Source organism: Dipteris shenzhenensis, chromosome 27 (genome assembly GCF_047967505.1).
Source record: "Dipteris shenzhenensis isolate YYH24624 ecotype China chromosome 27, Dip_SZ_1.0, whole genome shotgun sequence".
Taxonomy (NCBI): Eukaryota; Viridiplantae; Streptophyta; class Polypodiopsida; order Gleicheniales; family Dipteridaceae; genus Dipteris; species Dipteris shenzhenensis.
The window spans coordinates 32,287,057-32,359,145 of NC_141622.1; the positions used below are offsets into that span (position 1 = coordinate 32,287,057).

At 42.5% G+C, this 72,089-nt stretch overlaps 2 protein-coding genes across 4 annotated transcripts; one reads left to right on the forward strand and one right to left on the reverse strand.

Moving 5' to 3' along the window:
• Nucleotides 1-23,072: 23,072 nt before the first annotated feature.
• Nucleotides 23,073-24,247, reverse strand: LOC147884176 (uncharacterized). The gene has a single exon (XM_087398661.1). It carries the CDS (start codon nucleotides 24,144-24,146, stop codon nucleotides 23,325-23,327), a length of 822 nt encoding a protein of 273 aa, XP_087254787.1. The 5' UTR covers nucleotides 24,147-24,247; the 3' UTR covers nucleotides 23,073-23,324.
• Nucleotides 24,248-37,672: 13,425 nt separating this feature from the next.
• LOC147884177 (Cystathionine beta-synthase (CBS) protein) lies at nucleotides 37,673-56,293 on the forward strand. Of its 3 annotated transcripts, XM_087398650.1 has the most exons (7): nucleotides 37,673-37,792; nucleotides 37,922-38,111; nucleotides 38,262-38,458; nucleotides 38,546-38,704; nucleotides 49,230-49,496; nucleotides 54,427-54,599; nucleotides 55,827-56,293. In XM_087398650.1, the coding sequence occupies exons 2-7, from the start codon at nucleotides 37,973-37,975 to the stop codon at nucleotides 56,110-56,112; spliced, it is 1,221 nt and encodes a 406-aa protein (XP_087254776.1). In that variant the 5' UTR covers nucleotides 37,673-37,792; nucleotides 37,922-37,972; the 3' UTR covers nucleotides 56,113-56,293. The 3 variants fall into 3 exon arrangements, with proteins under 3 accessions (XP_087254776.1, XP_087254774.1, XP_087254775.1); XM_087398648.1 differs by having other exon boundaries at nucleotides 37,676-37,792; nucleotides 38,262-38,704; XM_087398649.1 differs by having other exon boundaries at nucleotides 37,755-37,792; nucleotides 37,932-38,111; nucleotides 38,262-38,704.
• The last annotated feature ends 15,796 nt before the right edge of the window (nucleotides 56,294-72,089 follow it).

Here is a 72,089-nt window from a genome sequence, read left to right on the forward strand (position 1 = left end):
CATGGGAAAAATGGCCACAGGAAACAAGAGCCAGTGGGATCAGAAGGTCACTGAAGCTATGTGGGCTTACAACATCACTCATAAAATGTCTACAGGTCACACTCCTTTTGAGTTGGTGTACGGTACTGAGGCAGTTTTACCCCTAGAGATAGAGATTCCGGCCTTGAGATTGGCACAAGAATAGAGGATGACAAAAGATGAACATGTAGAGGCCAGGTTGGTACAACTTGAGAAGTTAGATGAAACCCGATGCCTTGCACTACATCAAACAGAGATCCAAAAGAATCAACAAAAGGCCTGCTTGGACGCTAAAATTTGCAAGGGATGGGAAAGACACTTTGCTGAAGGGGATGTGCTATATGCTTTTATAACAAATTGGACCACCAAATGGATAAGATGTTCCTACCACTGTGGACTAGTCCATACAAAGTCATCAAGGAAGTTCAGGAGCTGCATGAGCCATATGGCAAGAAGCTGATCAACAAGCGTTATCTTAAGCCCTTCTTTGTGCGTGATGCTCCCAGGCATGGAAATGTTGTGCATTCCCTGTCTGGGGGGGGAAACTCTTATCGATAAATTTGACCAAAGTAAAAGGAATAAATATGTGTGTGTGCTTGTATGTGCGGCAATAGTATAATAAAATATAGTGTGCATAAGGCCCAGGGTTGAGGTGGCAGGGCATGACCATGTGTCACCCTTCCACGTAAGAGGACCCATAAGGTGTGTTGTACATAATCCATGGTAGTAATAATATAAAATGATAAGGTGGCATGGGTCCTCCATGTACCATCCCTCCACCTAAGCAGTCCCATGGCTGCATTTAGTGAGATATGGCCCAAGGACCATGGGAGAAGTAATATAAAATAGGTGGAGATGGATATTATATCGGATTATTCCCTCCATCTAGGATAGGCCCATGTGGGGGGGGGGGGTGTAGAAAGTCCAAGAATGCAAGTTAAATGATGGGAAAGTGGGATGAGGTGGCAAGATTCCTTGTTCCAACCCTCCACTTGTCCTCCTAAATGCTCGGGGGGGGTCACTATGTATAAACCCTCTATACCACGTGCGTTCAAGGCATATTTCTAAAATCCCTTATCTGTGTAAAATTTTCATTAATAAAATGTACCCCTTTTCTATACAAATCTGTAAATTTTTTCCAAAACTATTTTAAATAGTCCCTCATGTATATTTATTTATGTAAATTTTAGAAATAAAAAATATCCTTTTGTTGAACTCACGTGATAGGGTTACATATGATGAGTGACCCCCCTGAGCCTAAATGCTTGAACGTATTATAAAATTGGGAAGAGACCAAGGGAGTATCTTAGACTTGGGATATGGGGGTTGATTTATGTGGGAAAATGAGGCAAAGGGTTGTCGCACACAATTGAGAGTGTGTAACCACCTAGCCCACATGGGAGACTCTTCTACACACATCATGCATGTGGGAGGATGCATTTATTGGGAGAGACCCCCTCTCTTGGCTATAAAAGGAGGGGGCTATTCCTTGATGGGACTCGCTCATTCTTGTAAAGCCACCTAGCTAGTACTTTGATTTCTTCCCCCCATCCTTCTCTCGGGGGGGTCACTCATCATATGTAACCCTATCACGTGAGTTCAACAGAAGGATATTTTTTATTTCTAAAATTTACAGAAATAAATATACATAAGGGACTATTTAAAATACTTTTGGGAAAAATTTACAGATTTGTATAGAAAAAGGGTACATTTTATTAATGAAAAATTTACAGATAAGGGATTTTAGAAATAGGCCTTGAACGCACGTGGTATAGAGGGTTTATACATAGTGACCCCCCCGAGATCCTTCTTTTCAAATAAAGCATGACCCTCCTCCCTTGATGTCTCCATCTCTACATTCCTCGTCCCATATGTACATGCTCCTCTTTCCCCTCTCCCTCTTCATTCCCACCCCTCTTAATCCCTTTTTCCCACCCATGTTGACGCTTCTCCCCTCACGTTCCCTTTTCCTATATGGCCCTCGAGTGTCGCTATGCCTACCATCTGGTCTCTTGTCTCGAATTCTTTTCTAGTTAATAACACACACACACACACACAAATGTATACTTCCCCAACTTCGAATTATTCTTTTATATACTCCTCGTAAAATCTCCCCTTTACACTCTCTTTTTAACCACCCCATATACCAAGCACACTAATCCTCCCATACCTCCACTAATCCCTTCTCAACCCGTGCACTCATCCGCTCGTTACTCTTTCCCCTCTCCCTCTTCATTCCCACCCCTCTTAATCCCTTTTTCCCACCCATGTTGACGCTTCTCCCCTCACGTTCCCTTTTCCTATATGGCCCTCGAGTGTCGCTATGCCTACCATCTGGTCTCTTGTCTCGAATTCTTTTCTAGTTAATAACACACACACACACACACAAATGTATACTTCCCCAACTTCGAATTATTCTTTTATATACTCCTCGTAAAATCTCCCCTTTACACTCTCTTTTTAACCACCCCATATACCAAGCACACTAATCCTCCCATACCTCCACTAATCCCTTCTCAACCCGTGCACTCATTCGCTCGTTACTCCACTTCTGACTTAAACTTCAGTTGTGACTTAAACCTTTTTTTTTTTTAACATCTAAGAATCCATATGGTTTTCTATATTCCTAAGTAAAGCGATAACAAGCCTGGGAAAATAGGCATTACCTATCTACCCAAAGATAACTTTGATGTTCTAACACCTTCTTTGTTTGGATGGTGGCAGGTAAGTGGACCCTGGATTGCCTGAGGATTCGACATCCTTTTTCAATATTATGTTTGTCGAACTCAATATTATTAAAAATTCTTAATTTTGGTGGAAATTTTTGCAAACTCTAGTTCTTGCATTTTCCAAGTTAGATGTCTCTAATATTTTTCTCTTATATCTTCCTGTTTTTTTCCTTTTTATCCAATTGATGGAATTAATTGTATGGCTCAATTATTGATGGGGCTTTTTAATATAAGTACACACTTTGATTTCCCAACTAGCCTTTGGTCAGGATAAAGCTTTTTAGTTAATTCACATCCGTTGGACAATTCTTTAGCATGGTTAGACCCTAGTCATTTTGTGATCTGTCTTATTTTTACTAACCTTTAGATCTATTTTGTAGAAGTAGTTTACAAATTTACATGTTTCATTTTGCAGTAATCATATAGATCCACTTGTATTCACTTATTATTAGTATGTGCCATCGAGTAAGTTCCACATGGTGAGCTTACTCCCCGCATGTGGTCTTACCCTTTGGGTTGGGGGTGGTGGGCCACACACACACACACACACACAATAATTTTGATTACTACTGTATCTCATACAAAAAACAATTATTTATCTACACACACACACTTCCCCAACTATGAGTACCGTACACCAACTCAAAAGGAGTGTGTCCTGTAGACATTTTATGAGTGATGTTGTAAGCCCACATAACTTTAGTGACCTTTTGATCCCACTGGCTCTTGTTCCCTGTGGCCATTTTTCCCATGGATTTACAAAGGAGGCCATTGGTCTGCTCTGTTTGTCCCATGGCTACTGGATGATAGATGCTAGAAGTGCGGTGATCAATACCCATGCAATCCATGAGCAACTCCACTGCTTCATTTAAGAATGGACTCCCATGGTTAGATACTATTTCCATGGGTGTCCCAAACCTTGTGCTTTTACTCTTGAAACCCTCATGCAATCTTCACCCTCATTTCTCTCTCTTTCAATCGATTTACAGATACTCCTATGTCTTTCGATTAGATAGATAGTAGGTCATCACACTAGGTGATTACCTACTGTCTCACCTAGTGTCTTGTATCCCACCGGGGCAAAGGTGGGTACACACACACACACACACACAATCCTTTTCCCTCTTTTATCCATGCAAACTACATTTCTTCCCTTTATACCCCTTTGAAATATTTTTACTATCTTCCCATCTCTTTCTCTCTCTCTAAGTTAAATTCCCCGCATTTTCTCTCTAATCTTCTCCCCTCTCTTTCTCCTAATTTTTCCCTTTTTCTAAAATTTTCCCTATTTTCTCAAATTTTTCTAACTGTTCCTATATTTCCCTAATATTTATTTAATATTTCATAATTAATTTCTATTGTTTTCCTATTACCACCTAACATTTCCCTATTTTTCCTAACCCCACCCTATTTTTCATCTTACCACTCCCCCTAATTTCCTCTACCTTTCCCTTACTTTCTTACTAATCTTCTTCCCCCTAGTTCACCCTAATGTTTCCCCTATTTTGTCCTATGTCTCCTATCCCCCTCCCCTTTTTTCTTCCCTCTCCTTTTCCTATTTTTTCCAATTCTTTTTCCTTCTCTCTCCTAAGCACTACCTAATTTTTCCTAATTCCCCCTAATATTTCTCAATTTCTTTCTTAAAGCTATAATTGCTTTTCTCTCAAATCTCCACCCCCCTCCCCCCATCCCAAACCAATTTTCTCATATTCTCTTCCCTATTTTTTCCTCTTCTTCCCCATAATTTTCCCTAATTTCACTTAGTTTCCCCCCCAATAATTTTTATTAAAAATTTTTAAACTTTCCCCCTTTTTGTCCTAAATTTTTCTTAATCACTCCCTATTTACTCGCTAACTAAACCCCCTTAACTATGTTCCCCAACCTCCCCTAACTACTCCCTAAAAAACCCCCCCAACCCCTCGACTACTTGTCACTCCACCTATTTAATTCCCCCTACCTTTTACAATGAGCTATTGTTTCTTACAACTATTTCCCTTGCCTACCATGGCCTCGCCTGAGCTCTGCTAAAATGACCTCGCCTCTACCCCATTATCTCTTCTCTCCCACCTGTACCTTTGGCCTGGCCTTGTCTGTGCCATGGCCCCTTCTGTGGCTTTGGCCCTAGCCATGTCTGCACATATCTCGCTATCTACAACAACTTCAAAGTTCATGCCCGTGCCATCCAAAGCCTTTTCCTCTCGTACATACTTTCGCTAGCATTGGACTCATAGGTGCCCTTGCATATGTTACACGTGTTAACCCCCCCCGCATTCTTTAATTATTTGTCGACCTTTCTTCTCCTTTTCCAAGGTCTTTTCCATGACTCTCTTTCATACTTCAAAGTCTCTTTCATACTTTATTTATTTGTTGACCTTTCTACCCCTTTTCCAACTGCTCTCCCTTACTATACCTCTCCCTAAGTACACTAATCTAACCCAACCCCTCTACCTAACTAAACTCAACCCTATTAAACCCCTTCCCCCAACTATTCCGCCACCCCGAACCTCTTCATTTTTGCCTCCCTATCCTGACTTTTCCTTCCCGCCCCCCAACTACTCATTATTGCACATTATTTAAACTCCTTTCACACTACCTAGCCTAACACTGGCTTGACTTTTGTTCTTTGTTGACCCCTAACTCTATCTAGCCGCTCTGCACCTTCTTGGTTACAAGCCACTTTTGACGAATGACTGTCTCTGATCTTCTACAATGCCCCTTTCCAATCATACTTCCCACAATCCTCTCTACTATGCCGTCCACCACCTCATCAACCACCGTTGTTTGCATCGTCTTCCATGCTACCTTGGGCTTTAAGGTCACTTAGACTGTACTCATTAATAGTTTAGTTTTATACCCCCTTATTATTTTCCTAATATAGATTCATTTAAGCCCTCTCATAACCCCAACCTTTTTATTACATGATTCTTAAAAACCCCCCCTCCCCCTCTCTTATTTATTGTTCATTTTCATCACACTTTATTTTTAGTCCCCTATCTTTTTACCCTTCTACCCAACCCCCCTTTCTAAACCTATCTTTTAACCCTTCTACCCTTTCCCCTATCTATTAACCCTTTAAACCTCCCCCCCCTTTTCTAAATCTTTTAATTTACACCAAATTTACACCCTAAAGCTAACATCATTAGGCTCCACTTATTGATGTCCTTGTTTTGCATTTAGTTTTATTAATTTGTGACACATAGTTCATCCCTTTACCCCCACCCTTCTTTAAAGAAATTGATGAGCATTTTAGTTCGTTCATATACTACCTTCAAAATTAAATTTTAAATTATTGTATATCTTTTCTTTGTTTTTTGTTAATGTTTAAATTTATTTAGGTTTTCTACCCCTTCTCGCATATCTAATTCTTTATTTTCCCATTTTACATTTTCTTCATTTTTTATGAATTTCCTCTATTGTGTTCCAATTTATTTCCCTTTAATTCAAACCCTGTTCCCTTAGGAACATGTTTACTTCAATTAATTTTGCATTTATTAGTTCCATAGCAAGGTTTAGAAGTTTGTAGTTAAGTGATTATTTTTATTGTGACCCCAATAACAAGGGAGGGATGTTTATAACACCCATCTTCCCAACTAAGTTTTAAAGATGGTGCTTACCATGTCTTTCTTGTTGGATGGTGGTAGGTATGCAGACTTCCCTCTTCAGTAAAAGTGATGCTTGCTACTATGACTTATCAAAGAAAAACTTGTTTGTACAGTCATATTTTCTACAAACCTTTGCAATTTGCGCCCCTCTTCTTTTTGTAATGTTTCATACTAGGTTTCTCCTTTGTGTCAATTACCAAAATTGTTTTCATTTCACTATGAAATGGGGTTTTGTCGAGTCTTCACACACACACACACACACACACACACACACACACACACACACATGCATGCATGCATGCTCGCACTCACGAACACACGCACCCATGCACTCATGCATGCACGCACCCATGCACACATGCACACACACTGTAAGGAGCCACCCTAAAGAGTTGGTGGCTATGGCAAAGCAGAGAGTAGCAAGAGGGAAACCTTGCCTACTTGACCATCTCAGGGGGAAAGTAGAGGACATAACCCAACTAATACACACCTTAGCAGAGGTGTTGGAGAGGAGTTCAATGCAAAAAATGTATTTTGGGCCAGGACCCATGTCTTGGAGGGATTGAGTTAGAAAGTACCAATCTAGTTTGTTGTGTGCTATATCAAAGTCAACCTTGATGAAGCATACATCCTATTTGGTGTCCCTAGCATACTCACATCCTTCCCACAAATTTATAATGGCTTCTCGGAGATGTGGATGCTTAATAAAGCCTTTCGGCTTCTTGAGAATCCAACTGTCCATTTTAGACTATATTCTTAAGGCCAACACCTTGGCCATAATCTTATAACTACAATTCAGCATTGTTAGAGATCACTCATTCTTGAGAATGTCCTTCCTGCCCCCTTCGGTGATAAGATTGGGGATAAGCTTGATGACTCCACCGTTTAAGTGTGCAGGTAGTTGATGGTTATGTAGGCTCTCCTACCACACAACAAGGAGCCAAGGACCTACCAATTCCCAAAATGCTTCATAGAACTCTAAAGCCCATCTTCACTCAGAGTCTTTCCATCCTTCATTGAGATTATAGCCTCAATCTCTTTCAAGGAAAGGGGAGCTTCAACGTAAGATTGATCAAACAGTTGAACTAGAGCCTTCTTGGCCCTCTTGCACTTTTCTATGACCTCAGAGGTACCTGGAGAGAGGGTGAGAGTAAATTCTCAAAATGTTTAGTTATAAATTCTTGAATTTCTTCTTCACTCCGAGCCCACTGATTCTCAACTATTTCCAAAGGAGGGATGATAGTACTTCCTTAGTTTGGTCTGTCCATTTTGCTCGACCACCAATTCCTAAGATCAACATGTGCCTCCCTGAGCTTTGATTTTTCTAGTCTCAAGAGGTTAATCTTAGCATTTAGGAGCTCTTCTTGAGCACTAGTGATCCCTTGCCTTGTTCGCAGATCTAGAACTTCAATGACTTCCTTAATTTTGTCCATGATTTTGGCCCTTATGATGGCCCAATTTCTCCTTACATATTTCAATATTTGTTGGGTGTCTCTAACTACATTCTGCCAAAAAGAGGAGGCATCTTGGCTGAGATACAACTTGCCCCACACCTCAGTAATTTGATGCTGTATTGATTTAAAAGGAAAAAGGTTGGGGTCAGACTTGAACCAAGACGAGGTTTTCCTCCCTCGACCAAACTCACAACTCAACTTACTGGCTTGTGGTCTGACAAGGAGAGGGTAGAGAAATTCGACATCTTAACCTTGGAGATGCTAGAAAAGAGATGGTGAGAAAGATTAATTATGTCCAATCTAGCTTCTCGCCTGCATTCCCCAATTTGTCTGTTAGACCAAGTAAACTCTTCTGATGTGTGAGGGTCTATAAGATAAAAATCATCCTTTACATCCTCCTAGGCCTAAAGTTCTGCACCCTTTACCTTATCAAGCCATCTGTCACATTTGCATTCGAGTATGTTAAAGTCTCTCAAAAGAAAGGCATTACATCTAGCTCTTCCAAAAACTACCAAGTGTTTAGTGGCTCATTATTTCCACCAATAGATGATCTATCATTTGCCCTTGATTGTGTAGCTTGGGAAAACCTCGGGCCACCATTTCCTACACATTTGGTGCATGGAAAGCTTGCCATCTATCAACAAATGCAGGTGGATTCACATCCTAGAAAGTGATTCTCCTCACTTCCACATCCCTCATGGGTTTCTTATGCATCTTCTTCTCCACATCATGGCTTCATATGATCTTCTTTGCTTCTGGATCCTAGAGATAATAGACCATCTCTCCACTTTCACCATAACCCACAAAGATGCATTTTATAGAATAAGTGAATAAAAGTGGATCTGTATGAAAAGTGTCAAAATGAAAAAATGATGCCAATAGTAAATGTGTAAAGAAGTCTTGCAAAATAGATATAAAAGTTAGTAAAAAATAAGGTGGATCACAAAAAGACTAGGGATTATCCATGCTACAGAATTATCCAATAAATGTAAATTATGTGTATGGCACTAGTCCACCAACCAAAGGCTAGTTGGTAAATCAAAGTATGTGTTTAGAATAAAAAGTCCCATCAATAATTGAACCACACAATGAATTCCATCAATTGGACAAAAATTTAAAGAAGGGAAAGAAGGAAAAAATGTATGAGACATCTAAGTTGGAAAATGTAACAACTAGAGCTTGCAAAAATCTCCACCAAATTTAAGAATTTGTAATAATATTGAGTTTGACAAACACAATATTTAAAAAAAAATCTCAAATCCTCAAGTAGTCCAGGTTCCGAGGTTAGGGTCCACTTACATACCACCATCCAAACAAACTAGGTGTTAGAACATCATAGTTACGTTTGAGTAGAAAAGTAATACATGTTTTCCCCGGCTTGTTATCGCTTTACCTAGGAATGTAGACAACCATACGGATTCTTAGATAATTATGAAAAGTTTAAGTCACAAGTGGAGTAAGAAGCTAATGAGTGCATGGGTTGAGATGGAATTAGAGGAGGTATGGGAGGATTAGTGTGCTTTGTGTGTGGGTTGGTTAAAAAGAGGGTGTAAAGGGGAGATTTCATGGGGTGTACATAAAATAATAATTCATAGTTGGGGAAGTGTGTGTGTGTAAAAAATTAAGTGTATGTGTGTGTGAGATACATTTACTAATAATCAAAATTATTGTGTATGTGTGTGTGTGCATGTGTGTCCCACCCCCAACAAAGAGGGGAGGAGCACATGGTAGGGAGTAAGCCCACCATATGGAACTTACATCCAACCTAGTAATAATAAGTGAATAAAAGTGGATCTGAATGATAAGTGTCAAAATGGAAAATTGATGCCAATAGTAACTGTGTAAAGCACTTCTGCAGAATAGATATAAAAGCTAGTAAAAAATAAGGTGGATCACGACACGACTAGGGATTATCCGAGGATTATCCATGCTAAAGACTTATCCAATGGATGTAAATTAACTGTATGGCACTAGCCTGCCGACCAAAGGCTAGTTGGAAAATCAAAGTGTGTGTTTAGAACAAAACGCCCCACCAATAATTGAGTCAGACAAATAATATCATCAATTGGATAAAAAGTTAAAAAGGGAAAACATAAGGAAAAATATTTGAGACATCTAAGTTGAAAAATGCAACAACTAGAGTTTGCAAACCAAAATTAAGAATTTGTAATAATATTGAATTTGACAAACACAATACTGAAAAAAGATGTCAAATCCTCAGGTAGTCCAAGTTCCAAGATTGGGGTCCACTTACCTGCCACCACCCAAAGAACCTAGGTTTAGAACATCATAGTTACGTTTGGGTAGCTAGGTAATCCCTATATTCCTGGGCTTATTATCGCTTCACCTAGGAAAATATAGAACCATATGGATTCTTAGATAATTAAAAAAAGTCTAAGTCACAAGTGAAGTTTAAGTCACAAGAGGAGTAAGAAGCAAATGAGTGCATGGGTTGAGAAGGGATTAGGTGTGTGTGTGTAAAGAAATAAGTGTTTTTGTGTGAGAGATACATTTACTAATCAAAATTATTATGTGTGTGTGTGTGTGCTGATATGGATAAATTCGACCAAAGTAAAAGGCATAAATATGTGTGTGTGCTTGTATATGTGGCAATATTATAATAAAATATGGTGTGCATAAGGCCCAGGGTTGAGGTGGCAAGGCATGACCATGTGCCACCCTTCCATGTAAGAGTACCATAAGGTGTGTTGTACATAATCCATGGTAGTAATAATATAAAATGATAAGGTGGCATGGGTCCTCCATGCACCACCCCTCCACCTAGGCAGTCCCACGCCTGCATTTAGTGAGATATGGCCCAAGGGCCATGGGAGACATAATATAAAATAGGTGGAGATGGATATTATATTGGATTATTCCCTCCATGTAGGATAGGCCCATGTAGGGGGGGGTGTAGAAAGTCTAAGAATCTCGGGGGGGTCACTCATCATATGTAACCCTATCACGTGAGTTCAACAAAAGGATATTTTTTATTTCTAAAATTTACAGAAATAAATATACATAAGGGACTGTTTAAAATAGTTTTGGAAAAAATTTACAGATTTGTATAGAAAAGGGCTACATTTTATTAATGAAAATTTTACACAGATAAGGGATTTTAGAAATATGCCTTGAACGCACGTGGTATAGAGGGTTTACACATAGTGACCCCCCCGAGCTAAGAATGCAAGTTAAATAATGGGAAAGTAGGATGAGGTGGCAAGATTCCTTGTGCCAACCCTCCACTTGTCCTCCTAGATGTTTGAATGTATTATAAAATTGGGAAGAGACCAAGGGAGTATCTTAGACTTGGGATATGGGGGTTGATGTATGTGGAAAAATGAGGCAAAGGGTTGTCACACACAATTAAGAGTGCGTAACTGCCTAACCCACATGGGACACTCTTCCACATACACCATGCATGTGGGAGGATTTATTGGCAGAGACGCCGTCTCTTGGCTATAAAAGGAGGGGGCTATTCCTTGATGGAACATGCTCATTCTTGTAAAGCCACCTAGCTAGTACTTTGATTTCCCCCCCAATCCTTCCAATAAAGCATGACTCTCTTCCCTTGATGTCTCCATCTCTACATTCCACCTCCCATCATGTACATGCTCCTCTTCCCCCTCTTCCTTCCCCCTTGTGCCATAGTCCCCCTCTTCATTCCCACCCCTCTTAATCTTTTTTTCCCCACCTATGTTAACGCTTCTTCCCTCACGTTCCCTTTTCCTCCATGGCCCTCGAGCATCACCATGCCTAGCATTTAGCCTCATGCATTGAATTCTTTTCTAGTTAATAAAACTGGTGTGGTTGCTGGGATCGAAATCTCCATGGCTAGAGTGGTGTAAAATTTGTTACTCCTACGGCTGGGTGTAGTTCTATAGCAGCTACCGTGTGCGGTTCTTTGCTTCTGTGCCTCCAATTTGCGTATCTTTTGCTCGTAGTTCTCCATCTCTGCAGCTATAGAAATTTTGAATTTTTGAGCCTTTAGCCCGTAGTTCCTGTGCATCTTCTGGGTTGCTACATAGTGCCATGCATCTTCTAGTCGACCGTGCCTGCAAAACTGCTCATGCGCATCTGCAACACCTGCACGCCCCCTAGTTGCAGCTAGCACATCTGCCAAATCATGAATCGCGACTATTTTCTGAGTTCTTGCATCTTCTGGTGCATCTGTGTGTCACGGATAGATCGCAATTGTTTTCCTGGGTTCCTGTGTCTTCGGGTGCACTTCGCGTCGCGGACAGACTTTTTGGGCTCCTGAAAAAGATCTCGCACCCCTATCCTCTTTCTCTTCTTCTTCTCCTTCTCTTCTCCTCTCCTCTCCTCTCCTCTCTTTTTTTTAAGGAGTGGGAATTGAACCCAAGACCTCCCCATTCACAAAAGGAAGAGTTACCAATGGGCCAACAAATAGGAAGTGATGAAATTGTAAAGATATTGCTCATATGGTGAAATCTCATGAACTGTAACTCTCTAACCGTAGGGAGTTTCCTGTTGTTGTAAAAAGCAAAAGTACTTCATTTCATGTGCTCTATTCATATCTGATACTAGATCATAGATTCTGAACTTTTTCAAGTTCACTCCTTGGATGCACGCCACACGAGGAGGGTGGATATTTATGTCACTTCTCGACGAGTTCAAGGATTTGGTGCTTGGTCCTCCGCTCATTATGGCTACCAATTGGCGAGATCTCTTTCTTCATCTTCATGTCGATCTTCAACAACTAACTGTATGATGCATTGTTCAAGGATATGACGGATGGGGTGATACACCGTGGATGATTCAAGGTGAAGAATTAGTGATACACTGGGAGGACTTTGATTTCAATTCTACTCATTGTGTGGTGATCGAGCTACTTACTGCATCGGAGGTAATTAAAAGGGTGACATTCTTCGAAGGGTGGGATGCTCCCCAAGCTTGGGGGGAGATTTGGTGCATCTACTTATTAATTCTTGTGGATAAGCTCATCTTAAATTATTTCTTCTCGATCTCATTACAAAGGTTTCTAGGGCTCAGCTATAGTTGGTAATGTTTCGACCAAGGAATCCCTTTGTACCTAATCAACCTTTTGTGCCTCATTTTGAGCTTCAAGTTGTAATTCTTTTTGGTCTAAAGATAAACTATCAACAAAGGATTGTAAGTTTATTTGGTGCTGAACGTCTTGCTCAAGTATTGAATTCTCCCCACCCTCTCCTTCTACCTATCTTGGACTACCGAGAAACTTGGGATGTCCGGATTTTAGTTTTGGTGTGATGACATCTTGGCTCCTCCAATATGATGGCGCATACAAACCTTCGACCAAGGCTACTGGTGTGGGTGTGAAGCTCACTTCACCAGGGGGTGAGGTGTATTGTTATAGCAAGTCTGCACCAGCAAGTACTTGCAACCAAGCTGAGTACTCGGCACTCATTTTTGGGCTACAAAATGCGCAAGAACATTGTATCAAGCAACTTGAGGTGCAAGGAGATTCTCAACTCGTGTGTGAACAAGTTAGTGGAAGGTGGAAGGTGCGGAGCGAAGGCTTGGTTCCACGACATCAACAAGCATTGGAACTTTGCCAACAATTTGAAGAGGTAAAAATTCAGCATATCCCTCGAGCTCAAAATATAGTTTCTTGGCACGTGAAGCTTGTACATCAATCACACATGAAGCGAGTGGAAGCACCATCCCAACAAAGCCGCAAGCCACAAAGGAGGGTGATCATTTGTAAGGAATGCAAAGGTTGTGGTCATCATGAAACTAAGTGTTGGGCATATTTGAAATGAGTTTACCGACTTCAGAAGATCATCAGAAAGGTCCTCAAGGACATTGTTCAAAAGAAGGATGCCAGACCGCACACCCCTTGAAGAAATAGCATGGTGATTACAAGAACTGGAAGAAGCTGAAGGTGATGTGCAAGCTCTCCAATTGTTGACATTTGTCATGGCATTCTTGTTTGCCTTGATGAACAACCTCATGCAGCGCTGTGTCTCTAACCCTCGCTTGTAAAGATGGATGCGATATCATGAGGGTTGGTCCTTTTAAGATTGTCTATAAGCTATTCTATCCTGAAGATTCTTCCCGTGTAGTATTTCACAATACACCAGTCACACCCTACCTTGCCTATGTGTGCTTTGTGGATGTATCTTCACCTGATTTTCAGTTCAAGCTACCTCTTTCCATTGTTTGCCAATAGATAAGCCTCATTTCGACTCTCTCTTTTCCATTTTTCAAGCATGGCTGACATTCCCATGTTCTGTGGATGGGTTGAAGAAAATCCAAATGAGTATCTTGTGGCCTTCAAGCGCCGTTGTGTTTCTCAACTTTCTTACTGAAGATAGATGGTTGTTGGTTCTTCCCATATTTCTGGAGGTTGTGGCTCAAGTGTGGTATGAGAAGCAGGCCGACAAACTTTGCCAAAGCTGGCCAAGGTTAACAGTAGTTATGATTGAGTATTTTAGCAAAGAAGAGGAGCCAAAGAATGTGTACCTGCAGGTGGCAAACTTGAAGCAATCAGAAGGTGAGACAATTTCCACGCAGGAGGACAATGCCGGATTTCGAGCTAGAATGACTCAGAATGTGCTGGGCTACCTTGTAGCAGGAGCAAGTGACAAATTTCCACGCAGGAGGACAATGCCGGATTTCGAGCTAGAATGACTCAGCATGTGCTGGGCTACCTTGTAGCAGGAGCAAGTGACAAATTCTGCCTCAAGCTTAAATGGGAGAATCCGGATACTATGGTGCTAGCACATGAGATTGCTCAAAAGTTTGATAAAGTTTAGTCTGACCCCGCTTCAAAGAAGACGATTGTCCCTCGGCGACCCCCTCAATTCTTGCAATAACAACCTGGGGGGTCTAACTCAGGGGCATACCCCCACCCCTCATCAGGATGTATCCACTGCCTCCACCTCAAATGTATGGTCCTCCCTTAGATGCTTACCCTCAACAAGGAGTATATCCTCAACCTCTGCCAGGAAGATTTCCCCAGCCTCGCCCATGAGCCCCCCTCCTTCCTACACCCCCGGCCTCTCCTGCTAAGGAACCCGGAGTCAATGACCTAGCCAAGGCCCTGAATGATCTTTGGCTTGAGATGCTGGGCATCAAAAATCAAGCCAATCGCCCTCCAAGAGAATGTGCCAATGTTATGTGCTACGAGTGCCACCAGAAGGGTCATTATTGCACGGAATGTCCCAATATTCCAAGGGTGAATCTTTTGAATGAATCAAGCACTGAGGATTCTGATGTAGAGATCCTTGACCTCGAGAAAAGAAGTCGTACCACCTCGGACCCCTCTCCACCAAGCCACCCCAAGAAGAAGGTATCCTTCTCAGAGCCCTCAGATGCTGAGATGGCAGACCACCAACAGAGAAGACTAAAAGATCTCGCAGGAGTAAGTGGTTGCCCTCAGATTTTCCCATCGGGTTGGGGCAAGAGGACTATTCAGTCGTTCAGGACCTTGCTCATCGATCTTTGAGCATCACGCTCCCTCAACTAATAGCAGTAAGCCCTAAGGTGAGACGTGAGCTGCAGCAAGGGCTCTCAACAAGGAGGAGCAAGAAAAAGGGAAAGGTACGAGAGGTCTCTTCTATCTCTGAAGAAATTTATCGGTACCCACATACAGTAGATGTCATCATACATAATTGCTGTGTCAAAAGTGTGTGTGTTGATGGGGGAGCTGCATGTAATATCATGGTGCCCAGAATCATGAAGAAATTGAATTTGAAATACACAAGGCATTCCTCCACTCGAATCAAGGTAGCAGATGGTCGATGACTCACCACCTGGGAGTCATTGAGGATTTGCCCATCACGGTCAATTGGGTTGACCACCACCATCAATTTCTATGTAGTGGACATCGAAGATACAGGCTTGGGAGACCATGGTTGAGAAAGAGTGATGCAGTCAGCTATTGGAAGATAGAACATATGTCTTTTGGTGCTTCTAAGGAGAAGATCCCGGTGCAACTAGGTGCCACGGAACCAGAAGAAGAAGAGGAGCAAGACAGTGATACTCCCTCGGTGTCTGAATCAATGGAAGAATCAAAGGGGAGGGAGGAGTTCTCAGAGGAGGAAGGTTACATGATGGGGGTGTCTCCGACCCCGCCAACTGCAGAAAAGGTAACAACTAGTCCTCAACAGCTTGAATCTATGCTTTCCCAAGACCTCACTCCAAGCGAGAAAGACGAGTTCCTAGAAATGTTCAAAGATTTCCCTGACCTCTTCGCAACTAGCTACTACCACCTTTGCCATGTGACTGCCATAGAGCACAAGATAGAGCTGAAGCCTGATGCGAAGCCTGTGGCTCAGAAGTATCGGGGATTAGGGCCCCTATAGACCGATGCTTTGCACTTAGAGTTGCAGAAACTTGTAGAAGCTCGGTTTATTGTTCCGGTTCACAATACTGAATGGGTTTCACTAGTGGTAGTCACCCCAAAGAAAAACAACAAGTGGCGGGTTTGCATCGACTATAAGAAACTCAATGCAGCCACCAAGAGGGACCATCATCCTCTTCCCTTTCAAGACCTCATTCTTGAGAAGGTAAGTGGTCATGAGATGTATACTTTCTGTGATGGTTACTCCGGGTTTTATCAAATCAGAATTGCTGAGTAGGACGTGCTTAAAACCACACTTGCCACACTTTGGGGGACATTTGCATTCAAAGTAATGCCATTTGGCCTCACCAATGTGCCTGCTACCTTTCAAAGATTTATGCAAATGGTGTTTGCTCCTTATTTGGGGGTTTTCTTGGAGGTGTTTTTAGATGATTTCTGTATATTCTCGGCACATAAGGAGCACATCATGAAGGTTAGGTTGGCCTTCCAAAGGGTCAATGATGCGAATGGCAGCCTCAACCCTGATAAATGCACCATTGGAGCCACTCAAGGGAGGTTACTGGGACATATTGTCTCATCTGAGGGCGTCAAGCCTGACCCCGAGAAGGTAGAATCTATCCTCAAGCTCTCCCCGCCGACAACCAAACGTCAGGTACGCTCATATATCAATCTAGTAGGATACTATCGCCGCTTCATTGATCAATATGCTGCTTTGATGTGACCCATGACTATGCTATTAAAATATGGAGTTGATTTCTCTTGGAATGAGGATTGTAAGGGAGAGTAGTTTGGTAAAGGGGTTGGAAAAGACCTTGGGAAAGGGGACGAAAGGTTAACAAATAAATAAAGTATGAAAGAGAGTTTGAAGTATGTCCCCCCATACATTGAAAAATGGGAAATTCCCATTAAATAGTTGTGGAGAAAAGAAGAGGGGTGAAAAGGAAGAAGGAAAGGGCATGATTAAACTAAGAGATAAATGGGGGAGGGAGGAGTTTCAATTAAGAGGGACCACTTAAGAAGGGGGCATTTAAGAAGAAGGCAAGTGCTAAAGGGGGAGGGGTACTGGGACCATTTGAGGGGGCTTTAAAGAAGAAATAACCTACTAAAGGGGGAGGGGGAGGAGGGACCAAATTTTATAATATTTTAGTTAGCACTAGGTATGCTCTACGACTCTATAGCTTAGTGATAGGGCTCACATGTGGGAAAGACAACATTGTGGGTTATAATCCTACCCTCTTGAATAATGTGCACTCCTCTTAGACTTAGCTTAAATTAATTAATTAATTAATCCATGGACAAACATAAGTTAATTAGACTCCATGTCCAAAACAAATAGGAATAAAATAAACTTGAGCGAGTATGTCCCCCCATACATTGAAAGTGGGCAACCTTTGCTTCCTAAGCTTGGGCTGGCAACCTATTTCCCATCATAAGTATGAAAGAGAGTCATGGAAAAGACCTTGGAAAAGGAGAAGAAAGGTTGACAAATAATTAAAGAACATGGGGGGGAAGCACATGTAACATATGAAAGGCACCTATGAGTCCAGTGCTAGTGGAAGTACATGCGGGAGGAAAAGGCTTTAGATGGCATGGGCATAGTTATTGTAGACAATGAGAAATATGTGGGTAGGGCTAGGGCCAAAGGTATGGAAGGGGCTAGGGCATAGATGGGGCTAAAGGTGTAGACAAGGCCAGGCCCAGAGGTACAGAAAAGAGAGAATATATAACGAGGAAGAGGCAAGGTCGTTATTAGTAAAGCTCAGGCTAGGTTGTGGTAGGCAAGGACAATAGTTGTAAGAAACAATAGCTCATTCTAAAAGGTAGGGGGATTTAAATAGGTGGAGTGCCAAGTATTCGAGAGTCACAGTGAGCACGGAAATGAAGAGACCATGTGAATTGACAAGTCGGAGGGGGGGGGGAAGGGGGGGGGAGGGGGAGAGTAGTTAAGGGAGGTTAGGGAGCATAGTTAGGGGGCTTTAGTTAGCAAGCAAATAGGGGGTGATTTAGAAAAATTTAGGAGGAAAAGAGGGGGGCGTAGAGAGAATTTTTTTTAAAAAGGGAAAAGGATTTAAAAAAGTTAGTTTTTAAATAAAGTAATAAAAATTTTGGGGGGAAATTGAGTGAAATTAGGGGAAATTATGGGGAAGAAGAGGAAAAACTAAGGAAGACAATAGAAGAAAATTTGGTTTGGGATAGGGGGAGGGGGGGGTGAGAGAAATAAATATTTATAGCTTCAAGAAAGAATTTGAGAAAAATTAGGGGGAATTAGGAAAAGTAAGGGAGTGTTTGTGAGAGAGAAGGAAAAAGAATTAGAAAAAGTGGGAAAAGGATTGGGAAGAACATTAGGGGTTGGGAAGGAGAAATAGGACAAAATAGGGGAAACATTAGGAAGAAGTAGGGGGAAGAATAGTAAGAAAGTAAAGGAAAGGTAGAGGAAATTAGGGGGAGGGGTAAGATGAAAATAGGGTGGGGTTAGGAAAAATAGGGAAAGATAAGGTGGTATTAGAAAAACATTAGAAATGAATTAGGAAAATTTAAAGAAATATTAGGGAAATATTAGGAACAGTTAGAAAAAACTAAAAAAATAGGGGGAAATTAGGAGAAAATTTTAGAAAAAAGGGGAAATTAGGGGGGGAAGTTGGGAAAGGGAGATAATGTGAGGGAAATTAGGAGAAAGAGAGGGGACAAGGTTATAGAGAAAATGCGAGGAATTTAACTTGGAGAGAGAGAAAGAGAGGGGAAGGTAGTAAAAATATTTCAAAGGGGTATAAAGGGAAGAAATGTAGTTTGCATGGATAAAAGAGGAAAAAGGATTTTGTGTGTGTGTGTGTGTGCGCACGCACGCGTGCGCACCCGTGTGCATGGACACACCCTTACACAAAGGTTTTAAAAAATGTTTTTTATTCTTAAAAATTATTTTTTCTATTCTATTCTTAAGAATTATTTTTTCTATTCTATTTCCAAAGGAAGAGTTGCCATGTGACAAGGGGAGCTGAAGTGGATGGGGAGAGTTGGGAGATGTGCCATGTGCTACTAAAAGAATCCTATTATAGTAAAGGAGGCCTCCACATGTCATCCATGTTTGATGTGTCTTGCTCAACACAACAAGGGGGAATGACCATCTTTCTTCTCACTGCCTCCTTCCTTCCCCTTCATCCTCCTTTTCTTAATGAGCAAGCTTTGCATCAATCCCCTCAACAGGCTTTGTGTTTGGAGGTAGAGGAAAGATCATCCATCCATGTGTGTCCTAAAGTTGACCAACTTCAATGGAAAGCTCCTTCAAAGCAAATAGAAATGGAAGTGTGCCCTTTTCAAATCTCCTTGTAGCTCCATAAGTGTGCTTTCATGGACAATCAACCGCTAGAGGCATGTTTGCACCCGAACGAAGAGAAGAGAAGCTCTTAGACAAAGGTTCACGAGGATGGTGAAATGCAGGAAATATGGTTGCAAGCCAGAAAAGCATCGAAGAAGATCTCATTGGATTAGTGTCGCCAGGCCACCCATCAAGTTGTCTAGGCTTGGCAAGATATCTTGGATGGCTAAAAGTCCAATTTTATCACTAGACATTCAGCCCCGAGGGATTCACAAGGGGAAACTTATGATATCACATGAGTGTACAATAGGGGGGTTTTTTGAGATGATGCTTAAGCTTATACATTAGGGGTGGAAGCCCTTTTTACTCTTTCCCTATCTTAAATTTAAGTTAGGGGGGACCTACATGCCATTTACAGGGGGGGGGGGGGGAGTGGGGGGATGCTTGGAGGGAACTACTAACTTTTACCGTAAAGATTAGAAAAAGGGCATTGCATACAATTTTGTCTCCTTCTAACTAGAAACTCAAGTGCGCCCATGGATTGATCCACCTCTCAAACTCACTTGAGTTTTTACTATTCATCTTTGGAGAAGAGGATGTGATTTGGAGAGTTGAGTTGAAGGCGATTTCATATGAGTGGGTTATCCTGTCCTAGCCATGTCACAAATTTCTTCAAAGAGGTCTACAAGGGTTAATGTAGAAAGCATCCGCTTTCAAAGCGCAAAAGCTCAAGCATCTTGAGGTCTTGCAATCGGTGTCATGTGGTGAACTACAAGTGAAAGAGGAGGCCATGCCAATGTCAATACTCAAGGCCTCAAAGCACTAACTAGCTCATCCTGTGGTTGAAAGTTTCTATGACGTTAGGGAATTCAATCATAGCTAAGGTAGAGCCATCTAGCTGGGTGCAGTCCCTATAGCTCCCCACAAGGGCAACAACTAGGTAGCTATGGGGATCTCATGATCAAGAGGGCTACTTTGATTGTCTTGGGGCAGCGCTTCCAAGCACTCTGCCTATGAGCAGCGATGAGGACTTCTATGAGGTGATATATCTACTGCCATGTCTCATCCAAAACTTGTATTCTAGGAAGCGTCTTTCGTATCGTATTCACTAGCTTGATGTAGGATCTCTAATGCTAGCCAAAATTCGGTTGATTATGTGCATTAACAAGGAGATAGCAGTGTTGCCAGATTTTCAAGAGAAACAACTCCTAGAATAAGCCTACTGTTGCCAAGATGCTAAAAAAGCACGAGGGAGAAAACCCTCAAAAAGCATGACCACTAGGCTTGGAGTTGATTAAAAAATGGCTTTTCTCACTATTCCTTTCACCTCATATCTCTAAGCAAGTTTGGAGTTGATAAAAAATCGCTTTTCTCACTTTTCCTTTCACCTCATATCTTTAAGCGAGGTGGGATTCGTTGGCTCAAACAGGTTTTACACAGTCATCCAACAAAGGACCAGCAATGGAAGGCCGAGTTGATAGAGTCAATTTAAAAAAGTACTTTCTCACCATGTTGCCTCCTATCTCTAAGCGATGTGGGATTTGCTTGCTTAAACAGTCTGATCACAAAAGTCACCCAACAAAGGACCTAAAATAGAAGGATGAGGTAACAGATATACTAGTGCTTTCTTACATCTCCCAAATGCTCCTTGCGGGGTGTGAAAGCAAAATTTTGAGCCTACACATCTACAGCGAAGAGAACAAAGCTTTCAGAATTCTTGGTATTCCTCGCAAAGTAGCCAAAAAATGGTTGTGAAGTTGGTACTCGAAAAGTTGATTCCGCTACTTGAAAGATTTGGATAGGTTCTGACTACAATAAGACACCTATAAAGTGTAATAAAAGATGTCTTGACAATTTGCTAAAGTTCATGAAAGATTGTGTCAATTAGTGCAGTAGGGCCAATTAGCATTGCACTAAAGACTTGCTTTATTGGTGCTTCATAAGCTCCTAATATGATGAGCGTCACATGTTAATGCATAGAATAAATAATCAATCCATGGCCATTCGCCACTAGCCAGCTTCTTTTAAAATCGTTATGTACATGGAAGTTGTCGATGGATGTAGAGATTGAGAGAAAAAGTAGAGTTGCTAAAGTTAGAGATTGAGAGAATAAGTAGAGGGACTCCATTAGCTGAGAGTCAATTGAGACCATCAACCTTGGTGCTCCAAAGTCCCACTTGTAGCACAATCAAGGCCATGTACACACATGTCTATATTTACTTCTATTCTTTTATTAGGGAAGAGTTGCCATGTGGAGGCCAAAGGGGAGAGCAAGCCTAAATTTGAGTGCTTCTCTCTCTCTCTCTCTCTCTCTCTCTCTCTCTGTCTCTCTCTCTCTCTCTCTCTCTCTCCCCCTTAAAACTAGTTTGAGTGTTTACGTGTTTATGTGTGCATGTCTTCTAAGTTTGAGTGTGTATGTGTGCATGAGTGTATGCATGAGTGTGTGTGTGTGTGTGTGTGTGTGTGTGTGTGTGTGTGTGTGAGGGATAGATAGCACTCAGGTGTGCTATGGAGATACGAATATTCTATGTGCACTATGAGAGAGAGAGAGAGAGAGAGATTTCCAAAAAATTTAGGATCCCATCATAGCGGGTCTCTATGCTACTCGTCATTACAAACTCTCTTTTTTTTTGCGAGGGAATTTCAAAATTGTATCAAATAAAAGAAACAAGTTGAATGACTTGTGTCATTCATGAGGCCTGCCCAGAAGGAGTTGGAGGCGATGGAGGAGCAAGGGTGCAACTTCTTGGCTGCATATCGATAATGTGGGCATGGAGATCTAGAGTGGGGAGAAGCTTGAGAGCTTGAGAGCTTGAGACAGAGAGAAAGAGAGGGCCCTTGAAATAGAAATGAGGAAAAGAGGGACAAATCGTGGGAATTGGAAGCACGCGTGGAAATAGTATTTACAAGATTAAACTAAGAAAATGATTATCATCTTTGGAAGCAGCCCTAGCCTTGACTAAGAGGTTGTTCCCGCGGTGGCATAATTGCCACTAGTTGGCAGGCTTTACATGTTCCCGCATGTGCCCCCCGCGATCTTCGGTGCCCATCTTCGGTGCCCATTTCCAACTAAACGGATCACCGATGCATCGAGACAAACAAAGTTCACGCTGGAAGCAGAATTGAAGCTGGCTGGTGATTTTCTGCTACATTGGGGAAGTGCGTTGCTCGAGGCTGCTATATGCCAAGAAGATGGCATATGTGCCAGGTTTGGAAAACACGGGAACCAACTCTAAGGCGTCCTTGTGGCCTGCAGGCCAAAATGAAAGGAAAAGCCGACTGCCTTGAAGATTAATACGAAACCGTAGGCCGCAGATTTGCTTCAGGGTTCTCTAGGGATTAAACCCCCCGTTTTTACTCTTTTAATACTAAAGCCGGCAACTTCTATAAAAATTTTAAAAAAAAAGATCAATACCGGACAGAACTTAAGCCTGCCAGGATCATAATTTTTATTTCTTAAATTTTAAGGATCCCACCTTTGCGGGGCGCTATGCTACTCGTCTTTACAAACTCTTGGAACAGACACGAACAACAGCACGACGAACAAGTACAAATTCTTCAGTGATTTAGATTCGCCCGCACAAAAGTCGCGTAAAAACATCATCAATTAGAATAAGCGATACGATTTGTGTTGAAGCACTTGAGAGAACAAAATTGAGAAGAGCCGACTTTTATTACAAATGGCTAAGATCCTCGATTGCAGTCCATTTAAGTTCCCAAGCTCCAAAATCAGATACTCCTGAAGCTATGCTTCTTCAAATTAGGCTCAGAAAAAGCTTATATCTCTTTACAAATCTCTCAAGTCTTCAAACAATAACTAATTGCCTGCCGTAAGACCAAAAACCAAATTACTGCGTCTTCTCATCGAAGACTTCACATGCCCATCTCAGTTCAAGGACACTACGCAGGAGCTGCTGCCTGATTTCTCAATGCTAAGAAAGATGGATTCCAAAATTTGAACATGATCCCCAGGTCTTCAACCTTGAGAGACACGGATTCATGTCGCTCATGTTGTTTGTGCTGGACCAGAAGCAGCTCTTTGTTTTCGTTGTCGAGCTGCCGGTGAATTGCCTCCGCATCCGCTAGCTTTTGCTGAAGAATGTCGCAATTCTGCTTAGATTCATGGAGTTCCGACTCAGTTTTCTTCCACGCTCTCTCTGTTTCTGCAACCTTGTTTTCCAGCACCTGCACATTCTCTGAAGCATGTGCAATCGGGGAGGAGGCTAAGCTACCTTCCCCTTTGCCAGGCGTTTGAGTGCTGGAGGTACTGACGCGACGCAGCTCGCGCCTCATTTCTTCCAGCATCAGTTCCTTCTCTTCCAAGCGCGCATTCAGAGAGCTAACGAGCCGATTGTGGTGAACCGCCTGCTGAAGCGCTTCAGCCTCTAGCTGCCCCATTTCGGACGCGAGCCTCTCCTCGGCAGCCTCCACATTCTGCAGCCGAGCGCGCAACTCGGACACCTGCCGCTCGAGGGCGACCTGGCGGGCACGACTCTCCTCTGCCTCGAGCTCGAGGGAGCGATTGCGGGCGAGGGCGGCAGAGAGGAGGGAGGCAGAGGAGGAGGCAGAGGCGAGGGCAGAGAGGAGCTGGGAATGGAGGGAAGCGAGGGAGAGGTCTTTAGAGTGGGAAGCCCAAGTGAGAGCCTGGAGCTTGAGGCGAAGGAGGGAGGGAGGATCATCGATGTGGGAGGGGAGGGAGGAAGGGGAAGGGCTGAGAGCCATGGCGATGGCGATGGCGATGGCGATGGGAAGCAGAAGAAGCAAATAAGCAGGCAGCAAAGAAGACGATGAGCAAGTAACGTACTTGTTGTTGTTGTAGTTGTTTGTAGAAGACGAAGAAGGGAGCGAGACTCTTATATTGGAAACTAAGAAGCATTGGGAGTGTCGTGGCTTAACATTGTATTGTTATGAACATTGTCTAAATTCAATGTATAGGGGCCTCTCTCTTATTGTTGCTTCTTATGCACCTTCCTCTTTTTCGTTTTGGCCCACTTCTTCACAGTTTGTACATCAATTTCCTATATCTCTCGCCCTCATTGCCTCGCCTTTACTTTGTCTTCCCCTATGGCCCAACGTGGTTGCCTTCTCCACCATGTGTACCTCAGCATTCAAGCATTCAGGCCCTTCCATCCTTTTTTTTAAATAACAATAAGAGCTAAATTTATTTGATAAAATTTATTTAATAGTAATAGCCAATTTGGTTTAACAAAATTGTCTAAGGACCTAGATACAAAAACTGGCCCAAAAAGGGCTTGAGCCCAAAGGCCTACAGTGAGAAGAGTAGATTTTAACCTAAGGTAAGAGCACCTTCTACATCCAAGATAGTGGCACTTATAATGGAGTCCTCCTTGCCGAGAAGCCTACCAAAATCTCCCAGATAAGACTTAACTCGGGCTAGGATCACCGGCACTCCTAACCCAAGCTAGTAGACCTGATGATGGAAAATCTACATATTCCTTGTCTCCCATATACTAATAATCATTGCCGCCCTTATGTAAGGCCAGCATGCAGTGAGGTCGACAGGAGCCTCCAAGTGTCTCCGAGAATCGGCATTGCCTAATGAGTGCCTATCATGAACTTCACCATCAATCTAGATTTTCAAATTGCCTGCTCAATTCTCATTGACCAATTCCAACATGGTAGCCTTCTTTTTTGGTGAAATCTTAGCATGGTAGCCTTCTCAACCATGGTTCCCTCTCCACACCCTTCCCCATTAATTCACCTCACACACTTTCTCCTCCCATTTCCAAAACACTCTCTTTTAAGACATGTACATTCAACTCCTTCCCTTCCATCTGAGTTCTCATTGGCCAATTCCAAATAGAGCTTGTAGCCCGATGGTCTACCATTAATCACTAAAGAACTTTCTAGATGTTGCTTGTAGCACGCCTTTGAAACTATATCTTACCCAAATACCATACCCTTCTTTCATTTTTTTAACAAAATTAAAACACCGGCTTATATTCATAGCGTGGTCACCCTCAAAAAGACATGGATACAAGAATGGGCCAAGTCAAGGTGGGCAAATAGCTCATGACCTACGTGGCTATACAGCAGTAACATAACCTTTAAGTCAAATAATTGAGAGAGCAACAATTGATATCAAGAAGTGAGGAACCCTCCAATGGAGCTCTATCATAATGAAAGTTTAAGATATTGCTCAAAGGTAATATGTGTATGTTGATAATCACTATGTAAGCTTTAATTTTGTTTATCACTTTCTTTTGTGGATCACCTTGGTCGTCGCTTGCTTTTTCTTCTCCTTATCCATGTTATTTGTGGAGGTGAGATGGTTGGCTACATCCCACAATCATTTTCTTTCCGTCTTCTTTTCATATATCTTCAAGCATTCTCCCTCCCCTTAAATTGCGATAATATCACAACAACTACCAAATGTGTGCATCAATAGGATGTCACCTTGAGGATATCAACTTTATGTATCCATCAATAGGATGTCACCTTGAGGATATCAATATCAACTTTATGTCATTCACTTACATCACTCCGTTAATGGAGGTTCACATTGTCATCATTTGTGTAATGGATTAGTTAATGTTAATGGCCAACTTATTCATTATATCATGTTAGACTAGATGTTTTGCATTGGCCCACTAATAGTGTCTACAAAAGTATAATGGTTGGAGGGTGGGATTTAAGTTGGCATTATCATATCCTTTTTATCAAAGTTAATGCTACATGGTCTGATTAATGATAGAGTATTGTTGTTTAGCAAAGAATAATATAGTTTGAAAGATGTTCAAGATATGTTGGAAATGCATATTTGGGCTCTTCAAAAAGTAACCATAATTTGCATCATTTTAGCTCTTAGTGCCAAACTAGCTAGTTGCTTGAATCAATACAACAAATACGAGCATTTCAAGTTTCGATGTTCTTTTAAAGAAAAGTGATGGGCAAGGGAATAAGCATCAATAAAATGTCTTGGGATTATTGTTAATATTATTTTCAAATGTTAGAAGGTGACCTTCGCTTTGTACTATCCTTCTATCAAGGCCAATGCTCACATGGTTTATGATGCTTTAATTGATGATAGATTACTATGAGAGGTTAAATGTTTAGTTGCTAAAAGATGTAATTTGAAATATGTTGAAAAAATGGATTTGGGTTGTATTTAGCTATAGAGGTTTGCATGGTGATGATATTAAAAATTGGAGATGCTTCAAGTTTCTCATTAGATGTTATGTTGGAAAATAGCAGGGCTTTTCTTTAATAAAACCTTGCTATTTTCTAGAATAAAAAGTTTCTCATTAATGTTATGTTGTATAGTATAGTTTGGATGTATTATGTGTAAGTCTTGCCCCTATAATACCTCCCCTTTCCTTCCCTCCTCTTTTTCTGCTTCAAAGCCTACTTCTTGCCTCTTTCCTTCCATCCTCTTTTAATTCTTCAACCCCCCCTTTGCATCTTTCCTTCCCTCTTCTTCTACTACTCCACACTTTGTTTATGCATTCCCCCTCCCTACTTTCATCCATGATGCCCCTACAGCCCATCTTCAGTAATGGGTGGGAGGAATTCTGTTGTCTCTCATTTGTATTATTGCTAGTGCATATTACTTGCATCTGAGTGGTCTATTGTCTTATTTATTTCTATGTCGTCCATGGTCTATGTGTCTATAAACAAGAGGGTACATGAGAGAGAGATAGAGAGAGAGAGTAGGCAAGGGAGGGGATTTTGTGTTTTATTATTCCTTTTCCCCCTCACTTCCCCCGTATCCTATTCCTTCTTCTCTAAACTCCAAAGTTTATGTATTTAGTTTCCCTTATGGCCTTAAGACAACACACCAGACAATGGCAACTTTGCAAACAACCAAATAAGAGAATGAATCAACTAACTAAGGTCCGAGGTTCTACTCAATGAATTTGATAAGAGATAAAAGTGGAAAAGATGGCTTCAAAAAAACATACTGGTAGGCACATAAACACTTGATGCATAGGGGGAATTGTAGGGGTTTGTCACTATTAGAAATCAATGTTTATTTATATGTGTATATAAAATGCAAACTATATGCATAGTGATTTATACAGGTTAGTAGCTCATGCACAGTATATCTCTATGTGTGTGTATATCCATATGCAACGTGTATGTATATGGATTAGTATAGATAAGTGGCTAATTCTTAGATCAATCATGGCAACCCTAATAGGATATGTCAGTTTTTACCCATGCTTTTGTGGATGATGTAGTTTAATAGTGTTATACAATACACATTTGTGCTCTCTCTCTCTCTCTCTCTCTCTCTCTCTCTCTCTCTCTCTCTCTCTCTCTCTCTCTCTCTCACACACACACACACACACACACACATGTTCCCATGCGTGCTCTTGCACACTCCCCCCCACATGCACACAGGAGCACTTGCATGTGCATGTATGGCACACGCACATGCATACATGCACATGTGCATGCACGTGTGCACACGCGCACGTGTGCACACACACACACACACATGTCATGTGTTTGTTCTTGTATTTGCTCACTTATGTTTGTTCAATTAGCTTCTACATTGCATTTGGACATGGCAAGCTTCTGTATCTCAAACTCACCACGGAGGAAAGTATTATGGTTGTTGAACATCAAGTGGTTCCTAAACAAACCTATAGGAAGAAAGATGGAAACTCATGCTTGGTTTAAGGTTTGAAGAACTTGTTCTTGTCATGAAGGACTATATAAGCCTACATTTCCTTATAGAGCATGGCAAGATGCATCATATTTGGAAATAAGGTATCTGAGAATAAGCATCAACAAGATTCATTGAAAATTATCCTACTAAGTTCTTCAATGGGTACAAGTGAGCAAGGACTAACCTATTGGCTGAGAGACTAACCTATGTAGCTCGCACCTAACTGTCCTATACTAGGGCTCACAATGGTGTCATGACATATGACAAAATCACCTACCAAAGGGATCTCTTGTTGTACAAAAAGCACTTGATGATGATGCCAATGTGTCACAATGTGCACTAGTGCACGGGTGCATGTGACATTCCCTCCTCTTTAACTTGGTGTTAGATGCATTGCATCCAAGTAATCTACCAAAACTTGTGGAAATTTCTAGAAGAATCTCTACTGCACCTGAGGCTGTAGCAAATGTTTGAAGGTATTTTCTCACCCTATGTTTATTCAATTTGCTTTTGCATTGCATTTTGACATGGTAGGCTTTTATATCTCAAACTTGCCACCACTAGAGGTAGGAAGAGCGATGGAAAGTCATAATCTGTTTGAATTTTGAAAAGCTTGCTCTTCACCCTAAAGTGCTATACAAGCTTACATTTGCTTGTAGAGCTTAGCAAGATGCATCTTCTTGTTCATAATGTTTTGGAAACAAATTATTTGAGAACAAGCATTGACAAGATTATTGGTACTTTCAAAATACCATGAAAATACAAGAGCATTGCATATGTTTGAAGGACAACTTTTGGTTTGCTAAAGTATGGCACTTCAATATTAAATGAGTTTGCAACAATGATATTCTTGATGAAAACATCTTCAAAAATACATGGTTTATGCCATGCTCATCATCTTTTCGTGATAACTCCTTCTTGACATTCTTGATGATTTTCTTGATGAAAACACCTTTAAAAATACACTGTTTATTTCATTCTATTTATATGTGTAGTTTCTAAATTTGGTATATTGGGAGTTAGCATCAGAAGGAGAAGCAAATGACTTCTATGCAAATTTGGCTACATGATGTTCTTACAATAGCAAAAAATATGTATATAAAATAATAGAGCGGTAGCATCAATGCAATAAATCTATTCTCATGATAGAATTTATTAAATGTAACTTCTTTACAATGCAAAATTGATTACAATATAATCCTTTAAACGGTTACATCTTTTGAGTACTTTAAATGGTATATGGTTCTTAGGTATGTGGTTAGAGTGATGATATGCAGTAATTATTTTATTGATCATGACCAATTTGAGATAATTGTAGTCCAATGCTTAGGATAATTGCCTCCCAATTTAAGATATCAAATGTTCATGCCGATGATTTTTCAAACTTTATCTATTTGTGACACAATTGTTTTATGAAAACCATGTGCTCATATGATATGGTTATCTTCCATGATCGGTTACATAGTTGAATGCTACTTTAGTGAATGCTAGTTGGAAGCCTTTGCAAATTTGCACCATGATGAAATTGATAGTTCAAAGATCTAGATAGAGCAATGTTATGTTTATTTATGTATTAGTTATGATACTTGTAACTTCACTTTGGGAGATGGGAATATGACAAGTTCTTTTTGCCAAAAGCAACCACTCATTACAAAAAATTTGGACTCAAAAAGGGCCCTGTAAGGGAGCCCTTGGGCTGGTGACATGGAAGAATAAGGTGAATAAAACCTAATAGAATATTGGCTAGTGGAGGGCAATAGATTATTGGAAGTCACCTGACTTTTCTATTTCTTTATTCAATGGCCCAAACAATGATGTGGAGCACCCACTTGCCACCTCAACTCTCCCATCACGTTTTTTAACTGAAACCAAACTAAGAGACTCAACCAAACTTATACCATTTGACCTGAAACCAAATCCTCCCATCAAACTACCACACTCCTTTCATTCTCTCTCATTCCTCTTGCTTCCCCTCATTTATGAGCACCATTTCGAATTTTTCTTTGCTCCAGTCCTTTTTTCAAATCTCCTACTGGCTCCTGAGCGGGAAGCTTCTTTCTCTATTCTCCCTCTCATGGGATGGACTCTCACACCAAAATCTCATCACTTCTCTTATCTACCTGCATTTCCCTCCCATTTCACTCTCATTCTTTCAAAACTTTCAAAATTTTTAAATGAGATTTAACCTACCTTCTATTTTGGGCACTTCTCCTTCAAATCTCGCCACTTCCTCTCTCATCTGAGGTTCTCCCACGATCTGAAATCATTTCATTCAGGAAGAAAAGGCAATCAATGTTCTAAGAGCGAGCCGTGAATGATGCAGAGTGTTTGGAGCTTAGAAGGAGCTACTACAGGACGAGATTCTTTAAGAAAGGATCAAAGAAGATTGACTTTTAGGCATCACAGTTGCTGATACACTCTTACTATTGAGGTTTTTTTACAAAAGATGGCTTGAAATAGATTTGGAGTTGTTTGGAAGCATATTATAACTAGTTTTGGAGAAAAATTTATCAACTTCAGCATTCTAGATTATAAGAGGGACCATTGAGGAGGACAAGTTTGATCATGTTTTTCCTTCGAAGATCCCTGTGAGGTATTGTTCATTCACATAGTTTAACAGTGTTTGATGATAAGTAAATGTTTTTTTGAATTTGTAGATTTCAATCGTTAGATTTTGCATGCAATTGGGGTTTTCATTTTTGCTTGGTTTGATACCTTTCTGAAACATGTCATGTTTGCATATTGTTTGTTGATGTCAATGTTATATTATATTAGGTGGAAAGTGCATGAAATCATGCAAGCCACTTGGAATTAAAAAAAGGTGGATATCCATTTTCAAATAGATGCAGAGAATGCACCATTTTTAAAGAGGAATGAATCCTCCTTAGCAAGTGAAAGTGATTTAGTAGCTCTTCGAAATCAAGGAAAAACACGTATGGATTTGTGGTTAGAAGGGAAAATATATCCAGTAGATCCAGAAACTTGTCAAACTCCTCAATTCCATGGATTGACCAGCTTTAAATAAAGTTCCTATGTAAGGACAATGGTTTGTTAGGATATTGTCGAAGGTTGATTGGTCATGGAGAAAGTAGCCTTCATAGCAGCCAATATCAATCTTTGCTTAATGAAAGAGACAAAACGATCACAATGTTGGAGGCTTGGAATCAACATTTGGTATCATATATGCAAGCTACAAGTGTTCAAATGTCTGCATATGACGACGTAGAGAAGAAAAATCAGGAATTATAGGTAAAGGTTCAAACATTGATGCTCAATTGTGAGAGAGCACTATAAATGCAATTCACTTACAGATGCAAAACACAGCTCTAAAGGATCATATCAAAAAGTTAGAAAAAGCATTATCATTCCTGAAGGATACTCCAATGGGTCCAAGACTACATAAGAGAAAATTGCATCCAATGGATGAAATATCCAAGAAAAGTGGTCATTGGAAGCGTTGAGTGAGAGCTTGTAGGAGTGTTTTAGAACTCATGTCTATCCATGATGAACACTATGGTGCTATGGGTGGTGTTTATGAAAAAAATGTCGGAGTTTGTTATACAACATCTAAAATTCAAAAGTCTAAAATCAGAGATAAGATGTGAGCCAATGAACAAAGTTGTAGGGCATTTCAATGCAACTAGTGCGCAGGGAGTTTGTAATACTATAGGGATAAGTACAAGGGCATATCGGCTCATATTTAAGAGCTTAAAAACATCATGTCTTTCTGTGGGAGCAAAAGTTAAAGCCCCGCTTCCTAAACTAATTGATGTTGATAAGGCCAGGCATGCACTCAATTTGGGCATACTTGATTTAGTCGGTGAGCCCTAGCATGTATGTAGTACACTAACTTTGAAAACAAAGGCTGGAGAGTCTAAAGAATTGTAATTGATAGTCAACAATAACTTTATGATGGATGTCCAAAGAGTTCTGCAAGCCATGATGAAGTTTTATGATATGCTTATGGTGGCGGAATACAATGGTACTCTAAAGATTGTACTAAAGCTTGATGAAAGTGAGGTGGACAAAGGTCAAAAATTAGAAAGAGTTAGTTTGACAAAATAGAATACTGGATCTTGAAGTTGAGCTTGATGATGCAAGTGTTAGATATCAATGCTCCACTCTCGTGTAGCTACGCGGGAACTAGCTAACTCTACTTGTAATCCCCCATATGAGGAGAAGGCATTTGAGTAGCTCGGTTATCCGGTAGGTCCTAGTTTGGACACCAGATGGGGGCCACATGTGGCCCGATGGCTGGACGGAGTTGGCACACTGCCAACTAGGCTACATGCAAGTGTGGGAAGGCATCCCATGACTGACCGCACTGAGGGTAGATGGAGCATTTTCCGAGGCAACCCACTCTCGGGTTGCAGGGCCCGTTTGGAGCCCCAAATGATCCCCGATGGCTCTGGGCAAAACGGGGACTATAGGTTAGTTACTGTATTCTGCACCATGGTTCTAACGTGTGGTCGATGGCCTATTTCGAGACCGACCTCCAGTCGGCCGTTTTGGGCAGACTATGTCAGTCTCCCAATTGGGTCTAACCGACTACAACTGGTGGCTATATAAGAGCAAGCCCGTGAAGCCCATATTCATCACTGGCTACAGCAACCCTGATTCCTTAGCATCCAACCTCCGTCCTCTACTGTTTCTAGATCGCCATTGAAGCTTCTCTCACAGGAGCGCACGGCTGGGAGGTAGCACCGTCTATTGTATCAGTTTTATAGTAATCAAATTTTTGATTCTCCATACTAATTGTTTTTGTCTCTTGCATACGAGATCCTGTTATCTATTGAGCACAAACGTATTATTTTCTTACAAAGACAGTTCAGTGTGCAATCAGAACATGAGATTTGGTGATTGGCTACCTTTGAGGTATGATGGAAATTTGAATTTTAATGCAATAATGTAAAAAGACTTAGAATATTTTAAAATAACATTGTGAGTTTTTTTTGTAGGTGCCGAAAGAGTCACATTCAATTTTGAAGTGGTTTTTTGACCAAACCGATATCCCAAGTGTGATTAAAGGTCATAACAATGGTGAGCTACTTGAAGTTGAGGGCAATGGATCCTTTCGTGTAGAATGGCATCTAGCTGCTGACCTCAAGACTATTAAATGTATGTTTAATGTGGCACATGGAGCAAATACAAGTCATCCTTGTCTACTGTGCATGCAAACGAGAGTACCTGCAAAGGGTGGTAAAAAGAATCAAAAGCAATGGGCCTCTGAACTTGCAGAGATAGATCAAACTAAAGCATCGGATAGGGATGCTCCAAGGAAATATCCATCATGGAGCCCAATTCTTAAAATTCCTCTTGAGCGAGTACACATTTGTGCACTTCATGCTATTGTGAGAATAATTAAAAAGTTGGTGCATCTGTACAACATTGATGCATATAACTTGAAGTCCCAACAAGAGAGTGAAAGGATGATTGCAAGAGTTGAAAAGGCTCTTTTAGATATGGGACTACACTCTAGGTAAGTAGATATTACAAAAGATGAGAAAAGATCTGGAAAAACAGGCAATGTTCCTTGTAAGCCAATCTTTGGTGGTGTCAAGGCTTTAAAATTCCTTTCTGCAAAGAAGAAGAATGACAAGCTCAAACGTGCTAATGAGTTTGATGTATGGAGAAAGTTACACAATGCCTATTGTGAACGAGGGGGGAAGGGACAAAAAAGATTGAAAAAGGAGTGAGTGTGGTTAGCTCTTGATACCTTGGTACCTTCACTCTATAAAAGAAAAGATTCGAAGATGATGATGCATAGTGTTTCATCAATGCTATGAATGACTTTAGCCGGAATATGGAGATAGCTTGGGATAAGAATCATTTCACACAGTACATGGTAATCTCTAACTTGGACATTGAGATGTGCATATTGAATGGTCCTATATTTACTAATTTGTTTTTCTATTTGGCAGCACATTTATATGCTCATGCACCATACATGGCATGGAATTATGGAAGCATCGGAGTGTGGTCCACTCAGGGCATGGAAATATCGCATTGGCAAGCACGTTGTGCATATAATAGAGAGACCCAACACGGGGGTGGTAGAACTAAGTCAAGCCCAATGCCTCAATTGGTTCAATGGTGGTACAGGCGTATCAAAATAAGAGCAGCTGCAACACTAGCATTCAAAGAGTCCTTAGTGTCCCATGCAGTGCAAGATGCTAATACAGAATGTCGAAGAGAATATGCAACTCATCAAATTCAAGACAGAATCATGCAAGGTGGCGTGCAACCCGTCATATACAAGGGTGCATATGGGTGGAGACAAATGAAAATGATGGTGTAGACTCTTCCAATGTGGACACCCAAGCATAAGTTTCATAATTTCTTTGTAATTTTAGTTATGTGATTTGTAGTAAAGCCAACATATAATGGCCATGCGTTGCGGTACAAATGAGAAATTTTGAGTTATTGGATGTTAATTATAAGTATTTAGCTCAAGGTTGCACCAATTTTACTTTGAGTGATAGCCTCCCCGCCTCTTCCACTGATGATCCCTGTTGAAGGGAAAAACTACCAATCCGAAAGCCACATAGGAAGCAAGGAGCAGGCCCGCAGACAGAGAGATAGAGGAAGGCACAAGAAGATCATTATGCAGAGGCCGGTGTGACTCAGAGAACAGAGGCAAAGCGTGAGGAAGAGGGACAGCGAAGGACAGAGCAAAGGACTAAGGCAAGAACAGACAATGAGGGTCCACGCCAATGGGGGAGAGGTGCTCGAGCTCTGGGTACAAGGCAAAGAGGCCCTCAACATCCAGGAAGAGGCCAAAGGGCAAAGAGGCCCTCCTCTACTGAGGCAATACATATTCAAACCAGGGACGGTGGCACTTTGGGAGAGAAGAAAGTTTCAAAAGTCCATCAATCTGCTCATCCCAATGGCAAGCTTCACAAGGGTGGTACGCAAGGTCATGCATGACCTCAACAATAGCTCATCATCCCAGTTTTACAGGCGCAGAGTTGTGGAGGCTCCTTGGCATATTTCCAGAGATGCCTTACTTGCCATGCAGCATGCAATTGAGGCCTACCTAGTAGACCTCATGGATGACACCCAGCTGGCTACCATCCAAAGGAAAAGGGTCATGGTGACCGCCAAAGACATGCAGTTTATTGTCCGTCTTAGGAAGCCCAAGGGCACTTAGGGATGTTGTATGCTCTGCCTTGAGCAATAGTTAGAGTTCATGTACTCTGCCTACAGGCATATGTCTTGTATCAGCCTCTTTTTAATATAATAGAATGTCTCTTTTTGAATTGTCTTTGTATGTGCAATCTCAAATTTATTTTCAGTGTGTTTGCAATCTATTAATTTACTTACATGCAATCTTAATTTACTTACGAAAGACTTTCTGATGACGTATACAACAGCAAAATGAAATAATAAACATTAAATCTCAATAGAACATGCAAAAGGAAATAATACTCAATTTTACTTAACATGGAAAAGGAAACAATATTCTGTAGCGGGAAGAGAAAATAATTTGAAAATGGTACTCTTTATTGACATAGAGTAGTATTACAAAGAGCACCCACTTGAACGCACAATCTACTCTAGTCTACGCTTCTTCTTGCTTGCTCAAATCCGTTTTCTGCTTGCTGAAGCAGAGAGGGTTGCACAATTTCATTCTCTATAGCCTAGGGATCTATAATGCCAACTAGCCCTATAATAGCTATGATACTATGGAGAGGACCGGATCGTGTGTCTGAGAACAAAAATAAAGCTACACTACGCCTAACTAGAACAACACGATCTTCAGTAGGATGGAAGGGCCTCATCTTCACCATCCGACTAAGGACCCTGAACTTTATGATATTCATGTTTCCATCCGGTGATAATTGTCGATGGAACACCAAAATGTGTTGAGCCACTCTGTTGATATAGTGGCCCGATCGAAGCCATCCATCCACTAGAAGACCCTTTGGTTCCACCCTTGCATCCGGTATATTCATCAACCCATAAGATATCCTATAACCAACATATCACATCAAAACCCAAAGATTATATAAATTAATAAAACATCATTTTTCAAAAATTAATAAGAATAAGAGTTTTTCATAGATGAAAAATAATATGTTTAAAAAATCATATTTGAGAGGCCACTGAGACATCAACAACCATGTGCATCATTTTTATGCAAAAAAACCCCCTGTAAACCCTAAATCCAACATCATGCGACCAAAGCCCTGTTTCTGCAAAACTTGGTGGGCTTTGGTCCTCTCTGGTCGCACAATGTGCTCTGGTTGCACGATGTCGGATTTAGGGCTTGCAAGGGGTTTTCTTGCATAAAAATGATACACATGGTTGCTAGGGTCTAAGTGACCTCCCAAATATGATTTTTTAAAAATATTTATTTTTTATATTACAAAACCATAACCCCAACTGTTTCCACAAATGGAGTGGCAGGGGCAAGTGGCATTGGCAGGATGTCTTGGGTTTAAAATCATAAAATTTGGTTGGGTATTACAAAACCATAACCGCAACTGTTTCCACAAATGGAGTGGCAGGGGCAAGTGGCATTGGCAGGATGTCTTGGGTTTAAAATCATAAAATTTGGTTGGGTTTTGTACTCTAAACCCTAAACCCCATTTTTTATTCCCTAAAACTAATTGTATTCCATGTGGCTTGAATTAAAACCATAAACCTGTTATTTTCCCTATGTTTTAAAACCATAACCCTAATTTTTTCCACAAATGCAGTGGTAGGGGCAAGTGGCAGTGGTAGGATGTCCTGGATTTAAAATCATAAAATTTGGTTGGGTTTTGTACCCTAAACCCTTAACCCTATTTTGTATTCCCTAAATCATATTTGGGAGGCCACTGAGACCCTAGCAACCATGTGCATCACTTGTCTGCACAAAAAAACCCTACAAGCCCTAATTGTCTTGTAGTTTTAAATATCATCTACCTCAATCTCTCCCTCTTCCCTTTCTCTTGTAATAAACATATAGACAAAGTGTGATACAAAAACGTATCAACTTAATACAAATAAAACTTTCAAGGCGAAATCACTTCATTACTTGGAAAGTATGTGTTCCTTCTTTTGAAGTTGACTCTCTATACTCCAAAAAGGTAGAGAAAGAGCCGAAAATGATAGAACACTCATTTTTCTCACTCCTTCCAAGCAGATGTAGGTCGCAACTTCAAGAGTTGACTCTCTCTACTCCTATGAAGGTCCAAAAGCTTGTCCATCGAAGATCATTTGCAAGGCTGGGAACGGAATTTTCCTTGTTTTAGGAGGTCCCGTTAACTTCGCAAAAACTGAGAGAATGAACATGAAAAATCAGGTTTCCTCCATTTTACGTTTGAGCTTAAAAAGTAGCTGCAATTGTCAAAATTATTCGAGAGCGAAACAAAAATTCGGTCGGTCTCACGCAGCATCTCCAAATTTTGTTAGAATGCGCTGCAGAGTGTCGGGAAGTGTCGGTTCTCTGGCACGTGGCAGGCATGCCACGTGGAGAAGTGGCGGTGATTAACGGATGAATGAATGGTGTGGCATACAAATGACAAGTGTCTTGACACGTGTCAAGGGAGGACGAGTCTTTGGAGCAAACATCAGTTTTTCGGCATCCAATCCACGCACTGAATTAACCTTCCACAGAATCGTAGAGCTTTTCTATCGCTTCGTCTTCTATTAATTCACATTTTTGGGGAGCAGTTAATACATAGCAAGTTCTCTAAGTTGGCTCTTACCCCATTGATAACGTTTGGAGGTTTACGCAGCATCTGAGGTAATCCCTCAGCATACGATTCATGATGTCTGCAAGGACTTGTTCTCTCTCCCAATTTCTTAAGTAAAGTGGAGAATGTAGGGATGTTACTAGGATAATCTATAAACATCGTTTCTGGTGGCTGGAAAGTGTTTTGCAGTTGAATTCCGAGCATATCAATTTTGGTTAAACGTGGCAGTCATGGATACTTGGAAACCATGGGACGATCATGCAATGTCTGAAGAACAAGAACGAGTGCCTTCTAATATTAAAGAGGTTTTAAGTTCTGCATTTGCAAAGCTACCAGTGTCCTCTTTCCCCGAGCTCCCTGAGAACAAAGGTCTGATTTCTGCATGTGCACAGGTTTCTATTTTTGTTTCTTTAGGACATTTTTCTTCTGACGCTTTATGATATATTTTTCTACAAGTTCACAAGAAGAGCTTCTCTGTAGTTTCTCGACGTCACAAATAAATTTTTACCTGTTTTGCAGTGGTCGAAGTCTCAGCGGATGCTTCAATTGCAGAAACCGTTGAATTGCTTTCACAGCACAACATTTTCTCTGTCCCTGTTAGGAATCCGAATGTTGATGCCAATGCAAGTTGGTCTGAACGGTATTTGGGGATTGTTGACTATGGAGCAGTGATACTCTGGGTTCTGGAACAGGCAGAGCTTTCAGCACTGGCACTAGCAGTGGGTTCCGCAACTGCAGCTGGAATGGGTGCAGGAGCTGTTGGTGCTTTGGGGGCACTTGCACTGGGTGTGACTGGTCCTGCTGCAGTTGCAGGTCTAACTGTAGCTGCCGTAGGTGCAGCAATAGCAGGTGGCGTTGCTGTGGAGAGAGGGCTTGGTAAAGATGCTCCAACCGCAGTTGATGCTCTTGGTGAGGATTTCTATAAAGTAATTCTTCAAGAAGAGCCTTTCAAATCAACCAAGGTAAGGTCTATGGCCAAGACAACCAACCCATTGCACTTGTTGCTTACCAATGATTTTTGAAAGTGGATGGCATTTGGATGCAAACGCAAGTGAGTCTATAAATGTGCATAGTCTTAGATGTTAACAATTGTTTTGAAGTGTCACTGATTCTTGTTCCGTACCTCTATCCATTGACTTCTTTTAAAAAATTCTCCTTGAATTTTGAATGTTCAAAATTCCACCTCCTTAGACAATAATTCATGTTAATTTCAGCCATGTTTTGTAAAGCATATCACTTTACTTGGGGCTAGACTATGTTGATATGTTGTTTTGGTGTATTAAGTTGAAGTTGACCAAAGAATGGACAACTTGAGGAGTAGACATGCAAGAGAGAAGAAGGGTGTCAAAAATAGATCTTCATTGCTTATGGTTGTACGCGTGTCATTCATCAAATTATTCATCAAAGCAAGAGTAGAGGCAATACCAAATCCAAGAGGTGTAACGCCTGGTGCCTTGTCGATCTCTTCCAACCTCTAGGCTATTTCTTCGCGACGGGTGCAATTAGGCCTACTGATTTTTTCAATAGGTCATCGGAGGACCCTTCAGTTACTCTCTTGAACTATGATTCAAACCTGCTAATGGATTTCAGGACCATAAATGATCCTATGAAGGATTAAGGAAGTTTGCAAGGTTTCCATATCCTGTTGTTACTCAACTCACAAGCAAGAGAGTCTGTGAGTAACAGCATATATTACTCAGCTCTTAAGTGAGAGAATTATTGAGTAAATGAACCACGAATATGACGACATAAGTGCTGCTTTGCTTGCTACCTTGGAGCTCATCTCCTTGGGCACCTTCCTTGCTATGTAGTGGCTCATTTACTTCTTGCAAGAATCCCACTTCTTACTCATGATGATTATGAGCAGTGGTGAGCCATGATCTGGAATCTGCAAATGGCGCCAAACCCAGTGGCATTGTGGCTCATCAGCTTCTGGCTGTAGGCATAGTGGCTCATTTGCTCTTGGCTGCAGTCCTCTTCTTGCTCATGACACTTGGAGTGATGAAATGACACTTTAGTTGGCTTCGCCTACAAGCTTCCTTTCCTGTTCCTCTTTTGATGCACCAAAATGTACTCTTGAATTTATCATTTGACTTCCTCCCTTGGCCACGGTGTGAGGCTCCTTGGTTGGTGCCTATTGGCAAGCCCTAAGTAGTCATTAAGACTGCAAGATAGGTGCAGCTCGTAAATGTAGTTGTTAGCTGCCCACCACATCATAGGGCACCAAGTTGGGTCAGCAATGCTAGTGTGGCCATTGAATCTTTATGGATTAGGTGGTTTCACTAGCTGAGGTAGCCAAGCGGGATTGGTGACATTGAATGCCATCGACAATACCTCATGCGGTGAATGGATCCTTTAGCTTAGGTGGCTTCCTAGCCACAACTGAATCTTAGATGACTTCGTCGGATGTTTGTGATCCAAAGTGGGGTCGTCGTGTTGCGTGTCATCAGGTTTCAAAAGCACTTTCCTAGCTATGAGGAGCCAAGTGGAGCTGGAAGCATTGATCCAAAACAAAGGAGGTGGTACATTAATCCAAATCCATGCACAAAATAGGAGGTGGCTTGGAGGTTTTGGGTGTGGGATAGGCTTCATTGGGACCCAAGGGAGTAGTTTTGGAGATACCCTTTCATTTAGGATGTCCCCCGATTTTCCTTTTTCCAGCTATTTAGTGAGATTGGGCAGGAGGGTCCAGATGGGGAGGATTTATTCTCCAAATGGCCAGAGCAATGCAACAACTTCACCATACCCCAAGCCCTCGTGAGTCTCAACATGTGGATCCCTTTTGTGGCAACCACTTGTGGAGTGGGTGCAACGCTCACAACCATCGACAACATGGGCCAAATTAGAGCGTTGTGTGTGTGTGTGCGTGTGTGTGTGAAGCCTTATTATATAGAATTTTTATTTTATATGAATACAGCTATACTTTTTCTACAGTGTCCCATTTTGCATTCTTTTACACAATTTCTTTATGTTGTCATTGTATTATGTAACTTTAATTGTTGTTGGCTGTGTTTCCAACATTGCCAGTTTACGATCAACCCAACTTGAGGTGCATACTGGTTCTTGGTGTAGTTTGGGGGGGGAGAGAGAGAGAGAGAGAGAGAGAGAGAGCACGGCAGTAGAGCATGGCACAGACCAGGTATGCTCTCATAGATTTCTTGAGGTTTCTTGGTGTAGGCTCTGGGATAGCTACATGCCAAGGAAGATCTCTCTCTTCCTGTAGCTCTTGGCACACAGAACCCTTGCAGTGGGCACCTGGCTTGGTTTTGGTCGTTTTCCAGCTGCATGCACAAGATGTGGTTTCACAAAGGAGTCTTTAGAGGCACTGCATTTGGAATTGCCCGTTGGCACCGGATGTTTGGAGGAGAGCCTTGAGGATAGTCTTCATTGGGATACAGAATAAGATGGTGGTAACCTGGGGAGCAGTGGCTTGGGTTACAGACAAGGGACCTGCTTGTGGGGGAAATCGTCCTTCATATTGTTAGGACCTTCATCCACACTTTGGACTTAAGATAGACATTGTGGACACCTAGATAGTACCATAAGAGGGAGATGATAGTGAGCATCATTGCTTAGTACATGTGGACAGGCACAAGCTGGCCATAGAGAAGCAAACCACATCAGCCTTAGAGACATTGGCCAGCATTTGGCTTGACATCATTCTTACTCTCAGAGATAGATGGGGCATACTCCACGGAGATTCAAATCGTGCTAGACACAGGAGGGAGGCTTTGCAACACATGTCATATTGGGAGCCATCCCCTATACATTTGTGCACTCTAGTGTGTGTGCCTATCTTATAAAGGCTTGCACTTGTCAATTGTCAAATTACTCAATCTAATCAAGCCGGCAAGCACTTTGGTCTACATGGAGTACTTTCTTTTCGTTCATGCTCTTTCATTATGTCTTTCATACTTTCTAGTTGTTTCCTTTGCTTCCGTCCTCCATAGCTCTCTTCCTTTCCTACCCTACCTGCTCTCCCTACTGCACTATGTTCCTTCATGTGGTATTAGAGCCATGTCCTAGCTATCCTCCCTCCTTCCTTCATTTCTTCCTTTCTTCCTAGCTCAACCTAGAGGTTGACGGAGGCACGAAAATGGAAGCTTTCCTCCTCCTCTAAGGAAGAGATAGCCCTTCTTCTTAGCCTCTCCACCTATTATAGTTGTGGCTATTCACTCTACTCTACGACGTCCATTGAAAGCTACTTGCTGAGGCGGATTGAGGTGCAGTTTTCTAAGACTTGCGGATAGTGCGACGAAGATATCCAGAGAGATACACGTCGAATCTTGCTCTGAGATTTGAAGGAAAGTTGTAGAGGACATCTAGCTCTACATTGTTCGTGTTTGTTTCATTGCGATCTGAGGTCCGTATCGAAAGATATGTCACTTGCAAGAAATGGCAAAAATATGATTTTGTCCACGCTCCTATTCTCGGGATCGCTGCTACTGCCACATCGATTTGCTCACCTTGGGACTGCCAACAGCTGCTGCTTCTACCCCCGGAGCTTCCACCACTGTTATCATCTTACTTTGTATGCTCACTTCCTGCGAGATTCTGCTCTCTCTGATTTCTGCTCAAATCTTCAAATTTTCTAGGGGTTTCCACGATCAGGGGCTCCCGAGTGTTGCTAGGACGATTTCCTGCAACAAATTTTGAAAAGCCCTAAATTTTTGAAAACCCTAAGTTTTGTGAGAAATCCTAAAAGTGCAAAACCCCTTATTTTACTTCTACCAGTTTAGTGTAAAGGATTAGACACTGATACTAATCCATATGAGTGTTAACACCGTCCTAAAGCATAATCTCTCACATTTTCAGAGTCATGGAGTAATAGCCCTTGGTAGCTGCTCCCATGGCCAACATCGACATATCTTCAGGGGAGTTCTCGCCATGATCTTCATTGACTGCGCACATTTGTGCAAGCAGCTACTTGGGGATCTTTTATGGGTTCTTTGCCCTTGCTATGCATAAAATGAATGAAATATTTTCAATTTTATATATGGAGTCAATAAAGGTTCTCAGCCTTGGATAGTCCTCCTAAAATGATGTTTTGCTATCTATGGTGTGTGGCTCCATGTCACCCTATTTTGGAGCCAGGATAGAGGTTTCTTTTCTCTAAACAAAAAAGTGGAGCTGGAATCACGGACATGTTCCAAGATGTGAACTGCTAGCATCAAGTGTGGCTAACAGGTTCTTCAATCTCAGATGACTTTTGGTAGACAGTTTTCTGAGCAAAGTGGCATCGGCATGTTGAGTTTCGCCATGTTTGAACCATATACTTATGGATTTCTTTATTATTTTTTTCTTTTTTTTGGGGGGGGAGGGTGGGGGGTGGGGGTGTGTCATGTGCATGGATTGGTATCTGACGTGTACTAGGTACACAGAACTAGCTCAGGTTAGCCTGGGGAGGCTTAGAGCTAGGCAGGCTTGATTCTCGGGTTGAGTGGCAAGGGTACGAACTATTTATAGGTCTTCGCTATTTTTGGCGCCGGGGCCCGAGTCTATAAAAGAGGCCCAGGGGGTTCAGTTCTCAGTGAGCAGTTGGGAGCAAGTTTCGTTCCTAGGTGCCAGGTCTGATCCTGGATTGAGTCGCGGACGCGCGCCTGCATCTTAGCGTAGCCCAAGGCCCAGTGGCAGATCCAGGGCTTCACAGTGCCACCTGGTGGTATGGGACACCAGGCTGGTTTGGATCTGATTGGGAGTTCGTGCCAGTAGCTCAGCTCGTGGCTCGGAGGGGACATCTTCTGATTCGGGATCACATCCCGTAGATGTCATGGTTGGGTGGTGAGCAGCCTGCTCAGATCTGATGTTGTGTGTGGTTGTTTTGCAGATCAGGGGTTTCAGGAGTGCTGGGACGTGTCAGTTGGTATCAGAGCCAACTCCTGAGGTAGGAACTTCTGATGCGAGAATTTTTGACGGATTTCTCCTCCAGGTATGCCCTAAATTTCGAAATCTGTTGTTGCGTTTATTGCTGGGTACCTGGAAAGGAGGGGTGGACAGATATCAGGGAAAAGGAAGAAGAAAAGGAGGGAGACATTTCGAGTTCCCTGAAAGGGGCCTGTGAGAGAAGGCTGTTGGAAGTGGAGAGAGAGCAGAAAGGTAGGAGAGAGAGGCGAAAAAAGCTGCAAGGGAGGTGTAGAAGTGACGCCTAGGGCAGTACGGTAACAGGCGGGTGCAAAGAGAGGCTTGCAGGGCAGCGAACAGGCTGTGTACAGCCTGCGCAGAGGGCTGCGTGCAGCCTGCGCAGAGGGTGCTTTTTTCGAAAAAGCACCCCCTCCAAAGCTAGGGGAGCTTGGCCTTTTTTGGGAAGCAGAGCATCCAAATAAGGCTGCCCTGCTCCCTATATAGATGGGGGCAGGGTACCAGCCTACCCACAAGCCTAGCCTAGAGCTTCGAAGCAGCTCCTCGAATTGCGAGCCAGCCTGTGCCAACCTGCGTCAGCCGTACTTGCCTGTGCCAGCTCTACTTCTGCACCGTACAGCCTGCAGCAGCCGTACACTGCCAGCGCCAGCCTACGTCAGCCATCGTACGGCTCTGCATCAGCACCGTACGGATCTGTACGGTACAACTTGCGCCAGCCTACGCCATCAGCCGTACACTGTTGCGTCAGCCAGCGCCGTCTGTGTGGTTCCCGCAGCAGCGAACCCCGCGTCAGCACCCCCTGCTCCGAGACGGTACCCGCAGACTGTACGGACGCTGTACAGTCCACGTCAGCAGACCGTACAGCCACATCAGCAGCACGGTTGCTGCAGGATTTCGCACGTGCATCCGGTGGCGGGTTTAGAGAGGTCTCGGGATTCGTGGGCTTCAGATTCGCCAGGTTCCAGCATCTCTTTCCGTCGGCATCTTTTGGGATGGTTTTCTTCTGCTCCATTCTCCTCTGTGCTTCGTTTCAGTCAGTTATTTCTCTCAGTTCGTATTCAAATCAGATTTCAGTCATGTCTGATGCTGCAAATCCCGAGTTCACCATGGGAGAGCAGGATTTGGATTACACTCCTGTGGGAGAGGAGGATCAGGGTCTCTATGATGACCTGATAACCAAAAAGGCCTTCAGTGAATTTACGACTGCTCTTGATGGCAAATTCGAGCAAGTCAATGCTAATCAATTGGGGTTGACACAGCAACTCCAGGGGATACAAGCAACTCTCACTCTTCTGGCTAGCACTGTGCAGGCACTCACACATGTGGATGCCATGGCTTCAGTGCTAGGCCCGAATATAACTCCAGACCCTTTTCCGGGCGACCAAAAGTCGAGAACAAAGGATGTAGTTGACACTTGGTTACACAAGTGGCAGGTACACTTCCAATTCCACCCATATCCAGATGAGAAAAAGATCCAGCTTGCAGCAGGGTTCATGTCAGGTAAAGCCTTGCTATGGTGGAAGGAACTCCAGCCTAAGCCCGATACATGGACAGATTTTGAAGGGATCTTTAGGAAGGAGTTCCTGAAGAAGGAGGATGATTACGATATCGTTGGCAAGCTCAAAGCCCTCAATATGTCAAAATTAAACTTGACCTTTGAAGTTTATCTTCAAAGATTTCGGGATCTGCAAACCAGGGCCACTAAGATGGATCCAGTGACCTTGTTAGGTTTCTTCGTGGATGGTTTGCCAGATTCCTATAAGTTGCAGATAAAGAACAACAAATGCACAACGTTGCAGGAGGCCATGACTTATGCGCGCATATATGATGATACCATGGCCGGTGCCAAAGCAACCACGGTTTCCGACACGAGTGGAAAGAACAAACGCAAGTTCTTTCAGCATTCGACTGGTATGGGGGAGACGAAGTCTACGAACAACGCCTCCAAGAAAAACTTGACTCCAGCCAAGAATGGTAAGGCCCGTTTCCTTCGCACTCTGAGGCTCAAGAAAGAAGGACGATGCTTCTATTGCGAGGAGCGGGGCCACACAAAGAATGAGTGTCCTAAGCGCAAGAACCAGAAGTTGGTGCTAGGACCGGAGCTCCAGGCGGGTCCACGTACCGCAGCCAAGGGAGCGAACCAAGTCGCGATGACAGGTATTTCAGTAAATGTCATTACCTGCCCACTCTCTTGTAATTGTGCTTTCAATACTTCATTGTTTGGTTTCCATGATCTTCTTCCGAGTTTATGGAGAAGTTAGGGACCAACAGGTTCACATTCTCTTTGATCCGGGCAGCTCTCACAATTTTGTTAATTACAAATTTGTGCAGAAGATGGGGCTGTCCACAGTACCTAGCGGCCACACCTATGAGGTGCAGCTTCCAACTGGGAAGCAGTTTTGGGATCGCAAGGTTGAAGCACTTCCTATCCGGATTCAGGCCTACACGGGAGCTCTTACATGTTATGTTATGCATCTGGAGCATGTAGACTTGTTGATCGGGATAGAGTGGTTTAAAACCCACAATATTCAGATCGGATGGACGGAGCATACGCTTTCTTTTGTAGATAAGGACACCCAATTTTGTATTCAGTGTGATAAAATTCCCCCTTCTCAGGGGCCTATTGTATCTGCGATGCAGCTTCGGAATAAATTAAACAATTCTCATTATGATGTCTATCAGTGTGTTTTGATTCCACTTTCTTCATTTGTTGTTTCTGTAATTAACAAGAATGGATTAAGTGTGTTTGAACACCGTGAATTGAGAATGTTGTTAGATAATTTTAAGGACGTATTCCCAGCTCAACTGCCGGAAGGTTTACCTCCAGAACGGGCAGTAGATCATCGCATAGACTTAGTCCCAGGGGCTCAACCTATCAGTGTACCACCTTATAAGATGAGCCAGGTAGAGGAGGATGAGTTAGCTAGCCAGCTGCAGGATTACCTGAATATGGGCTATATTCGCCCAAGTAAATCACCTTGGGGTGCACCTGTCCTCTTAAGAAAGAAGAAAGATTCTTCCTGGAGAATGTGTATAGATTATAAACGATTAAATAAAGTCACAATTAAGAACTGCTATCCTTTACCTCGTTCCGATGATTTGATAGACCGTTTGGCCGGAGCGAAGTATTTCACTAAGATTGATTTGCGTACGGGTTATCATCAAATCCGTATCTATGCTAAACACATAGATAGGACCGCATTCCGGACTAGGTATGGTCATTACGAGTTCCTTGTATTACCTTTTGGTTTGACCAATGCTCCTGCTACTTTTCAGCAGATGATGAACGATTTGTTCAGGGATTTTCTGGGCAAATTTGTTGTAGTGTTCTTAGATGACATCTTGGTACTCTCTATCATTAAGAACCCTGCTCTCATATGCCACAAAGGCTGCAATTTTCTGATCCTTCCATCTGAACACATAGGACATCTCCGGGTTGTCTTAGTTGTTCTAAGACAGCATAAGCTTTATGCCAAGATGAGTAAATGTGACTTCTTTATGAAGGAGATCATTTACTTAGGACACAAGATTTCTTCTGAAGGTATTAGCATTGATCTGGATCGTATCCAGAAGGTATTAGAATGGCCTATCCCTCATACTGTGAAACAACTTCGTTCTTTCCTAGGATTTACGGTATTTCTTCGGAAATTAGTGCGTGATTATTCACATATCACGGCACCCTTGACCAACATATTGAAAGGTCGTGGACGCAGGTCTACCCAGCCGATCTCTTGGAATGAAGCAATGAACAAGGCTTTTGAAACCTTGAAGTTTTCTATCAAGGAAGCACCCGTTCTTGCATTACCCGATCCTACCCGGCCTTATGTTTTAGAGGCCGATGCGAGTCATTATATGCGATTGGGGCAGCTCTATTCCAAGAGGGCAGACCTGTAGCTTTCGAGAGTAAGAAGCTAGACGACACTCAATATCGCTGGCCCACACTCGAGAAGGAACTTTATGCTGTAGTGTATGCTCTTAAGGTTTGGAGACACTACTTGTATGGTTCGAAGTTCCTTGTATTGACTGATCACCAGTCAATTAAGTATGTGTGTGATGGATCAGAATTGAGGGGAAGGAAAGCTAGATGGGCAGAATTGATGCAGGATTTTGATTTCGAGATACGTTATCGTAAGGGTTCGTTGAATAGTGTGGCGGATGCCTTAAGTCGAGTTAAGTTTTGTCATTTACGGATATATGCTCAGACCTATTTCAATCCTTGAGAGGGCTATACGCAACTGATAGTCATTTCAGTTCTTATTGGCAGAGAGTCCAGGATGGGAGCTCCATGGTTGACCAGGACTCAGGGATTGTGCCACCTACGGTACAGGCGGCGGGAGGTCAGTGGATGATTAGGAACAGCTTGCTGTTCCGGAACGAAAAGATTTGTGTGCCAGATGTTTTGGACCTTAAATCCAAGATTCTCTGGGAGTGTCATGATGCTCCTAGTGCTGGACATCCGGGTATACATAGGACTCTGTCTCTTGTGAAGCATACCTTTTATTGGCCTAAGATGCGTGCATTTATTGAGAACTATGTAGTAGGTTGCCGGGTTTGTCAGGTTACTAAGGTTGAATGCCTTAGAAGCGCGGGCTTATTACAGCCATTACAGATTCCAGGTAATAAATCGGAAAGTATTTCCATGGATTTTATTACTGGTTTGCCTCGAACGCGCAAGGGTCATGACTCCATTTGGGTCATAGTCGACCGTTTGAAAAAAATGGCTAGATTCTTACCTACTAGAACAACTATATCAACTGTTCAGTTGGCTCACGAGTTTGTGGACCACTTGTTTAAGTTGTATGGTTTGCCATCTGACATAGTCAGTGACAGGGACTCAAAGTTTACAAGTAACTTTTGGACACTTGTATTTGAGAAGTTAGAAACTACTCTAAGTATGAGTTCCTCGGATCATGCACAATTCGATGGCAATACAGAGAAGGTTAACCAGTCTATATAGGCTAGGCTAGGCTGGTACCCTATCTAGTCTCTTGGGGTTTCAGGAGTGATGGGACGTGTCAGGGTGTAACTCTATGTAGTCTCTTGGGGCAGAAGTGAGGATGCAAGAGGAGAGAATGTTCGTAAGGAGCCTTGGAATGGCAACATTGTCTCATTTACGAAATATATTTGAAAGTTCGTTAAGATCACCATTGTCTTGAGAGATGAATTGGCATTATACTCATTGCATCAAAATCTGCGCCAGATTTTGAGAAAAATATTTAGTCTTCAAGCTGTAACTTTTTGGCACATATGTTCTTCTAGCTATCATTTTGCCACATTCAATTGAAACATGTTGAAAACAAACAAAAAACTTATGTTGTGGAACCTAAAATATTCAAAGTCAGATTGCATATAATTTCCCCCAAGTATGTGTGCAGCATCCTTGTACTTTATTACAGTTTCCAGTTCTATATAAACTTAATCCAAGTGGGTTTCCAGGGATATTGGCAGTTCCTCACTTTGGTATTTTTCTAATTCTCCAAGCATTGTCTTCAAGGTTTCAATTTCTCTGATTGATTTTTGTATAAATGGTTTTGGATGTCTTCTTTTGTCCTGTAACATAGTCCGCCTTTCATTCAGATTATTTAAATATAATCATGGGATAATACTGCAATGATCACAATCCTACAGGTGTCAGATATCACAAGATCATACAGATGGACACCCTTCCTTCCAGTACAACCAGAGGACTCCATGCTGACCTTGTTATTATTGTTGTCGAAATTTCGACTACGGAGCATTCCAATTGTGGAGATGGACAAACCACATATTAAAAACTTCATCACACAGTCAGCAGTCATAAGGGGTTTATTCCATTGTAGAGGACGTGATTGGTTTGAAGCGATAGCTCACAAGACTCTTGCTGAGCTTGCACTGCCAGTGATGTCCCCACATGAGGTATACTCAACATCACCTTAAAATCTTAGTTAATGTCTTAAATGTGATGAGCTAAATGCATCATTCATGGTGTTGTCAAAATATGAAAATGTATGGTAGTAGTTTCTTGTTTGGTGGGTTAAGCATATGGTAGACAAATTTATCCATTAGAGCAGTAAGGGAGAACTTGTGCATGCACATATACTCATGGGGGTGTGCACAGGCATACCTCTTTGCTTACTCATTGGCTCTTTGCCTCATTGTCTTCCCCAAAAAGGGAGAAAGGAGCAGAATTACACACTTTCTCTATAGACTGCCACTTTAGTGCTCATTCTTTGATGTTCTTTCCCTTTTTCTTGCCACCATATACCCAAGAGGAGAGGGTGAACATTGCATTTTGCAACAGAGTATTGCATGCAACATGAAGTGCCTTTTCAGGATATTGGAAAGAAATCCCATTGGAATCATGCAATTTCTCTGAAGGGGTATGGTGGGATGTCGCATAGAACTTTTTTTTTTTTTTTGGCAAAGAAAGGAACCTTCTTCATACAAAACAGCAGCCCTGTAGGTGCTGAGTATGGTAAAAACCGAATAAGGCTGAAAGAAGAAAACCAGCCTGTTCTAGAGAAACCCAGAGTGTCACATAGAACTTATGGAGAGCTCCTTGTTTGGATTTCTTTTTTTTTTCCCAAGAACTTTCTAGTAGTGCTTGAGGAGAAACCAACATACAAATTAGCAATCTATGGTGCTGATTTGGAGAGCTCCTTGTACTAGATTTTGATTTTTTTCCCCAAAAAAAAGAACTTTCTATAGAAAAAACCAACTATACAAATCAGCAATCTGTCGCACTGATCGTGGAAGAAAACAAAAAAGAAAACCATGATTGTCAACTGCTGTGTTTTCGCAGTACCCAACTCACTGCCTAGGGAGTCTTTGAAGCAAGGACCGACAACTAGGTGCACCAGCAAATACCTCGCCCTGTCAATACTAGAAGACATCTACAAGCCAAGCCTTGCAAAAACGTGCTTGCTGGCTGAGCGAAGGTCAAAGATCTCATTGTCCCTCGCTTCCATATGGCATGCAAGGTGTAGGTAATATCCTTGAACTTGATGTCTTGGGCCGTTGTCTTCTCTCACAAAGGAGTTGGCATAGCTTGTAGATCATTCTTTTGGCTATAGTATCCCCTGTGGCACGCTAGTCTTCTCTTATTCCCGTTGTCTCCCTTTACCTTTCAGAGTGTTGCAATCAATGTGCAACGTGATTAGGGTGGTCAGGGAAATTAGGGTGGGACTCTGCATATGTAATGAGAGAGGAATGTGATCTTTATGTCAAGTGATGGAGAAAGGGAGAGAGAGTAGTGTTCCTAGTAGGAATTGAAAAAGAACCTTTGAATTAACTTGGATGTAGTGACTAGATGTGTAAGACAAAGGTGCAAATTTACACAAAACTTCAACTTTGTTTGAGCAAAGAGGGGAAGGAAGCTTCATCGAATTGAATCCATAAAGACGGCATCTGAGGTCCCATTTCCACGTTGGCACTAAATTTATCGTCCTGCCTCGCCCCTAGTCTTAGAATGTCCCACCCTCACTCATGCACTCTCTTCTTGCCAGTTCTTGACAGATGTCCCGCTTGTTGGACTTCTTCATCTTTAACTCCCAATGTTCTCTTTTTGGAACACTTTCTATCTTCCTTTCTCGTGCAACCATCTTTATATCTATCTTCCAAGGAGCACTCTCTTTATTCCTTCCCTCTCAATCCTACTCACTCCTAGATGCTTCCTTTCCCTTTTTTTGTTCTTGCCAAGAACTTTCTTCTTATCGCAAGCTTCCTCTTATTTGTCAACCACTATTTCCCTTCTGTCACACCTTTTGGAGTTTCCTTCTCATCACCAACCATGGATTTCCTTCCCATCCCTTCTCAAAGCACACTCCTTTGTACCACAGTTTCCACCCCAATTGCTACATGGCAAAGGCCCCGAACATACACGTGGGTTAGTAAGTTTCCTAGTATATAAGGCCTAGAGATTGAATAAGGCTCCTTAATATCTAGGCATATAAGGGCTAGAGGTTGAAGGAGGCTATAACATGCTGCCATTTTGGTGATGAGAGGCCTCAACGGGTGGCTAGGCAGCTGAGGATTGGGCACCCTTTTGTTTTTTTTCCCCAGAGAAAAGAACTTCTATTGATGCTTGTAAACAAACGATCATACAAGTTGGCAAATACCATAAAGGTTCCAACCATGAAAATCAACGAAAAATTAAATGCTGGCTGTTAGAAAGACACTTTTGCTGCCAGAGATCCTAGCTCATTGCCTAGGGATTCTCTATAACAGGGGCTAACAACCAGGGTGGTGGACTATACAACCATCTAATCCCTCTCGGGGTGATGTTATAGAAAACACCTGTACGCCAAGACTTGCAGAAACGTTCCCGTCGTGTGACGGTAGCTCGAGAACCTGGAGAGCCTTGCTCCCAAATGGCGTGAAGTGTGAAGATGATGTCTTGCCAGATGGCTACCAAGGTGGCTAACGGTGGAACATGGTGCTGGCCCATAACCCAGCTACTGCAGCGAGCAACCCAGATGTTCTAAGCCGTAATGCTGGCTACTGTCTCTCACACGCTATCCTCTGACAAAAGAAGAGGTCGATAAGTAGTGGGAGGGGTCACCTCATGAAACTCAATACTGTGAATGCACGGGCCCTGTATCCTGTATGCTGGAGAGACCACGTCAATGGGAAAGGCATGGCCATCCTCTGACAACCAAGCAGCCATGCCCCATGTGAAGTCCCTCTGCGTCCCTTGTAGCCACGACCCGAAGCGCTCCTTGCCGTATCCTTTGTGCTGCTGGCCAGCTCCAAAGGTAGTGGGGGATCGTCTCCAAAGTCCCAATCGTGCATCTATGGCAGTTGCCATCCACCCACATCTGCTCCAACCAAGGGCCAACAGGAAGACCTCCATGTGCTATCATCCAGAAAAAGTAGGAGATCTTCCGCGGTTGAAAACTGGACCAGAGGCGTGTCCAGAACCTAGATCTCACCTCTCGAAGTGCCTGCTGCGCTGCCCAATGCCTCTCTCTCGACGGAGTCCAGGCTATCGCCTCCAATTGCATGCGACGTCCTATGCGTGTACTATAAGAGAAGAAGGGCACCTCCTCCACTCTCTCTGCGTGGCCTACTCTAGACGGTGAGAACCACTCGCCTGGGTCCCACTGTACCTCACTGAGGGGACGACCCTCCCATAACCATAAGCGCCAACGAGCTGCATCCAGATCTGAGATGCAAGAGGGGTTGATCGACCACTCCTTGCCCAGACGGCCCACTACTCCGACCCTTTGCCACCCTAATTGATCCAAGGCTCCATCCATCGCCGGATCTCCATCTGTCAAAGATTGTAAGAGGCCACTTGGACCCACACTGTAGAACCGGGCTCGGCTGAGAATGGGAGGGAGGGGGCATAGCTGAATTTGAAGAGGTACCCTTGTCCCTGAGAACTGGCCCAACCACTGTGCTAGTGTGAAACTCTGAAGGCTCGCCCACCAAGACTCTGGAATAGCTGCCTCAATCTCTGCCATCCTCAAGCCCGCGTCCCGAAGATGTGAGAGGGTCTCTAATCGTACCTCTATGTTAGCCGGGAGTCTCGCCCACGTCCTGAAAGATCGAGCTAGGCCGTTGTCCCACTGTGCCCAACCAATGTGTAACCTCTGTCCCAACATGCGACTATCCTGATCCCGAACCTCTGGGTGCGAGATCAAAGACTGTCGTACAAACACCTCAAAAAACTGAGGACTAGCCCAGATAAGACCCCCTGCCAATCGTTGCCAAACTCTGAAGAGACTCCGCATCAAGGGAGAGCCCTTCCTTGTAAGGGGGGCATCCGAGAAGAGCCATCTATGTGACTACTGCCACTGAGCACCTGTGCGGGGGGTGTTTCGAAGGAGACCGCATGTAGAAGAAGCTTCCTGGGCTCTGTACCTGGAGTGAGGCCCCTCACTACCAACTTGCCCAACAAGGCTTTGCTCTGCATTTCTGGATCAATGATTCCCAATCCTCCGTGGGCCTGGGGTAGGATCAATGTTTGCCAGGGCTTGGGCACCCTTATGCATGGTCCCATGCAATGTGGCACAAAATTATTGGGCCACTCATGAAGCAACAACAAGACTCTTGGGTGGAAAAGCAATATGAGTCGGCCTAGGTAGAGTTGCACTCCATTTAGGCCCGTGCAGAGTAGTCCTTTCACTCTTCTCGAGATTTTGAATTCAGTGGGGAGACATTATTACATGCCATTTCTTTCGTATTGGAAGACTTAGGTCATTCGAGTCCCAGGTTCTATTTCTAAGGAATGAGGAGGGCTGTCCAAATGCACATGGACCTTAGGAGGCCCTTGCCATGTATACCCGTTTCTAGAGCCAGCTCTTCTAGGCCGAGTCTTCCTCACCCTAGGTGGAGGTAGGGAGGGTCTAGATATTGTCTTTGGAGCTATGTTATTGGTTTGAACAATCTTAGTTATTGTCTTGCATGATTGAAGGGGAACATATGAGATATAAAATCAGTAAGAAAGTAAATGGCATGGTTGGCTAATGACTTTGGCTGTTTCTTTACTGAAATGGATGCATAGAAGACTATGTCATAAAGCATAATCACGTGGATGTTGTACGTGTGAAGATGGCTTTTTACTTTTTTTAATTTTAATTTTCTTTAAAAATTATCCTTTTTGGGGGGGGGGGTTAAATATGGAAATTTAAGTGATAGATTTAGTATTATTTTCTGAAAAAGCTGTTGCCATTGGGGCATCTTTTTTTTGTGCATGTGGTCATGCTCTCCTTTTTATAAAACTCAATTGGTCCTTTCCTTTGAATTAATGTGCTATATGTCTTTTCATTTAGCTACACCGCTTTAGACAAAAAGGCTATTTATTGTGGAGCTTATGAAGTGTCAAAATTTTAAACCCGTGTAGGTTGTTTGTATTGATGCGAGCAAGCTCATCTTGGAAGCTTTTACCCTCATGCGTGAGAATCAGATTGGGGGACTCCCAGTTATCAAAAGTACAAATAGACAAATTATTGGAAATATTAGTTTGAGGGATGTCCAATACTTACTCTTGAAGGCTAATCTATTTGCCAAACACAAGTAAGCTTTCTTGCCTTGCCCCACAACTCCTTTGTGCTTAATTTTTAATTGCTATAGTTTTCTATAATTTTCAGTCTTTGTTGAGATGTATACCATGGTAATATGGTGCAGGATAGTGACAGAGATTGTAATATTCCAAAGGTATTATCATTTTGAAAGAAAAGCAAAAATTGAGAGTAATTATTTCTGGTTTTTCCTGCTTCACCTAAACGTTTTAAAATGCTTAGTTGAAGCAGGCAAGAGTGCCTGGAATAACTGCCAGAGTAGCCCCGTCAAATCTAATTAAGTGTTTGGGGGAAACGTGGAGTGGATTTCGAGAGGGGTGGCTGTCACTCGAGGACTATATATAGCAGATTTTTGCACTACAGTTGGAGAGACCAGGAATGCACCATGAGAGTGGAGGGGTACTAAGTGTGTTGCTTTGAGGCAAGTTTTTAACCTTGGCCTTTATTCTTGTCATTTGATCCATGCCTATTGAGCGGTTTTCTTGTAAAAAAGGAAGGTGATTCCACCTCTTTGCATTGGACAAAGTTGGTTACCATAGCTAGGATGTTGTAAGCCATCTTCCAGTTTTGTCTCGAGCAGGTCTAATTCATGACTAGTAGAATGCTGGGCAAGATACTGAAGTCTGGATTATAAGGCCCACTGGATGAGGAGCTTTCGATTGATGTTTACAGCTGATAATGCTGACTAGATCCTTTTTAGAAGCTGGCCATCCTGCACCCTGTTTCCATGCATTATAAAAGTATGATTAGAAGCATCTAGTCCTGCATCAATTTAAGCCTGCCTAACAGTGCCAAAAGTCCAATATCGTATATAGAGACAATTTGTTTGGATCCAAGATGACTCAGGTCCACCCAAAAAACCGAGCATTTCCCTGTCTATGATTGAAATCCCTTTTGTGGCTAGGCATCCCTTGTTGGAATAATAGGTCCATTGTCCCACCTGTAAGCCCCCGTGTGAGGAGAGTACAGACATGGGACCGGTGTAGGGATGGGGGACAAGAGAGTCTGTTATGTGGGCATGAGAAGAAGATGTCCCATGGGCTACAGGAGGGGGCTCTAAGGAAGAATGGAAGGCAAAAGAAGGGGGATGCGAAGGGGAGTGGAAGGGGATTGCACGAGGGGTGGGGAGTGAGCTGTGCAAGGGGGGGCTGGGGAGCTGTGCACGTGAGAGAGAGAGAGAGAGAGAGAGAGAGAGAGAGATTTATTTTCTTTGGTTTTGCAGGCAATTGACAGTGCTGGAGTTCATGGAAACTCTTTGTTCAAATCCTTCACTTTCTTGTCCACTGAAGATGATACCTGCTGTCACATGTAGAGTCAATACTACCCTCAGCAGCATTATTGAGACACTTTCTGAAAAGTGTATCCATCGTATCTATGTTATTGATGGTGAATCTCATGTGGTTGGAGTAGTCACCTTACGGGACATCATTTCATGTTTTGTGATGGAACCTCCTCACTTCTTGGATGGGCATTTTGGTGGTCTCTTTAAAGAAGTTCTTGAATCTTGATTTAAAGCATCCATTGTTCTTCCTGATGCGTGCATGGACCCTTTCTGTCTATTGATAAGGTGGGTTCGACACTATGTGAATTTATGAGAAGATAATACCACTTCAATGCTTGGCTCAATTTATGAGGTATATACAAACAGGTTACAGCTTTACCGACTTCTGGTGAGAAACAAATATTGAAGGGTTCAAAATTTTGCAATGAGTCTTAATAATTTGTTGTGTATTTAGTGTCTGGTATCATTACTGCCTTTCAGAAAATAGTTGGCATGTGTGATTGATTTGAGAATATCTGCAAATTGATAAATGAGAGAGACATCTCTGGATGATCCAGTGTGTATACATTTGCTAGTAGATTGTGTAGACGGCCCCTGTGATTTGGGCCTGTTACAGCCAACAGTATTGTAGGGCTTTTTGTGGGCCTGTTAAAGGTTTTTTTTTTTGGCATGGGTGAGGAGCAGAGAGCTGGCAGTTCATGGGATGCCCCTGAATGTTCATGAATGCCCCTGAATGCTGAATGAGCATTGAGCAGGAAATAGCTCTTAAGACTGCGTTCTCGCATACTTGGAGACAATTGCATAGAATACCAAACTAGAACTAAATACAATGCTCCAAAGAGGGTGAGCTTCATTCCATTATGGGATATTTATACCAGTTGGAGAGCTTCTCTCTTTGCATGTAAGAATTGTAAGACTCTCTCTCACATGTAGAACTTGCATCTAGGATGTGCATATAGAAGCTGCATGCAGGAGTTGCATGTTGCATATAGAAGTTGCATGTTGCAATCGTATGTAGAAGTTGCATGTTGCATGTAGGAATTGTATGTAGAACTCGTATGTAGAATATGCATGTTGGATTTCTAAGAGATTATTTCTAGCCTTATGCAAGTATAAGTGAAGCATTGTCGCTACTCCGTACACATATTTTGAGCTACTTAAGTCCATGTTGACACAGAGTTAACATACCTCTGGATTCATTTTATTATCTGCTCTCGGATTATGGTCTATTGTGATAATGAGTTGGGATGCGATGCGCGTAACTGAGTGGTAGCTATGGAACTTGGAACGTGTCAGTTGATTTTGTTATAACGCCTTTGTACCTTGCAATTTTTGCTCTGTTTTCAGGATGCCTGTACCTACCATTTGTTCAAAAAGAGATGTGGCATGCTTTTAAGAATATGACTTTTTGATAATGATTTTGAGTTGGAGTTGTTTCCATTGGATAAGTGCTCGTGCTCTGAGATAATCTTCGGCTTGTAGCGTAGCCATAAGTTCTTGGTACACCTCCGTCGTGCATTGTAGTCATTGCCTCATTGTGTTACACTAGCAATTGGAGTTCAAGCTTTGAGATGGCTATCTTGTGAAAGTGCAGCTCATCTGATTTTTCCTTATATCTGTGGTAGATGGATGTGTATGCATCCTTAAGCTTTTTCATATGCAAGGTGACCTGTGCTTGTTGAGAAATGGCTTAATTGGTATTCGACCATTTGTCCAAGACTTGAGCTTGAGTAGTGCTTGCCTCTATATTGGTGGCAAGTTGGTCTTTTAATAATTGGCATTTCCTTGTAAGCTCCTGAATGCTGAAAGTGCGTGTCGCTAAAGATTGTTGCATCTCTTCAAGCTTTTTCTGAAAATCCTAGAGTTCTTATGGGATTAGAGTGAGCTAAGATTGCACTCGTTTCTCCGTTTGCTGAGCATGTGCTGAGGTCAAAAGGTCATAGGAGGTTTGTAGGATTGTTGTAGCGTAAAGTATAGCTATCGGTTGTATTTGGCTCTAGTAGATGTTGGAAGTCCCACGCGGGTAGCAAGAGGATGTCTAGATTCTTAATAGATTGTGACCACAGAGGGAGAGGAGTTTTCTTTTCTTGCACCTTCTTACGGATGATTATTGCCAATAAGTGAGAGATTTTATACTTCTGGGCAGATGAACCATCGAGTTTCTTTGTGAAGAATATAATCAAATGTTGGATCCAGTCTTGCTTTAGCTGCCTACTGAGAAAAACAAATGTATCCCAAGTCTACTCCATGTGTGACCAAGAATTGACATTTGAAGGAGATTCAATATTCCCTGCATTTCTTCAGTACATCTTCAAGGCATTTCAAGTGATCCTTTTTACTTGAGTGTATGCACAAAGTCATCGAGGAAGACTTGTAGGAATTTGTTGAGAAATTCATTGAAGGTAGTGCACATGACCCTTTGAAAGGTGGATGGGACATTGCAAAAGCCAAATGGCGTTACTTTGTATGCAAAAATGCCCCATTCTCTGGCAAAGGCTATCTTTGCATGACCTTGAGATGCAATTTATACTTGATTGTAACCGTTGCTAAACCCATCAAAGAAGTTGTATACATCTAACCTTTGCTACCCATTCCAAAACTCTATATGTCAGTGGTAGGAGGTAATGATATCTAATTATGGTTGCATTAACGTTTTTTAGATTTACACATATTCTCAGCTTCCTTTTTTTTTGGGGGACAATCACAATTGGTGACACTTAGTCTGTGTGCTCAATCTCATAAATGATGCAGGCATCCAATAATCTTTCTAGTTTTTCGTAGACATGGGTGTCATATACTTTGGATTTGTCATATAGGGTCCGCACACCTTATGCTTGGAACCTTTCCTAATTGGTATGGTGTGTACTGCAACTTTAGGGGAGATCCGTTCATGTTCTTATAGGACCAAGCCATGCAATCTCTGTAGTCCATCAGTAACCCTTTTAGTTCTTTTTCTTTCTCGTTAGTGAGTTGCTCGCCGATGTACACAGGCTTTTCCTCTTCTCTTTCCAAGGGAAGATACAATTTTCAGGGTCTTGGCCGATCTTTCACAAACTGGGGTTTTCCTAGTTTCTTTGCTTTCTTAATCTCTGATTCTCTGATTGGTCTAGGCATGGCTATTGCTGCAATTTTCCTTGTATATTTTTTAAAATAGTTAGGTACTTTCCTAAGGCTTTCATAGATGTGAGGTGCTAGCCTAACTCTTCATGCTACTATTTATTGTGGAGAAGTCTTGCTCTGTTGAATCGATACCCACTTGCTTTTCTTTTTTGTTTATACTATCCAGCTCAATCTTCATCCATGCATTATGTTTAAACTTATGGAACTTCTTTGGGTCCCATTTTAGTTTTGGTGGCTCTTGCACTTGGGTAGGCTTGGTTAAGTATAGCTCCACCACTCTGGCTATCCTTTCAAACTCGTTGAAGTACTCCACCTCAGCCTTTTGGCATTTCACACCCTCTTTCTTCTTCCTTGATCGTCTGTTGTTTGCTTTTGTTGGAGGGTCTAACTTGGGATATTCTACTGCCATTAATGCGTGAAGGATGGCCAAAGCGTTATCAAAGATTTGACCTTCTAATGTGGCATTCTCTGCTTTTGTTTCTAGATCCCAATCAAATTCTTCACCATAGCCTTCAATGATGGCCTCTTTGGGATCACTATCCCGTCCTGTCCGCCATGAAGATAGGTATATCCACCACCTCAGTTTCTTTATCCCAGAGTGGTGGTTCCAGCTATATCATTTGTGCATCCACATCTGGCAACATTGGATGTGTTGTTTTGTAGTTGTCGATTGTGCCTAATGCTTGTATCCAATTATTGATCTTTTACCTTCTATGGGTTTTAGTTCAAGTTATCCGTGAGACTGATGGCTGTGGTGGAAGAAGTGTCATAAATGTTCTTGGGTATAGTGGGCTTGATTTTCTTAGTTCTCACGTTGATTTTCACAACAGCATCTCGATTTTAGATTGTGATCCTATTTGTACCTCAATCATGGAGTACTGATGTCTCCCGAAGCCATGGTCTTTCCAATAATATCTGGTATGCGGTCGATCCTGGAGGGAGATCTCGTATGGTGAATTGTATCGTGAACTTGACTCCCGTAATTTTTGTTGGCACATTGTCAACAATTACCAGTGGCTTCATTTTAGTGTGGGCAGCGAGGCGTATGTTGAATGTGGCATTCCTCATTGGTAGGAGGCCCTTCATAGTGATCCTTTGCAAGAATGTAGACACCTGCTCCACCGTCCACTATTGCAAGGTATTGGCCAAAGGCTTTATGCTCTAGGGGAATGGTTACATTTTTTATGTCATCTTGAGCACCAAATTTTATTGATATAGCCTTTTCTTCCTCTTCAGGTGGTGGCCTGAAACACTGTGCCGATTCTATCAATATGCTTGATCTCTAAATTAGCAATAAAGCAAAGTTTTCAAGTGGTTGGTTTCGATCTTAATAGAAATAGTTTAGCCATGGATTTGACTACCCTTTCCAAGATGTTTGAAATGGTTGAGCAATATGTTGTATTATCCTGCTCAATGTACTTACTATGGAGAAACCAACCAGCTAAACATTTTGTGTTGGTCACCAAGTTGCTTAACTTGATTAAGTTGTAACTTTAGAGTGATCAGTCATTTGGTCTCAACGAAAATTGAGAGATCCATCTGCTATGGTAATAAATAAGAAGTCTTGGCTAGAACTTACATGCCATGGTTGACTCAATTGGGTCGCTTTCTAGGATTCATGGTCTAGATGGACATTCAAAGTTGCTCACCTCTCTCTCTAGAGGCCGTAACATATTGTATAAATACAGGTTAGGTTGGTCTTACTACACTATTTTAGAGGAAGAGAAGAGAAAAACATATCTGATGAGTTTTTGAAATCTAGCTACAAATGGATTTGTAGATCTAGCCTAAATCATGTGATGATTATCAGGCAGCATCCCAATAAAACATTTGAACGGATGCTCAATAGTGGTATGAAACACTACAAATGTTTTAAAGTATGCATTGTAAATCTTAAGAATTTTAATTAGGAAACATTCCCAATGGGCCCTTAATAATTGATGGTATAGAATATTGAGAAAAGGAATGAATATTCTTCAAGACTTAATGCTAGCCTCAGGGAATGAATATATACAAACCCTTTGGGTTAGGATTTTCAACCCTTTGAACCCCTTAGCATCTTATGTTTTAGTGCTTCTCCATAATATAAACATGATGCGTAGGTGAATCCTCAACATCTTCCTTTAAGATCAGTAATATCAACAAGTCTTCCTTCCCTAAAGATGATTTGGAAAATGAAGCCTAAATCATGTGATGATTATCAGCAGGCAGCATCCCAATAAAACATTTGAACGGATGCTCAATAGTGGTATGAAACACTACAAATGTTTTAAAGTATGCATTGTAAATCTTAAGAATTTTAATTAGGAAACATTCCCAATGGGCCCTTAATAATTGATGGTATAGAATATTGAGAAAAGGAATGAATATTCTTCAAGACTTAATGCTAGCCTCAGGGAATGAATATATACAAACCCTTTGGGTTAGGATTTTCAACCCTTTGAACCCCTTAGCATCTTATGTTTTAGTGCTTCTCCATAATATAAACATGATGCGTAGGTGAATCCTCAACATCTTCCTTTAAGATCAGTAATATCAACAAGTCTTCCTTCCCTAAAGATGATTTGGAAAATGAAGGACTGAACATTACATTCCATCACACCCCCTTAATGGGACTATCAGAAGTCAACCCAAGAGCTTCTCGGTGTAACTTTTCTCCAAAAGCTCTTTCCCAGGTGGTTTGGTCAAGGTGTCTACAATATTATTTTTGTTGTCACATTGTTGCAAAGTGATTTCACCAAGTAACTCTCTTTTCTGATGAAGTACCTTTGACATGAGGGTTCTTTATCCTATAAGAAAATGTTGGATTCTTGTCTAAGGCTTTGAGCCAATTGATTACCATAGTATATGATTGTTGGCTTTGTGTCATCAAAATAACGTATTTTTAACAAGTCTTTTGAGCCATATAACCTCACAATGCACCTGTTGTTCGAGTTCTAGATTTTTCTTCTATTGAGCAATTGGCTGTTTACTAAAAAACCACGATATTGCATAATGAACAAGAAAAAACACATATTCTTGTGTGGATCTCCTAGTGATGTTCTCCTATATAAAACATTATCATAATATCCATCAAACTGTATATGATTGCCTTTGTATTCTATTCAAAACTACTTTGTACCCCTGAACCCCATATGTATCTCAAGACTCTCTTGGCTGCATTCTAATGAGATTGTTTGGGATTTTCCATGAAATGTGCTACTGAACTTACTACATAACAAATATCTAGCCTTGTGATAGTTAGATATGTAAGAGATCCAATGAGCTACCAATAAAACTTGACACGTATTATAGGCTTTTCTAAATCTTTTGTAAGTTTTAGATTTTGCTCCATAGGAGTGGATAAAATCTTGCAATTTGCTGCATGCAATTCTTTAGAAAACTATCCATATATTTTTGTTGACTCATAAAGGTGTTAATTACATCTCTCCAAAACTCAATGCCAAGATAATAATGCATAAGTCTAGGTTTTTTGATGTAGGACTTTGCAAATAAATCCTTAATGATGAAGCTTTCATTGCTACCAGTCACAACCACATCATCTATTTACAAAAGTGCAGTGGTGATCTATTTCCCCATAAAATTTGCAGTAGAGAGTACCATATATATTGGACGTGATGTATCCCATAGTAACAAAATACTTGTTAATCATGCTATATCAACTTTTGGGAGCTTGCTTTAATCCATGTATACATTTCTTAATTCAACATTCTTGATTCTCTTTGCTATGTTTAGCATACCATGGTGATTCTTACATGTTTGAGAAAAGTGTTTTTGGCATCTAGTACACATTCCTTTTGTTGTGTGTGGAGAGAGATACCATAATTTGATGGGTCCATTTTGGCTACTAGTACAAAAGTATCATCATAATTCTTATTATTGTGCCAAGCCTATTGCAACAAGCTTGGCTTTGTATCTCTCCAATCTGCCATTTGGATCGTACTTACTTTGGAATAAAAATTATTTTCCTACCGTTCAATTAGGTCATGGGGGCTAGGTCTAGCATTTGGAGGGAGGAACCCCTTGCTTGGGGTTATGGACATTAGTGACCCATAAGAGTGATGCTCTCTTTTTCAAAGGGACATTAGAAATCACACCCAACCAATTACCCATTTTTTGGACCAATCAAAATGAACAGCTAGGATGAAGGTGCATTATGTACGGCTCAGATTGGAAGTGCCTTATTCTACAGTCTCCTCCCTTGGATCCTCCATCACATGAATTTCTAGGATTGAAGCGCCTTCTACACTCATCTCCTCCCTTGGATCTAGAATCAAATCTATGTCCTAGATTGAAGCACATTTTCCTCTCACGTCCTCTATTACTTCCAGCCAATTAGTTTCAATCTTAGCACCTTCTCCACCAATAATAATGAAGAGCAATCTAAGAGCAATCTAGTGGATGAGTTGAGGCTCTCTATAAGACACCACGTTTTGGTTTATTTCACCCATTCTTAGCCATTATTCCCTCCTCATCACTTTGTCACACCTTCCATCCTACTTTCATTGAGAATGGATTCTCAAAGCCGTAGAGCTAGTAGACGTGAAAGATGTAGGAACCCCCCCCCCAAATCTCATTGACAAGGAGCGCAAGCGAAAGGCTCATGAGCGCAAGAGAGCCTCTAAGCTAGAGCTCGTGCTACCACCACCGATCCACCTCCACCTCTACATCCCACCTCCACCTCCACCTCCACCCCCACCGCCACCCCCACCTCCATTGTCCCCCCATCCTCATCCGCTCCCCTACCTCCAGCCTCTGCCCTTCCCCTAGCCACCTACATTTTGGCCTCCACCTCTACCTCTTCGCCCTCCACCCTCCCCCCTCCCCCTCCCCCTCCCCCTGTTTCCCTTGGTGCCTCCCTTCCCCCCTCCACCCTACCATCTCCCATTGATCCCCTTGCCCCACCTTATAGCAGCAGTGTTGCTTCACGATGTGACTTGCCGAAGTCCACTATCCGTCGTCGTACTAGCAAGATTGTGCAGTCTTTTTTTTGTGACCTCATGCCAGATTCGCAGTCTTCTCTTCTCACATCCCTGATTGATCACCCTGACTTGGTAGAGTGTAGGAGGCTTGCTGGTCTTGGTGCATGTAGAGATAGGGTTGTATGTAGCAAGGTCCTTAGCAGTGTTCGATGTTCCTATGCTTCTATTAAGCATAGGAACTCCAGTGATGCCTTGGCAGCACGTCGTGCTATTGTGGCTACCATTAGTAGACCTCATATGATAGGCCATGTGTGTACTTTTAGCCGAAAAAGTAATCGAGACCAGAGGCTAGAGGCTAAGTATGGCGACGCTCAAAGGCCATAGAGAAGAGGAGATCATGAGGGCGAAGGGATGTCATAGGGGTGAAAAAAGGAATTAGAAGTGGAGGGAAGGAAAAGGGAGACTATGACACAAGGGGAAAGGGAGAGGGGGGAAGAGAAGCATGTACATGATCGGAAGAGGAATGTTGAGATGTAGACATCAAGGGAAGTGAACCATACTTTATTGGAAAGAAGGGATGAGAGGGAAATATCAAAATACTAGCTAGGTGGCTTTACAAGAATGAGCGTATCCCATCAAGGAATTGCCCCTTCCTTTTATAGCCAAAAGAGGGGGTCTCTCCACATTAATGTATCCTCCCACATGCATGGTGTGTGTGGAAAAGTCTCCCATGTGGGCTAGGTGGTTACGCACTCTCAATTGTGTGCGACAACCCTTTGCCTCAATTTTCCACATAAATCAAGCCCCATATCTCAAGTCTATGATTCTCCCTTGGTCTCTTTCCAATTTTATAATATGTTCAAACCTCTAGGAGGACAAGTGGAGGGTTGGCACAAGGAATCTTGCCACCTCATCCTACTTTCCCCATTATTTAACTAGCTCTCTTGGTCCTTCTATACCTCCCCCACATGGGCCTATCTCATATGGAGGGTATAACTCAATATAATATCCATCTCCACCTATTTTATATTGCTTCTCCCATGGACTTTGAGCCATATCTCACTAAATGCAGCCTAGGTGGAGGGGTGGCACATGGAGGAGCCATGCCACCTTGCATTTGATAATATTACTATTATGGATTATGTACAACACACCTTATGGGTCCTCTTACATGGAAGGGTGGCACATGGTCATGCCCTGCCACCTCAACCTTGGGCCCTATGCACACCATATTTTATTATACTATTGCGACATATACAAACACACACACATATTAATGCCTTTTTCCTTAGACAATTTTATCCATAACAGTTCCCCCCCCCAGGCAGGGAATGCATAGCATTTCCATGCCTGGGACCATCACGCACAAAGAAAGGCTTGAGGTAACGCTTGTTGATCACCTTTTTGCCATATGGTTCATGCAGCTCCTGATTTTGTACAGACCCATTGCTACGTTCTTTGATGACTTTGTATGGACCAGCCCACAGTGGCAGAAACTTCTTATCCATTTGGTGGTCCAATCTGTTATCAAAGCATAGCACAACATCCCCCTCAGCAAAGTATCTTTCCCATCCCTTGCGAATCTTAGCATCCAATCGGGCCTTTTGTCGATTCTTTTGGATCTCTGTTTGGTGTAGTGCAAGGCATCGGGTCTCATCTAACTTCTCAAGTTGTCCCAATCTGGCCTCTACATGTTCATCATCTATCATCCTCTGTTCCTGTGCCAATCTCAAGGCCAGAATCTCTATCTCTAGTGGTAAAACTGCCTCAGTACCATACACCAACTCAAAAGGGGTGTGACCTGTAGATGTTTTATGAGTGATGTTGTAAGCCCACATGGCTTCAGTGACCTTCTGATCCCATTAGCTCCTGTTCCCTACGGCCATTTTTCCTATGGTTTTACAGAGGAGGCCATTGGTCCGCTCTGTTTGACCCATGGATGCTGGATAATAGATGCTAGAAGTGTGATGATCAATGCCCATGCGATCCATGAGTAACTCCACTGCTTCATTTAAGAATGGACTCCCATGGTCAGAGACTATCTCCATGGGTGTCCCAAACCTTGTGCAGATACGTTCAAATATGAAACTTGAAACTGCCTTGCCATTTGCAGCAGAGAGAGCGATAGCTTCAGCCCACTTAGTGAGATACTGAGTGGCTACCAAAAGATACTTCTTTTTGCGGGCAGTCATGGGCAAGGGTTCGACAAAATCTATTCCCCACTTCTGAAACGGATGGATGGACATCACTGGGTGATGTTGCCCGGGACGCAAATCCTTCCGACTGAAGAATTGACATGGTTCATAGGTTTTGCAATACAAAGTGACATCCTTGAACAATGTCGGCCAATAGTATCCAGCATGTAAAATCTTCTTAGCTGTATAGTCACTGGCATAGTGGCCTCCACAAAATCCATCATGATAATGCTTCAATACCTTAGGCACTTCATCTGCATCAATGGCCCGTCTGAGTACCCCATCCATGCCTTGACGGTACAACACCCCATCAAGGAGGGTATAGCGCCTACTATCTCTATGGATCTTCTTTCTCTCATAGCTTGTACTTTCTGAAGGAAAGGAGAAAGCGGTCAAAAACTTGTAGATACCACCATACCAAGGATCCCCAACTTCTATGGCTGCTACAAGGGTTACATCAAGGCACTCCTCTAAATCAATCAAAGCATTCTTCAAGTTGGAACAACCCCCTTTTACAATTTTGAAAGAAAAATCATATTCTTGTAGAACTGCCAACCATTTGGCCAACTGGCCCATGGGATTTGGTGATTGAAGAACCTGCTTTGCAAGACCAGTGCTAGTGAGTATAAAGAAGGACTTTCCAGCAACATAATGCTTAAATTTCTCAATGCAAAACACCAAAGACAAGGCATGCTTGTCAGCCTCTGAATAGCGTCGCTCAGTGTCGAGCAATTGTCGAGAAGCAAATCGAACGGGATACATGAACCGATCCTCCCCTTGCTGGAGAAGAATACCTACCAGAGTGTGCTCACCAAACCCAGGATTGATATAGAAGGTCTTTGACCAGTCTGGATTGCGTAGAATGGGTTCTGAAGCCAGAGCATTCTTGATTTGTGCAAAACCATGATCACAATCCTCATCCCAAGAAAAATCAACCCCATCTTTTAATAACATAGTCATGGGCCGTGTCAAAGCAGCATACTGATCAATGAAGCGGCGATAGTATCCTGCTAGATTGACAAATGAGCGTACCTGACGTTTGGTTGTAGGTGGGGAGAGTTTGAGGATGGCTTCTACCTTCTCGGGGTCAGGCTTGATGCCCTCGGATGAGACAACATGTCCTAATAACCTCCCTTGAGTGGCTCTAATGGTGCATTTCTCAGGGTTGAGACTGCCATTTGCATCATTGACCCTTTGGAAGGCCAATCTAACCTTCATGATGTGCTCCTTACGTGATGAGAATATACAAAAATCATCTAAAAACACCTCCAAGAAATCCCCCAAATAAGGAGCAAACACCATCTGCATAAATCTTTGAAAGGTGGCAGGAGCATTGGTGAGGCCAAATGGCATTACTTTGAATGCAAATGTCCCCCAGGGTGTGGCAAATGTGATTTTAAGCACATCTTCCGCGGCAATTCTGATTTGATAAAACCCAGAGTAACCATCACAAAAAGTATACATCTCATGACCACTTACCTTCTCAAGAATGAGGTCTTGAAAGGGTAGAGGATGATCATCCCTCTTGGTGGCAGCATTGAGCTTCTTATAGTCGATGCAGACCCGCCACTTGTTGTTTTTCTTTGGGATGACTACCACTGGTGAAACCCATTCAATATTGTGAACCGGAACAATAAACCCAGCCTCTACAAGCTTCTGCAACTCTGAGCGCAAAGCGTCGGTCTGCAGGGGCCCTAATCTCTGATACTTCTGAGCCACAGGCTTTGCATCAGGCTTCAGCTCTATCTTGTGCTCTATGGCAGTCACATGGCGAAGGTGGTGGTAGCTAGTTGCAAAGAGGTCAGGGAAATCTTTGAACATTTCAAGAAACTCATCTTTCTCACCTGGAGTGAGGTCTGGAGAAAGCATTGATTCGAGCTGTTGAGGACTAGTTGTTATCTTTTCTGCAGGTGGCAGGGTCAGAGACACGCCCATCATGTAAACTTCCTCCTCCCATGGACTCAGACACTGAGGATGAGAGAGTATCACTGTCATGCTCCTCTTCTTCTTCCGGTTCCATGGCACCAGGTTGCACCGGGATCTTCTCCTTGGAAGCACCAAAAGACATGTGTCCTATCTTCCAATAGCTGACTGCATCACTCTTTCTCAACCATGGTCTCCCGAGTATGGCTGGGTAACTTTGGCCTGTATCTTCAATGTCCACTACATAGAAATTGACAGTGGTGGTCAACCCATTGACAGTGATGGGCAAATCCTCAATGACTCCCATGGTGGAGAGTCGTCGACCATCTGCTACCTTGATTCGAGTGGAGGAACGCCTTGTACATTTCAAATTCAATTTCTTCATGATGCGGGGCACCATGATATTACATGCAGCTCCCCCATCAACACACACATTTTTGACACGACAATTATCTATGATGACATCTACTGTGTGTGGGTGCCGATCAATTTCTTCAGAGATAGAAGATACCTCTCGTACCTTTCCCTTTTTCTTGCTCTTCCTTGTTGAGAGACCTTGCTGCAGCTCACGTCTCACCTTAGGGCTTAATGCTATTAGTTGAGGGAGTGTGATGCTCAAAGATCGATGAGCAAGGTCCTCTACGACCGAATAGTCCTCTTGCCCTGAGCCGATGAAAAAATCCGAGGGTGACCACTTACTCCTGCGAGATCTTTTAGTCTTCTCTGTTGGTGGGTCTGCCATCTCAGCATCTGAGGGCTCTGAGAAGGACACCTTCTTCCTGGGGCGGCCCGGTCCACGGTTTGGAGAGGGATCTGAGGTAGCACGAGTTCTTTTCCCGAGATCAAGGATCTCCACATCAGAATCCTCAGTGCCTGACTCACTTAGAAGATTCACCCTTGGAATATTGGGGCATTCTGTGCGATAATGACCCTTCTGGTGGCACTCGTAGCATACAACATTAGCACGATCTCTTGGAGGGCGGTTGGCTTGATTTCTAATGCCCACCATCTCAAGCCGAAGATCATTCAAGGCCTTGGCTAGGTCATTGACTCCAGGTTCTGTTGCAGGGGGGGCCTCTTTAGTTGGAGGGGCCACGGGAGTAGAGAGGAGGGGAGCTCGTGGGCGAGGCTGGGGAAATCTTCGAGGCAGAGGATGAGGATATCCACCTTGTTGAGGGTAAGCATCTAAGGGAGGACCATACATTTGAGGTGGAGGCAGTGGATACATCCCTGATGAGGGGTGGGGGTATGCCCCTGAGTTAGACCCCCCAGGTTGTTGTTGCAGGAATGGAGGGGGATGCGGAGGGACAATCGTCTTCTTTGAATTGGGGTCAGACTGAACTTTATCAAACTTTTGAGCAATCTCATGTGCTAACACCATAGTTTCTGGATTCTCCCATTTAAGCTTGAGGTAGAATTCATCACTCGCTCCTGCTACAAGGTAGCCCAGCACATGCTGAGTCATTCCAGCTCGAAACCCGGCATTGTCCTCATGTGTAGCAATCAAACGGTCCAGGAGCACGGCCGCTCGATCCACATATCGACGCGCCGTCTCACCTTCTGACTGCTTCAAATTTGCCACCTGCAGGTACACATTCTCCGGCTCCTCTTCTTTGCCGAAATACTCAATCATTGCTGCTGTCAACCTTGGCCAGCTGTGGCGAACATCTTTGGCTTGCTTCTCATACCACACTTGAGCCAAACCTTCTAGAAATGTGGGAAGAACCAATAGCCATCTGTCTTCAGTAAGAAAGTTGAGAGAAACACAACGGCGCTTGAAAGCCACAAGATACTCATTTGGATTTTCTTCTACCCGTCCACAAAACACGGGAATGTCAGCCATGCTTGGAAGATGGAAAAGAGGGGCTTATCTATGGATGAACAATAGTAAGAGGAAGCTTGAACTGAAAATCGGGTGAAGATACATCCAAAAAGCACACATAGGCAGGGTAGGGTGTGACTGGTGTAGTGTGAAATATTACACGAGAAGAATCTTCAGCATAGAATAGCACATAGACAATCTTAAAAGGACCAACCGTCATGATATCACATTGATCATTACACGCGAGGGTTAGAGGCGCGGCGTTGCATGAGGTTGTTCATCAAGGCAAACAAGAATGCCATGATAAATGTCAACAGTTGGAGAGCTTGCACATCACCTTCAGCTTCTTCCAGTTCTTGTAGTCGCCATGCTATTTCTTCAAGGGGTGTGCGGTCTGGCATCCTTCTTTTGAGCAATGTCCTTGAGAACCCTCCTGATGATCTTCCGAAGTTAGTGAACTCGTATCAAGTACGCCCAACACTTAGTTTCATGATGACCACAACCTTTGCATTCCTTACAAACGATCACCCTCCTTCGTGGCTTGCGGCTTTGTTGGGTGGCGCTTCCACTCGCATCATGCGTGATTGAAGTACAAGCTTCACGTGCGAAGAAATCAGCAACAAGATTTCGAGCTCGAGGGATATGCTGAATTTTTACCTCTTCAAATTGGTTGCAAAGTTCCAAGGCTTGTTGATGTCGTGGAACCAAGCCTTTGCTCCGCACCTTCCACCTTCCACTAACTTGTTCACACACTAGTTGAGAATCTCCTTGCACCTCCAATTGCTTGGCATGATGTTCTTGTGCCTTTTGTAGCCCAAAAATGAGCGCCGAGTACTCAGCTTGATTGCAAGTACTTGTGGGTGAAGACTTGCTGTAACAATACTCCTCACCACCCAGTGAAGTGAGCTTCACACCCACGCTAGCCGCCTTGGTCGAAGGTTTGTAAGCTCCATCAAATTGAAGAATCCAAGATGTCATCACACCAGGACTAAAATTCGGACATCCCAAGTTTCTTGTAGTTCAAGATAGGTAGGAGGAGAGGGTGAGGAGAATTCAACACTTGAGCCAAACGTTTAGCACCAAATAAACTTACAATCCTTTGTTGATAGTTTATCTTAAGACCAAAAAGAATTACAATATTTGAAGCTCGAAATGAGGCACAAAAGGCTGATTAGGTACAAATGGATTCCTTGGTCGAAACATTACCAACCATAGCCGAGGCCTAGAAACCTTTGTAATGAGATTGTGAATAAACCATTCAGGACGAGCTTTTCCACAGGAATCAACAGGCAGATGCGCCAAATTTCCCCCCAAGCTTGGGGATCATCCCACCCTTCGATGAAGGACACCGTTTTAATTACCTCTGAAGCAGCGAGTAGTTCAATCACCGCACAATGAGTAGAAGTAAAGTCAAAATCCTCCCAGCGTATCAGTAGTTCTTCACCATGAATCATCTACGGTGTGTCATTCCACCCGTCATCTCCTTCAATAATGCACTGGACAATCAGCCGTTGAAGGTTGACATGAAGATCAAGGAAGACATCTCGTGCATTGGTAGCCGTTAGGTGTGGAGGAACAGGCACCAATTCCTTAAACGCGTCGAGAAGTGACATAAATGTCCACCCTTCTCGTGAGGCGTGTGTCCGTGAAGTGAGCTTGGAGAAGTTCTGAATTGGCAATCTAGCAAGAGATGTGGATAGAGCACATAAAATGAAATATTTTTGCTTTTTATAGCAAGAGCAAACTCCTTACGGTTAGAGAGTTACAGCTCCCGCGATTTCAATATATGAACAAAAATCATTACATTTTTACCACTTCCAACTTGTTGGCCCAATGATAAGACTTTCTTTTGTGAAGGGGGAGGTCTTGGGTTCCAATCCTACTCTTTAATAAAAAGAGAGGAGAGGAGAGGAGAAGGAGAAGAGAAAGAGAAAGAGGAGAAGAAGAAGAGATAGGGGGGGTGCGGGATCTGCTGTTACTCTTTTGCAGGGGCTCAGAAAACAGTTCGTGACCAGAGGCCGCAGCAGTCCAGAGAATTGTCGGAACTGTCGCGCAGGTGAGCACAGAAAACTGTCCACATCCAGAAGTCGCAGCAGTCCAGAGAACTGTCGTGTGGGTGAACGCAGAAAACTATCCGCAACCAGAAATCGCAACAGTCCAGAGAACTGTCGCACAGGTGAGTTCTGGATTGTCGCACAGGTGAGCGTAGAAAACTGGTAGA

Excerpts from the sequence above, each read along its gene's own strand:
- LOC147884176 (XM_087398661.1), bottom strand. The coding sequence starts at position 24,146 with ATGGCTCTCAGCCCTTCCCCTTCCTCCCTCCCCTCCCACATCGATGAT.
- LOC147884177 (XM_087398648.1), top strand. The coding sequence starts at position 37,973 with ATGGATACTTGGAAACCATGGGACGATCATGCAATGTCTGAAGAACAA. Across the intron at positions 38,112-38,261 it reads CGAGCTCCCTGAGAACAAAG|TGGTCGAAGTCTCAGCGGAT; the intron begins GTCTGATTTCTG and ends CCTGTTTTGCAG. Across the intron at positions 49,497-54,426 it reads CAGTGATGTCCCCACATGAG|GTTGTTTGTATTGATGCGAG; the intron begins GTATACTCAACA and ends AAACCCGTGTAG.